Source organism: Moschus berezovskii, chromosome 5 (assembly GCF_049115385.1).
Source record: "Moschus berezovskii isolate FMDL1 chromosome 5, NW_MosBer_1.0, whole genome shotgun sequence".
In the NCBI taxonomy this organism is placed as follows: Eukaryota; Metazoa; Chordata; class Mammalia; order Artiodactyla; family Moschidae; genus Moschus; species Moschus berezovskii.
This window is the reverse complement of record NC_142464.1, coordinates 20,712,579-20,784,667: the sequence shown is the minus strand read 5'-3', so window position 1 is coordinate 20,784,667 and position 72,089 is coordinate 20,712,579. Positions and strand designations below refer to the sequence as shown.

Sequence of the window (72,089 nt, the reverse complement as noted above, 5' to 3'; positions counted from 1 at the left end):
CTTGCCATTGCCTTCTCCATGGTTTCTTATAGTTAATCATTATTTTTAATATAGAGGAAGCTAAGTCTAAACTTCAGAGCTAAATCTCATGCAAAGTCTCTGAAGTCAGGCTGAAAGATTCATTTCAGATACTAAATAACAGTACTAAGCTGTGCTCTTTGAAAATAAAGAATATTTTTATTCTTTCAGATCAGTAAACATTAAAATGTTTCTGTCCCTATAGAAATCAAGCAGAATATTACAGTATTTCATCTTGATCAAAAATTCCACTTTTAATTCACTTTATACAGTATCTGCTGGACATATTATATTTCATAGAAAACCATTCTGTGAGACAGTCTGAAGAGAGGGAAGTAAAAATTAGTGCAGTTTGTGGAATAGCAAAGTTTTATCTTAAGAAGTTATATCCCGTTCTTTAGTATACATGGATGACTATCTGGCATTTCAAGCACTGTGTTAAGTGTAATGAAATTAAACTGAATCCAGCATTTGTATTACTATTTGAACAAAGTGTTTTGCTCTTTGGTGGACAATCTCGAAAATAAGTCTATCATTCCTGGGTGGTCACCGTAGATAGCTTCAAGCATACAAAATACAAAAAGCACGCATGAAATATGCCAGTCTATTAAATTAACATCTTGCAAAAGCCCCTCTCCAAAATCCAGATGCTTATATTGCTTTTGACAGACTTCAGGCAGTAAAGTTTTAACTTAAAAGAAGGGGCTTTCCGTTTCTGTTTTCAAGTTAAAAATAATGAAAGGAAAACACACTGAAATTCCCACATTATTAAATAAAACATTTAAGTGGCCAAGGGCCAATCATTGTCACACCATGAACAAATGCCTTACGGTAATATGTTCCATAACTGTTTGCTAAAAACTACCAATTTTAACACATTTGCACATGATTAAACACCATAAAAAGTTGCTTATTGAAGCCAGTGTCATAACACTGTTACTCATGCCCAAGGGTAGGGAAGCTTCAGTGCAAACCTGAATGAAAAAGGTGGTGTGAAATAAGTTCCACGTTGTGAAAACAGATCCTAAGCAGATTTGCCAAATAGCTGACTCCATTCAGTGGTCAGAAGTTCATAACATCATCACAAGACTGCAGGGCTAAGAAAATGTTAACCGATGAATTTTCTCAGCAATGAAAATATGCAAAGATAGATGATTAAAATTAAGTTTTGAAAAATCTATTCGACCCCTGTAATCTCCTTACCAAAAAACTTAAATGCTTACTGAAAAAAGTAAACTGGAGTTGGCTTTCTTCAGGTAAGCGCTTGCAAAACCTTTTAAAAGGCAAAAGAAATCTTGTATTAGAGCTAGTAATTAGTATGCTAAGAGAAAAAAACATAGCATGAAGAACTTTTCAAGTTTTAATATAATCAGAAGTTACAACTTTATAAAAAACAAAACAATGGCAAAGTGAAAAAGTAATCCTTTGGACCTTTAGTGTCCTTGGGCTCTCAGCTCCATCATGACAGTCTCTGCCTTCACCATCACATGATGTTCTCCTGTGTGTCTTTGTCTGCATGTGGCTGTCTTCTTATAGGGACACCAGCCCTGTTGGATTGGGGATATTTTCCACTTAGTATGACATCATCTTGACTAATTAAATTTTCAACAACCCTCATTTCAAATAATGTCAAATTCTAAGATACTTGGGTTTCTTTTGTCAGGGCACATGACTCCACCCGAAGAGTTAAGTATTTGTGGAGTTCTATGTTGGTGTTCTAATTTTGCTAAAAGATCTCAAATCCAGGGAAGTCCATCCTCAATGGATGAATGGATCAATGAGAAATAGTTAAGTGACAGAATTACTTCTTTATAAAGGAGGACTTCTAATTAAACCAATTTAGAACATGTGTTAATTTATATAGTGTTACATTATAAAATATTGAACATTTATTTTCAAATCATGGAAAAATATTTTTAGATTTGGGTGGCAGATCTTTAAAAGCTTTATTCTGAATTGAGATGCCTGAGAAGAATTTCTAAACATAATTCACCTGTTAAATTTCTCTACTAGGCAATGTCTAGATAATTAAAGCTTCTAAAACATTCAGAAAATAAGATCATGGCATCTGGTCCCATCACTTCATGGGAAATAGATGGGGAAACAGTGGAAACAGTGTCAGACTTTATTTTTTGGGGATCCAAAATCACTGCAGATGCTGATTGCAGCCATGAAATTAAAAGATGCTTACTCCTTGGAAGGAAAGTTATGACCAACCTAGATAGCATACTAAAAAGCAGAGACATTACTTTGCCAACAAAGGTCTGTTTAGTCAAGGCTATGGTTTTTCCAGTGGTCATATATGGATGTGAGAGTTGGACTGTGAAGAAAGCTGATCGCCGAAGAATTGATGCTTTTGAACTGTGGTGTTGGAGAAGACTCTTGAGAGTCCCTTGGACTACAAGGAGATCCAACCAGTCCATTCTAAAGGAGATCAGTCCTGGGTGTTCATTGGAAGGACTGATGCTAAAGCTGAAACTCCAATACTCTGGCCACCTCATGCGAAGAGTTGACTCATTGGAAGACTCTGATGCTTTGAGGGATTGGGGGCAGGAGGAGAAGGGGACGACAGAGAATGAGATGGCTGGATGGCATCACCAACTCGATGGACATGAGTTTGAGTGAACTCCGGGAGTTGGTGATGGACAGGGAGGCCTGGCGTGTTTTTATTAATGTGGTTGCAAAAAATCGGACACGACTAAGCGACTGAACTGAACTGAACTGAAATTTCTGAAAGATGGATGCCTTGCAAAATTGCACCCATTTAGGTTGTACAGTTAAAAATATTGTTAACATTAAAGTACAGTCCTAGATTTTTCATTGATGAAGTTCAGTTCAGTTCAGTTCAGTCGCTCAGTCGTATCCGACTCTCCACGACCCCATGAATCACAGCACGCCAGGCCACCCTGTCCATCACCAACTCCCAGAGTTCACTCAAACTCATGTCCACAGAGTCAGTGATGCCATACAGCCATCTCATTCTCTGTCGTCCCCTTCTCCTCCCGCCCCCAACCTTTCCCAGCATCAGAGTCTTTTCCAGTGAGTCAACTCGTCGCATGAGGGGGCCAAAGTATTGCAGTTTCAGCTTTAGCATCAGTCCTTCCAATGAACACCCAGGATCGATCTCCCTTAGAATGGATTGGTTGGATCTCCTTGCAGTCCAAGGGACTCTCAAGAGTCTTCTCCAACACCACAGTTCAAAAGCATCAATACTTCAGCGATCAGCTTTCTTCGCAGTCCGACTCTCACATCCATACATGAGCACGGGAAAAACCATAGCCTTGACTAGACGGACCTTTGTTGGCAAAGTAATGTTTCTGCTTTTTAATATATTATCAAGATTGGTCATAACTTTCCTTCCAAGGAGTAAGCGTCTTTAATTTCATGGCTGCAATCAGCATCTGCAGTGATGTTGGAGCCCCAAAAAATAAAGTCTGACACTGTTTCCACTGTTTTTCCATCTATTTCCCATGAAGTGATGGGACCAGATGCCATGATCTTTGTTTTCTGAATGTTGAGCTTCAAGCCAACCTTTTCACTCTCCTCTTTCACTTTCATCAAGAGGCTTTTGTGTTCCTCTTCATTTTCTGCCAAAGGGTGGTGTCATCTGCATATCTGAGGTTATTGATATTTCTCCTGGCAATCTTGATTCCAGTTTGTGCTTCCTCCAGCCCAGCGTTCCTCATGATGTACTCTGCATATAAGTTAAATAAGCAAGGTGACAATATACAGCCTTGATGCACTCCTTTTCCTATTTGGAACCAGTCTGTTGTTCCATGTACAGTTCTGACTGTTGCTTCCTGACCTGCATACAGGTTTCTCAAGAAGCAGGTCAGGTGGTCTGGGATTCCCATCTCTTTCAGAATGTTCCACAGTTTATTGTGATCCACACAGTCAAAGGCTTTGGTATCGTCAATGAAGCAGAAATAGATGCTCTTCTGGAAGTCTCTTGCTTTCTCCATGATCCAGCGGATGTTGGTAATTTGATCTCTGGTGCCTCTGCCTTTTCTAAAACCTGCTTGAACATCTGGGAGTTCACGGTTCACATATTGCTGAAGCCTGGCTTGGAGAATTTTGAGCATCACTTTATTAGCGTGTGAGATGAGTGCAATTGTGAGGTAGTTTGAGCATTCTTTGGCATTCCCTTTCTTGGGGATTGGAATGAAGACTGACCTCTTCCAGTCCTGTGGCCACTGCTGAGTTTTTAAATTTGCTGGCATATTGAGTGCAGTACTTTCACAGCATCATCTTTCAAGATTTGAAATAGCTCAACTGGAATTCCATCACCACCACTAGCTTTGTTCATAGTGATGCTTTCTAAGGCCCACTTGACTTCACATTCCAAGATGTCTGGCTCTAGGTCAGTGATCACGTTATCGTGACTATCTTGGTCATGAAGATCTTTTTTGTACAGTTCTTCTGTGTATTCTTGCCACCTCTTCTTCATATCTTCTGCTTCTGTTAGGTCCATACCATTTCTGTCCTTTACCAAGCCCATCTTTGCATGAAATGTTCCCTTGGAATCTCTAATTTTCTTGAAGAGATCTCTTGTTTTTCCTATTCTGTTGTTTTCCTCTATTTCTTTGCATTGATCTCTGAGGAAGGCTTTCTTATCTCTCCTTGCTATTCTTTGGAACTCTGCGTTCAGATGCTTATATCTTTCCTTTTCTCCTTTGCTTTTCACTTTTCTTCTTTTCACAGCTATTTGTAAGGCCTCCTCAGACAGCCATTTTGCTTTTTTGCATTTCTTTTCCATGGGGATGGTCTTGGTCCCTGTCTCCTGTACAATGTCACGAACCTCCATCCAGAGTTCATCAGGCACTCTATCTATCAGATCTAGACCCTTAAATCTATTCCTTAAATCTACTTCCTTGATGAAGTAAATCACATAGTTGCTACTTTGGTTTCTACATTTGTAAACTGGAGACTCTCAAACTGACTTCAGGTATTTATTGTAAGTCTGAAGATACAACCAGGAAAGTCAAACAAATACTATACATAGTAAGATAAATTTTCATAAGTGATTCATGGTACAATTCAGTTCATTTACCCCAGGTGCCCCAAGGGAAGTCCTGTTAGACAAGCAAGGAAGAAGTCTGAAAAGACCACACAGTACCATTCCCAGCCCTTACCTCCTGGCATTTCCACTGCTCTGAAAACACTATTCCAGTGGTTTCAGTGACTGGAATTCTATTTGAAAAAAGAGGATTGTCTCTCTATTCCTTTCTCTTAAGGGTACAAACATCAAATGTTTAAAAGTGGACCTACCCAGGGGCGTGAGGATGGAGCTGCCAGCGCCACCTTGCCCCCTCCAGGGGAGAACTGTCTCAGGTCGGAGGATGAAGCAAGCACTGCGGAGAAGCAGGGAGAGAGCGGAGTCCTAGTGGGGTCAGCTGAACACCTGCATCGAGGCTGATTCATGTCAGTGTATGGCAAAAACCTGGAAAATCCCATGAACAGCGGAGCCTGGTGGGCTGCCGTCTACGGGGTCGCACAGTCAGACATGACTGAAGTGACTTAGCAGCAGCAGCAGCATGGCAAAAACCACCGCAATAGTGTAAAGTAATTAGCCCCCAATTATAATAAATAATTCTTTTAAAGTGGACCGTTCAGAAAAAAAAAACAAAACTAAGAGTTACTGGACACAAATATTTTCTTCCATTTTGAGGGTTGTCTTGTCTTGTTTATGGTTTCCCTTGTTGTGCAAAAGCTTTCAAGTTTCATTATGTCCCATTTGTTTTTGTTTTTCTTTTTTATTACTTTCAGAAGTGGGTCAAAAAATATCTTGCTCTGACTTCTGTCACAGTGTTTTTCTTAATGTTTTCCTCTAAGAATTTTATGGTGGTTGACCTTGCATTTAGGCCTTTAATCCATTTTGAATTTATTTGTGTTTATTGTGTTAGGGAGTGTTCTAATTTCATTCTTTTACATGGAGCTGTCCAGTTTCCCAGCACCACTTATTGAAGATGCTGTTCTTTCTCCATTGTGTATTCTTGCTTCCTTTGTCATGGATTAATTGACCATAGGTGCATGGTCTTATTTCTGGACTTTCTACCTAAATTAATTTTTTAGTGAGGCATGAGACAAGACTTGTGGTTCTTGTCTTACACAGAGACGTTCAGGGTTTCTAACACCATATGTTGATAAGAGTATCTTTTCCCAATTAAATTATTTTGGGTGAAAGTCAACTGACCACGTGTATGTGGATCTACCTCTAGACTCTGTATTATGTTCCATTGATTTCTTTGTCTTTATGGTGGCCAATACCCAAGTCTGGTTTATTGTAACTTTTAGCTTCTAAACAATACGTGTGTGCTCAGTCACTCAGTCCTGTCAGACTCTTTGAGGCCCCATGGACTGTAGCCTGCGAGGCTCCTCTACCCACGGAATCTTCCAGGCAAGAATACTGGAGCGGGGTACCATTTCCTACTCCAGGAGATCTTCCTGACCCAGAGATCGAACCCTCGTCTCTGTCATCTCCTGCACTGGCAGGCAGATTCTTTACTACTCGCGCTATCTGGGAAGACCACTAAACCGTATAATTCACCCATTTTTTTTGTCCTTTTTCAAAACTACTTGAGCTATTTATGTTCTTTTGCATTTCCATGTAAAACTTTGAATCAAATTGTCATTTTTTACCAGAAAAGAAAATGGCCTAATGATTGAGATGGTATTGAATTTAATGATAATTTGGGGGAAAGAAGGTATCTTAGCATTATCGAGTGTTCCATATTTCCATATTTCCTATTCCCTATTATTTCCTTAATAGCATTTTGGCTTATTTTCAGGTTTAAATAATTATGGCTAATGCTGCCATAAACAATTCTTACATAGTTCATTTTTCTTTTTAATATAAATCTGGAAACATCAATTAATTGTATTTGATTAGTATTTTATTCAAATCTTCAATTTACTTATTTTTTGTCTGTTTGTTCTAATAATAACTGGGTGACAGAAATTAAAATCTGTATCGTGGATTTTTTTGTTTTTCTTTAGTTCTTTTAAATTTTTGTTTCATGTACTTTTGAAAAATGGTTATTAGGTGTATGCACATTTAGGAGTGTTATGTCATATTGGAAACTCTGTTATTAATTAAAAAACAATCACTTGAGATTATATTTGATTTATTCACATCTACTTTGTCTGATATAAATATAGGCAATTCACATTTTACAAGTTTATCGTTCTCATGGTAAATCTTTGTATACCACCTTAATTTATTAGGTGGTACCCTTAAATTTTGTCTCTTTTTTCCTTGTGGGAGAGTGGCTAAGACTGCGCCCTCAATGCAAGGGGCCTGGGTTCAACCACTGGTCAAGGAATTGGATCCGTCATGCCACAGTCAAGATCCAGCACAGCCAAATAAATAAATTTTAAAAAGATATTAAATAAAAATCTGCACTGTTTTAGAAAAACAAATTAAAGTATCTCTTTTTAAATATTCTTTGCATTTGTCCATTATTCATTTTTCCCTTGTTATTTCTTCTTTGGATTAGTTGAGTATTTTCTTTGAGTAGTTGAGTATTACCTTTCTAAGTGTATCTCTTTGTATTATTTTTGGTGACTTTTCTATAAATTTCACTCTGAATTACAACTTATCACAATATTATATATTAATAATATTATAATATCAAATGTTTGATATCAGAAAATTAAGACAGCAGAACTACATTTCCCTTCCATAACCTTCCCTTTTTAAGTTGCTATTGTCATTTACTCTATTTCTCTACATGTTATATACTCCATATGCTTTGTTAGGTTTGCTTCAAATAGGCAGCTGATTTTTAAAAGAAAATTAGTAAAAGAACATTTATTATTATTTCTTGTGATCTTCATTTTTCCTAATAAATCCAGTTTTCCATCTGGTATCATTCTATTCTATCTGAAGAACGTCTTTAGCTTTTTTTTTTTTGTCATGTATATATGCTGGTGACAATTTTCCTCAGCTTTCATCTGAATGCTGAAAATTCCTTATTTCACATTAACTTTTTGAAGGTTTTGTTTTTTTCGGGGTAAAAATCCTATGCTGATAGGTTCTATTTTTTCTGCATTTTAAATATGCCATTTACATTTTCTTATGCTATTATTTCTGATTAGAAGTCAGTTATAATTCTGATATGTTTCCCTTTATTTCATTTGTCCTTTCCTTTTGACTGCTCATAAGACTTATTTCTTCAGGTTTTATTTTTAGCAATTTGACTACAGTGTGTGAAGGTGGGGTCTCCTTCATGGCTTATCTAGGTATTTTGCTCCTTGGGATGGTATTTTTACCAAATGTGAAACATTTGGCCTATATTTATTAAAATATATTTTTTACATTATTCTGTTTCTTCTCAACTATAGAACCAATTATACAAATGTTAGAAAATAGATGTACATTACCTCAGAAGTAATAGATTGAGCCTTTGTTTCCTCTATGGTAAGCATTTGCTGAAACATCTGGTTAGTTCCCTTGGACTTTTGGATTCTTGCCCATGTATGCATAATAGACAGTTGAAGACACGGATTTGAAGAAAACTTATACTTACATTTTGGAGCTTTTTCCTCCGTAACTCCATTGTATCCAGATGTTCCTTCTTTAATTTCTAACTGCTTTTGCAGTTGCAAATATCTCCTGTTACTTCTATGGCCAATAAAACTGTGGCTTTCTGTTTAAGTTATAGCTGATTCATTTATCTGTGTTGTGAAATGCCCTTTCAACCTACATATCATTCATTGCAGTTTTTTTCTTTTAAGGGTTAAACAGAATACAGTTTCTGCCAGATTTTGATACCTGCAAAGAGTTGTTTTTCTATTTTGTCCAGAGTTTATAATTATTATTTGTGGGAGAATTAGTCTAATAAATGCTTTCCCACTGTTATCAGAAACAGATCCTCTGGGCTAGTGATTTATAAACCTGCTCCTTTGAATCTTAAGGATTCAGAGAGATATACCACCGTCTGGTAAGAGGTGTTCTGCTACCCTCTGTCTATATTTGTGGATCTTTAAATTAATCTATTTACATATTGATCTTTCTCTTAATGTTTTACTGGAAGAAAATATTCTACTACTTGATAGTCATGTTTCCAGTCTCAGATTAGTTTCCAGGAAATAAAATAATATTTTTAAATCTAATTTTTTTAATTGTGTAAGCTTACAAAGACTATTTTATGGCAGAATCTTTGGGGATGTTGTTCATTCACTCCTGGGTTATCCAGAAATGTTGCTGATTCATGTTTGGTTCTGAATGCTTGAGCCTTATTAGAGTATCTTGGAGCTATCAAAGCCAGTGGTAACAACGCACAGCGGGTTATGGACAGTGGTGGTGAGTGTCCTTCGGACTGTGGAAGGACTCTCTTAACCAGTTTAAATGCTCAATATATGTACACCAATGCATCAAATATTTACATGAGAAGTGTTTCAGTTTTTATTTCTTAATGGTGTTGTTTTTAAGGTTTAGTAATAATGGTCAATCTTTTTCTTTTGATTTAAAAATTCAAAACTAGCTCCTGCTTAACCATAACAAAAATGCAAGAGATGCAGCTTCGATCCCCAGATCAAGAAGTTCTCCTGGAGGAGAAATGAGCAATCCACTCCAGTATTCTTGCCAGGAAAATCTTACGGACAAAGGAGCCTGGCGAGCTAGAGTCCATAGTGTCCCAAAGTGTCACGCACAACTGAGACTGAGCAGGCAGGTAACCATAACAAAATATTTATCTGTTCATAGAAGATTGAAATCTAACTAGAAGTGCTTGTCACAAGTTGTTTTACAATGTTTTACTAACACAACATTATAAATCAATTATACTTCACTAAAGAAGAATTGATGCTTTTGAACTGTGGTGTTGGAGAAGACTCTTGAGAGTCCCTTGGACTGCAAGGAGATCCAACCAGTCCATTCTCAAGGAGATCAGTCCTGGGTGTTCATTGGAAGGACTGATGCTAAAGCTGAAACTGCAATACTTTGGCCACCTCATGCGACGAGTTGACTCACTGGAAAAGACCTTGATGCTGGGAGGGATTGGGGGCAGGAGGAGAAGGGGACAACAGAGAATGAGATGGCTGGATGGCATCATCGACTCTGTGGACATGAGTTTGAGTGAACTCCGGGAGTTGGTGATGGACAGGGAGGCCTGGCGTGCTGTGATTCATGGGGTCGTAAAGAGTCAGACACGACTGAGCGACTGAACTGAACTGAAAGAAGAAAAAAAATTTTAAGAATGAAATGATTGAAAGGATTCCTCAGTTTTTTACTACTCCTAAAATACTGCCCTTGTTCAGAGAAAATACAAATATAAAATTCAGTTAAAATATTTGTGTATTTATTTACAGTCATGACTATGAACTACATTGCATAATTCATTTGTTTATGTGTACCAGATACATGGTATTTTGTGAAGTCATCTCATACCATCAGCAAAAGTCAGTGTAATAAAATGACATCCTATACTTGAGATGGGGGCTGGAGAAAGGAAGAAACCTTTATGTAGAGACACATGTTTTATAATCTCTTTACTGTAATATTGATCAGTATACTATTAATTTTATGTGTAATTTTTGCAGCCTCTATTTCTAATATTATAATAAAGTCATTACAGTCATTTACCAACAGTGAATGGGGCAGGAGAAGAAGGGGAGGGCAGAGAATGAGATGGCTGGATGGCATCACCGACTCGATGGACATGAGTTTGAGTGTACTCCAGGAGTTGGTGATGGACAGGGAGGCTTGGCATGCTGTGATTCATGGGGTCACAAAGAGTCGGGCACGACTGAACTGAACTGAACAATTATTGAGGCAATAAATTAAAAACTGAATTAGAAACAGTCTTAAACTGGTGGAGTCAATAATGTCCTAATCTTGTAAAGTGATAAACTTAATGTCCTAAGGAGATAATCTTTTTTTAAACATGTTACATATTATTTATTTATTTTTAATATAAATGTATTTAGTTTAATTGGAGGCTAATTACTTTACAATATTGTATTGGTTTTGACATACATCGACATGAGTCTGCCCCGGGTGTACATGTGTTCCCCATCTTGAACCTCCCTCCCACCTCCCTCCCCATCCCATACCTCTGGGTCATCCCAGTGCACCAGCCCCGAGCATCCTGTATCATGTATCAAACCTGGACTGGCGATTCATGTCACATATGATAATATCCATGTTTCAATGCCATTCTCCCAAATCATCCCACCCTCACCCTCTCCCACAGAGTCCAAAAGACTGTTCTATACATCTGCGTCTCTTTTGCTGTCTTGCATACAGAGTTATCGTTACCATCTTTCTAAATTCTATATATATGTGTTAGTATACTGTATTGGTGTTTTTCTTTCTGGCTTACATCACTCTGTATAATAGGCTCCAGTTTCATTCACCTCATTAGAACTGATTCAAATGTATTATTTTTAATGGCTGAGTAATACTCCATTGTGTGTATGTACCACAGCTTTCTTATCCATCCATCTGCTGATGGACATCTAGGTTGCTTCCATGTCCTGGCTATTATAAACAGTGCTGCGATGAACATTGGGTTACATGTGTCTCTTTCAATTCTGGTTTCCTCGGTGTGTATGCCCAGCAGTGGGATTTCTGGGTCATATGGCAGTTCTATTTCCAGTTTTTTAAGGAATCTCTAAGGAGATAATCTTAACGTAACGTGGCTACTGTTATAACAGATCCTTGTGCCTCATGCTGTGGAAACATTAAGTCTGCACAGATAACACACTCAGAAATACTTTTGTTGTGTAGTATTTTATACATGAAAAAATTATAGAGACTAAATATTACCAACACAGTTTATGATTTACTTGTTAGAAATTCCTAAAATTCTGAGTCAAAAAATTTTAATAAAGTCTTATAATAAATTTCAACTCCATTTTGTACTCCCCTTTCCTTGAAAATAAACTGTCTAGAAGAGTTTTATTAATTCTTTATATGTTTTTGAAACTTTGACTATATTTGTTTATATCTAGGAAAAACATGTATCATGGCCTGGCATTTTTGAAAATGTTCACAACCTATTTTATCATTCAACATTATCTTTGAGAGATTAATCTTATAAAGTCTATTCATTTTCACGGCTGAAAACACACCTGCTGCTGCTGCTGCTAAGTCACTTCAGTCGTGTCCGACTCTGTGTGACCCCATATACAGAAGCCCACCAGGTTCCCCCATCCCTGGGATTCTCCAGGCAAGAACACTGGAGTGGGTTGCCATTTCCTTCTCCAATGTGTGAAAGTGAAAAGTGAAAGTGAAGTCGCTCAGTCATGTCCGACCCTTAGCGACCCCATGGACTGCAGCCTACCAGGCTCCTCCACCCATGGGATTGTCTAGGCAAGAGTAAATGTGAATATACCACTATTACCGATCAGTTTTCAAGTCGATGAATATTAGTTTGCTTCCAACTTTGTGCAATTATAAACAAGGCCACTATGAACATTCTTGTTTGTTTCTTTGTCTATAGTTTTGAGTAAAACTATTTCTAGGGTATTTATTGAGGTGTAGAATTGCTTTGTCTTAAGAGGTAAAAATTCTCAGTTTTACCAGATATTGCAAAAATCAAGTCTCCAAAGTTGGTTGTAAGAATTTTCACTTCCACTGAGTATTAAACTATGATTTTTCCTAGATTTTAACAATATTGGGTACTGTCAGACTTTTAAATCTATTGCGCATCATGCTGCTTAATGTGAATTTTCTATTTACTGATGAGGTTGGTTGATATATTTATTAATCCTTTATGGTTTTTCTCCTGTAAATTGTCAGTTTATGCTCTTAGACCATTTTAAAATAAGTTTTGTGGGCATTTTTTCTTATGGTAGGCTTGTTTTATGTTTCTTAAGTCAGTCTCAGTATCAGGATTGAAAACAATGATAGCACATGTGGAGAAAATTGTATTCAAACCATTATCTGTAGAAGACGAGAAGGTTTTCAAAGTCCCATCTACACTTTACCTTTTAAAGTGAAATTACATGAACAGACGTGTGCATGCACACACACACATAGATTCAGAAACTTCTTGGATCACACCTTAGGGCATAGGCTTCTCTATAGAAATAGGAGATTTACTCATTTATACAATCTGATGATCCAGAAAGGAAACAAATACATCTGGATTTTCCATATGAAGGAAACAGATTAATCATGAACAATACTGGGGAGGAGAGATTTTAGGTGATGGTACTCTAGTCTAGGGGGGGTACAAACCCAGACAGAAATTTGAAATAATCACTTTTGCTTTTGTTGTCCACCCATCTCTCTCTCTCTGGTCTTCTGTAGTTTGAAGCCTTCTGGCATCTCATCTTTTCTGCTCTATGATGTCTGTTTTCTGCTCCACTCTAGTAAGCACTGAGATATATTGCTGTAGGTGTCAAGAGAATAACAACGTGATTCACACTAATATGAGAATTACTGATTACATTGCAATATGGTTTATGAATAAGAGGTTGTCAACGGCTAACTGATAAAATTTAAAAGAAGGACAGGATATGCCTTAAATAAAATAGTGCTAGGCTCTAAGCTAGCACTAAGTATCATGTGTTTTAATTTTTAGCTCACAGAGTACTTGTGAAAGAGATATAAATATACATACTCTTTCCACAATGTAGAAGCAAATTTAGGACATATGTGGTAGGAGGTTGGCAGTGGGAATCTGTCTTCTGCCCATCAATTATATTACTAGGATAGGCTACATAAAAGACCTCTTTCTTGCCCTGATGCATGTTGGTACCATATGTCTTTCTGGTTCTCAAGGATAGAATCTATCTCATTCTCTCAAGTCACTAAATTCGTTCCTATTGTCTATCAGGATAAAAAGGAGCAAAAATTTGACACAACCTTTGGAAATTGCATTGACTATGTTGTACACCAACGAAAACTTTTACAAATTAGAAATTATTTAAGAGAAAAAAAATTATTTTCAAAATGTTAACCATATCAGATATGATCACAGATTGAAAAAGGAACTAAATAAAAGTTGGCTACGTAAGAGTAAAAATGGCCAGCTCAAATATTGACTAAATTGCAAAGTCAGTTTGTCCTTGAAGCTTCCTTTAAAGTTCTTTTTTATATGTTTACCAATGTCTCTTTGAAGCTACTCAATTTTATAAACCTGAATCAAGTTGATTTAACAGAATGTTATTGGGTTGCCCACCCTGTACGACATTCTGTGTTAGGCATTGTGGAGTATAACAAAGAAGGCACACAGTTTCTTCCTTAAGCTGCTTGCAGCGATGCAGATGCGAAGGTAACATGAAGGAGGTGGTGGTGTGAAACGACATGAGGTGATTGGGACTCTAGCAAACTGGAAGCAGAGGCAACCATGCAACAGGGTAAACCAGCGAGCGCCAACTGATTATTGCCATTCAGGAACACAGGCACACGGTTGTCAGATTTTGTGATTTTTTTTTCCCCCTCCAGAGCATTTTTATGTGAATTATGATTTTTAATCAGTGACACTTTTTAAAATTAAATGCTAATAAATACTGTAAGTTGAGTATGGCATACACAACTGAAAAAATTAAAGATCTCAACTGTAAAGTGGATGTCCTGGAATATTCAGCTGATTTCAATGAAAATAATTAATCAATCTTCTTCCAAGCACTACCATTCAATTGAAAATGATCCACGATATCCAGGTTACCAGATCTGTTGTGGATTGAATTTGTTTTCCCCAAATCCATATATTGAAACTCTAATCCTCAGTGCTAAGGTATTTGGGGGAAATAATTAGTTCACACAGGAAGAGTCTTCATGAACAAAGTCAGTGTCCTTATAAAAGAGACATGAGAGAGATGATTCCTCAGCCATTGAGGCTATGGTGAAAATATAACCATCTGAAGACCGAGGTGGGAGTTTTCACAATGAGCAGTGCTGAAATCTTGGACTTCTAGATTCCAGAACTTTGAGAACATAAATTTTTGTTGTCTCAGTCACTCAGTCTATGATATTCTGTTATGGCAGTCCAAGCTGACAAAGATCCAAAATAAAATAGCATGTTTTTCCTATTTCCATCTTACATTTTACTCCCCATAATTAGCCAAACGTGACCATTCCTTCCTTGTGGTGACATATTTCTTACCTTCCCTACCAACACATTTGCAACCCCTTCCGAGTCTCCTCTGTAGATCCCACATTGTGAATGATGTTCAGATGTGGGTGCTACTTACTTTTGTATCTCCAGTGTAGATTGTTCATCTGTGCCTCACATCCGTAGATTCAGTTGGAAATCTATTAGGTATTTTGCCCAGAATCTACTCTGGATTTTTTCCCTAATCTTATTTCTTCTTGACTCACTTTCATTGCAGCAAATTATGTCAGTTACTTAATCTACTCATTTCCTCAAGATATAAATCTAAGATTCATCATTGATATTTTCCCCTCAAATGTATCTATTTCTCTCTGTATTTACTGTGGCCACATGACCCCTGTCTACCATCGTCTTTTACCTCTCAACATGCTTCCTTGAATGAATGTTTGCTTACTCTCATAGAGCAACCAAAAATCTTTGCAAAGCATAGGTCTTATCATATACTTCTCACTTTAATATCTTTAGTGGCTTTCTAGGACCTCTGTGTGAAATTCAAAACTCTTAAATGGGCTGCTGCTTCCAGCTGGGCTAGCTTCTGCTAGACTCTAACACCACAGTGTGTGTTTTTCTGTGCACTCCATCCACATTTATTTCCTCCAGCAAGCCAAGCTTCTACCAAAGTATGAAATACAAATGTACACTCAAGTATTTAGAAAAACTTTCTCTGTCTAGCTGCCGTAGGATTTTATTGGGTTCCAATCCTTCAAGTAAGTTCTCTTTGTCAATGTCAAGGTCAGGAAGTACAGTGAAATGTTGGTGGACCCCTATATAGGTCACCCTTAGTCATCATCTAGAACATCACTGAGAATTGAGTAAATGTTGAATAGCTTTTTTCACCCATGTCAGTAGCCTTTCTGATATCAATGTTTTCCTATTTTATCTTGATATAAACATATCTTATTTATTGCTTTATTTTTTATAATTTTTTTTATGAAGAGAGCCTTTCCCAACATAAAACTACACAAATCCCTACATTACACATTCCATTTAGAAGATCATATTATCTCAAAATGGATCTAGGAAAGCCCAAGGAAAGTATGAATATATTTTATTTTTTTCTGCAAATATTTATTGAATTCTTACCATATGAAAGACATTGTACTAAATTCCTGGGATACATTAATAAGGAAAAAATAGAAACTTCTCATAACCTTATGAGGAGATAGCTATAAATCAAATAATCACACAGATAATAGATATTATTATAAACTGAGATAAGTATTATGAAGAAATGGGTTAACATGCATTGAAAGAGTATGACAGAAAGTTGGCACAGTTTAGGGGGCTTAGGAAAGCCTTCCTTGGAAATAATGTCTGAGTCAAGATATGGAAGATAGGAAGAGATTAATCAGATGGAAAGAATTTAGGAAGACAGAAAGAAGGAGAGTTTTCCAGGGGTGGAAATAGCATATGCAAAGACCCTGAACCCAAAGAGCTGGTATGTTCAAGAAGTTGAATGAAGACCAGTGCGCCACAAACAACAGAAGCAAAAGAAGATTTAGTGGAAGTTGCTGTTGGAGGAATAGGCAGATATAGGAGGAATGCAAGCAGATGACCCATATGTTGTTCTGCAGTTCAATAGACAGCTACTTAAAAATTCTAAATATCTTGTCTTACAATTTTTCCTTCATCGCTTATCAAAATTTTATATTAATAAGAGAAAGAATGGCATAAACAGAAACATATATGGGATAAGCCCATTGTAAAACTGACACAAATTAAATTAGAAAAGTCTAAAATCACTGCAGATGCTGCTTGCAGCCATGAAATTAAAAGACGCTTACTCCTTGGAAGGAAAGTTATGACCAACCTTGATAGTATATTAAAAAGCAGAGACATTACTTTGCCAACCAAGGTCTGTCTAGTCAAGGCAAAGGTTTTTCCTGTGGTCATGTATGGATGTGAGAGTTGGACTGTGAAGAAAGCTGATCGCCGAAGAATTGATGGTTTTGAACTGTGTTGTTGGAGAAGACTCTTGAGAGTCCCTTGGACTGCAAGGAGATCCAACCAGTCCATTCTAAAGGAGATCAATCCTGGGTGTTCATTGGAAGGACTGATGCTAAAGCTGAAACTGCAATACTTTGGCCACCTCATGCGACAAGTTGACTCACTGGAAAAGACTCTGATGCTGGGAAGGGTTGGGGGCTGGAGGAGAAGGGGACGACGGAGAATGAGATGGCTGGATGGCATCATCGACTCTGTGGACATGAGTTTGAGTGTACTCCGGGAGTTGGTGATGGATAGGGAGGCCTGGCGTGCTGTGATTCATGGGGTCGCGGAGAGTCGGACATGACTGAGCGACTGAACTGAACTGAACTGAACTGAAAGTTTGAGTAACACAGATTTTTTAAAAGCAATATTTTGCCTGCATTTTTTTTTAATCTTAGTGAGTACACGTGGGCTGATTCCAAGGTGAATTCTCTAGTCAATACCAGTCTGAACCAGCTGTTCATAAGCAAATTCAAGTCAGAAGCAAATGCAACCTGTTATTATATGTTTTACCTAGAAATCATTTAAAAAGAGCAAATTTGCTTCCATACCACACTTACTGCATTCCTAATGTGGAGGGAAACCATGCCCCTTTGGCTCTAAGATTCCTATTTAGCACAATCACAAAGAGCTTTTCAAATTTATACAAGTGTAAAAGTGAAGCATGTGGAGGAAAATCAGAAAGTGCATGAGAATTCATCATTGTGAGAGCTATTTCATCTATTCTTTTCATAATGTATAAGAGGCTAAGATAGCTTCCTGAACTAAAGGACTCAAACAATGTGTTTGAGTACTAAACACATTGGGGGCTAAACACTGATACAAATATTGATAAAGCAACCTGACTTTGGAAATTGAATTCATGGCAATTAACAACGACAACAAAATACATTGTTGTTATAAAATTTTTCACACACATATATACATGCACACACACACACACACACACGTATGGGGCTTCTCTGGTGGCTCAGTGGTAAAGAATCTGCCTGTCAATGCAGCAGAACAAGAGATGTGGGTTTGATCCCTGGATTGAGAAGATCCCCTGGAGGAGAAAATGGTAATCCACTCCAGTATTCTTGCGTGAAAAATTCAATGGACAGAGGATCCTGGCAGGCTACAGTCCAAATAGTCAGACATGACAGCACCACAACACAAATATATAATATGTGTGCAAGAATGCTTATAGCAACATGGTAAGGACAAAAATTTGGCAACAACCTAAACTCTCATCAGTAAAAGAATGGTTGCATGAATTATAATAAAGCAAGGGCATCAAGCTAATATTTACAATATGAAACATGTCTATGTGTTTAACTGGAGAGATGTCCACAAAATAATGTAAATTAAGTCACTGGAAAAGAATCTGATGCTGGGAGGGATTGGGAGCGGGAGGAGACGGGGACGACAGAGAGTGAGATGGCTGGATGGCATCACCCACTCTGTGGACATGAGTTTGAGTGAACTCCGGGAGTTGGTGATGGACAGGGAGGCCTGGCGTGCTGTGATTCATGGGGTTGCAAAGAGTCGGACACGACCGAGCAACTGAACTGAACTGAACTAAACTGAAGTGAAAAAGAAATTGGTGTCTGTAACGCAACCTCATTTTGGTAAATAAACAAAATATGTATACATACATAAATTTTGAGTATAAATATAAAACGTGTGCAAGGATAACTATTTTATTAGATGAGTTGGGCTAAGTATGATTCAATCATGAAAAAATTCTTTCCTGACACTCCTTATTGAACTATGTTGACACTTTCTTTCCCAGACGTGTATAGAATTTCAAGTTGGTCCCACAGGTTTTACAGACCCTCTAAGATAATTTTTAGAAGTCCTCTGACAATGGGCTACTCCTGTAAGTCGATAGCAAGTAAAAAAAATAAATGAAAATAAAAAGTGGGTAAAATTTTTTCTAAATATACACACTACAAAAGAGTATATCAAAATGGCTGATAAATATATCTAGTAAAGTAGAAAATATCTGGATCCCGTGACCAAGCTCTCCTTAGTTTTATATACCCATCAGAAACATGTACATATGTTTACCTGAGGATATATACTCAAACACTCCTAGCAGCACTGTATGCATTAGCCAGAAGCTGGAAACTGTCCAAATACCCATCAACAGTAGATTTTTTTAAAGTTAGCTGGAACACAATTTATGAACAGGCAACTTCTGTAGACAAGCCAGAAAGACTTGTCTTCCTCAAATCAGCATTGCATTTATCTACTTCTCTATCTGCATGACATCTTGTTATGCTGTTACTACCTCTTGAGTCTCCCACTGTTCCTCCAGTCACAGGAACATGTACACAAACTTTAAAGCTAACTAAAATGTTATCCACAGCACTAAGTATTCTCTGATGCAGCAGCGACCTTCTCATTATCTGAATTTCATTATGTTTGCTTTGTTTCACCTCCCTCCCCACTGATGGCCTAAGAAAGCAGTAGCAAGCCATCCTCAAAAGGATTTTAAAAACTCAGTGTTAATAGACAAGACAACCTTGAATAGCAGAAATGAACTGCTTCCCTCCAGACTGAAGTGAGAGAAACACTCTTTTTTCTTGCTTGAACTATCGGTAAATGTGGTCTTTGATAGAGCACTCGAATAAATAACATAGTCGGGCCAGTATTCTAACGTTTAACCTATCCACCAGGATTGAGAGTCAACAGGGTTTAATCTTCCTTTGTTACTGCTCAAGGTGTCCAGTTTTTAAATGTCAGACAGCATGCAATTCAGTTCAGTCGCTCAGTTCAGTTCAGTTCAGTCGCTCAGTCGTGTCCGACTCGTTGCGACCCCATGGACTGCAGCACACCAGGCTTTCTTGTCCATCACCAACTCCCAGAGTTTATCCAAACTCATGTCCATCAAGTTGGTGATGCCATCCAACCATCTCATCCTCTGTCATCCCCTTCTCCTCCTGCCTTCTACCTTTCCCAGCATCAGGGTCTTTTCAAATGAGTCAGATCTACACATCACGTGACCAGCATATTGGAGTTTCAGCTTCAGCATCAGCCCTTCCAATGAATATTTCATTTAGGATGGACTGGTTGGATCTCCTTGCAGTCCAAGGGACTCTCAGGAGTCTTCTGCGACACCATAGTTCAAAACCATCAATTCTTCGGCGCTCAGCTTTCTTCACAGTCCAACTCTCACATCCATACATGACCAATGGAAAAACCATAGCTTTGACTAGAAGGACCTTGTTGGCAAAGTAATGTCTCTGCTTTTTAAAATGCTGTCTAGATTGGTCATAACTTTTCTTCCACGGAGCAAGTGTCTTTTAATTTCATGGCTGCAGTCACCATCTGCAGTGATTCTGGAGCCCAAGAAAATAAAGTCTCTCACTGTTTCCATTGTTTCCCCATCTATTTGCAATGAAATGATGGGACCGGATGTTACGATCTTAGTTTTCTGAAAGTTGAGTTTCAAGCCAGTTTTTTTCACTCTCCTCTTTCACTTTCATCAAGAGGCTCTTTAGTTCTTCTTTGCTTTCTGCCATAAGTGTGGTGTCATCTGCATATCTGAGGTTACTGATATTTTCCCAGCAATCTTGATTCCAGCTTGTGCTTCATCCAGCCTGGTATTTCACATAATGTATTGTGCATATAAGTTAAATAAGCAGGGTGACAATATACAGCCTTGACGTACTCCTTTCCCAATTTGGAACCAGTCTGTTGTTCCATGTCCAGTTCTAACTGTTGCTTCTTGATCTTCATACAGATTTCTCAGGAGGCAGGTCAGGTGGTCTGGGATTCCCATCTCTTTCAGAATTTTCCACAGTTTATTGTGATCCACACGGTCAAAGGTTTTGGCATAGTCAATAAAGCAGAAGCAGATGTTTTTCTGGAACTGTCTTGCTTTTTTGATGATCCAACAACGGATGTTGGCAATTTGATCTCTGGTTCTTCTGCTTTTTCTAAATCCAGTGTGAACATTTGGAAGTTCATGGTTCATGTACTGTTGAAGCCTGTCTTGGAAAATTTTGAGCATTCCTTTGCTAGAGTATGAGATGAATGTAATTGTGTGGTAGTTTAAGCATTCTTTGGCATTGTCTTTCTTTGGGATTGGAATGAAAACTAACCTTTTCCAATCCTGTGGCCACTGCTGAGTTTTCCAAATTTGCTGGCATATTGAGTGCAGCACTTTCACAGCATCATCTTTCAGGATTTGAAATAGCTCAACTGGAATTCCATCTTCTCCATGGCTTTGTTTATAGTGATGCTTTCTAAGGTCCATTTGACTTCACGTTCCAGGATATCTGGCTCTAGGTGAGTGAGCACACCATCATGTTCAATTGTGTGGTATTGCACCATTGTGTGCGATCTTGTGCATCGGTGGTCTCAAGACCATCCCCAAGAGAAAGACAGGCAGACAGCATTGCCTTCACTTTAAGTCACATATGCTGTCTCATTTAATTCGTTTATCTAGCTCTTTCTAAAGAAGAGCCCATCGTTAGGCTAAAGTTGTTTCAAATAGGATCCCCCCTCTACCCCACCCAGCTCTAAAACACTTCTTTTGAAAAATCTGCACTGGAAATTTATCTTAGTTTGAGATCTGATATCTTTTGTGTTGGCACCTTAGTCCAAACTAAGGGAGGAACAGTTCTGACATTTTTTTAAATACTCTGTATTACATCTTTCAAATGTATGAAGGCTTAGGTGGGGGTTTGTATCTCATTGACCATTACATACAGACCCAGACATAAAGCCCCTTCTATGTGCCAAGAACTATAGGAGGTAACAAGGATACCAACATTATTAAAACCAGGTTCCAACCCCATAGTTATTTTCATGATTTTGGCAAAACACATATCTAACTCTGAAATATCATTTTAATAATATTGAACTATAACTTTAAAATTTTTAACATTGTTTAAAAATGACTTCTATCAGGAAAATAAGCGGCAGAGAAGCATCAGCATAATTTTGTTTGTTTGTTTTACTCTTTCATTTGATACCTGCATTCATGCATTGATTCTCATTTTCTTGAGTAAATGTCCAAAGAAAATAAACTTTCTTCATAAACCCTCTATTTATAAAACTTGCTCTTTACTTTCTATGAGCTTGGACTCAGCATTGTTTTAAATACTTAAAAAAAAATTTGTTGGCATTTTTAAACATGCTTCAGAGGTTTGAAAAGATCTAGTTTAATAAAAGACATTATCAGAAGCCTGAAGGATTTTCTGACCCACAACATACTTCTGGAAGACAGTGTGGAGTCATGTAAAAAGAATTAGGGATATTTGGGTTACAGGAAAATTGACTAATTCTTTTAGTTCTGAGACTCTGGCTAGTTTTTGAAGCTTCCAGAATTACAATTTGCTCATCCTGAAAAAGATGATAATGTACCCTACTTTATGAAGTTGCTTAGTGGATTCAGAGATAAAATATACACACTGCTTAGCATCAAATACTGTTAGTTTTCTTTCTTATCCACTTATCTGATGGTGTTAATGTTAAGACTCACTCTTTTCTAAATATTTAAAATTTATCTAGTTTAAAAACACTTTAAGTCTTAAAAATTACTTTGGCATTGTAATTATACTTTAAAGTATTAAATAAAATAGTTCTGGGATATGTAAATGTTTCACAAGCTCTGGAATCAAAAGGACTAGTCAACATGGGCAGGAAGCAGATGGACACAAAGGAAACAGGCCTCATCTTCCACACTGCTGAATTTATGGGAATAATTAGAGCTTCACATGGAGTTGGTCATTTTATCAGAATCTATACTATATAAAAAGAAATAAGTACCTACCTTAGATTGGAAAATGATTCTCTCTCAAATGATTAAAAAAAGGATCTCTCTCTCTCTCTTTTTTTTTTTTTTGGTTAATCTTTTTGACAACTTGATTGGGGGAGTGGAGATAGAAAATGGCCCTACTTAAGAAAGGTAAGCAAACTATTGGCAGGCAATGACTTTAAATTGCACATTAAACTAATCCAGGGCTATGCCTTAATAAAGGCTAGGGCTGGGAATTCTTATGGATTTTCTAGCTCATTGCTGGGACAACATCGAAAGGCAATAAATGTTCTATTACTTACACAAGCTGCTAGTTTTCAGAAAATTAGTCACTAGTGACCTTTTACCCTTTGTCTTGCTCTCCTTCTCAGTAACTGTACCTGATCTGAATCAAATGCGGACCAGTCCATAGCGAAGTTTCTCTGATAATCTGCTACAAATCTAAATAGCTGGATTTTGGTATCAGCAATAACGTTGATCTATGAAAGAAAAACACAATTCTATACCTTTATCTGACCTTGAAACAAAAGCTTCATTCCCAAGTTACTGTTTTAAGTTATTGTTTTAAGTAGATTAAACCAGCAAATAAGTCAGTCCAAACAAGTTGAATATGAAAATGACATTCAACTGAAAGTTCTTGATTTCTATACAGCTAACAAAAAATATAAGATTCTTACAATTTTTTGGTGAGCATTTGCCTCCATGTGGGACTGTGAGTATATGAGCCATGGCGGGGATAACCATGAGGTGGAGGAGGTTGGCTGTCTTAGGGTTGGTAGTGGAGGGGAACAGAAAAGGAGAGAAGTTATGTGATTTGGGTGCACCAGTCCTTACATTGAATTATATTGATTAGTTTTCCAGTTAGCAGGGAGACCTCCTTCTGACCCTATTTTCAGGGTCACTAGATCATAATGCAATCTCACAAAGAGGCTGGTGTCCCTCCCCATATTGCTTTCCAAGGAAAGTATGGACCTGAAAATCACTCATTTGAAGCTTTCTCTTTTCTTTCTTTTCCTGGACTCCACCTAACAAATGCATATATAAATTGGATATACAGTGTAATAACACAAGTGCAATGGACACAAGAAAAGATATAAAAATGTTCCAACCTTTTGCAAAAGGTTGAAACTGAAATTGAATCTTGTGAATAGTATTTCATCTGAATCAGGAAAATAAAATTATAATATGTGACAAACAGGTGGGTTTGCTATAAGATAAACCCCTTATTAGAGAAACCTGTCCCATGGATGGGGGAACCTGGTGGGCTGCAGTCGATGGGGTCACACAGAGTCGGACATGACTGAAGTGACTTACCAGCAGCAGCAAGGGTGTATTAAAATCTAGTTGAAACAAAACACTAAATATGAAAGACTTAGAGGAGACATTTTTGGTTTATTCATGTGCATTTTCATCTTAAATCAAACATGATTGATTAAGTGGCAGACAAAATAAGTATGTTTCTATGAATATTTATGATTAAAAATACCTGTTTTTAAAAGATGATGAACTAAGTCAAATAAAAATTTATTTCTATGAAACATCCTGAAAAGTCTATAGTAAAATGAAGCATTTACTGTAATTCATGAGAAACTGACAAAGAGACATCTTGACATCATGTGGACAAAACAAGTGACATTTTTCACATTTTAACTAATTATATTGAAACTGGACTATCATACCAACAATCAGTAGTATGACGTCATTCAACATGCTATTACAGCTATTTACTGGGGCCTGTGGATGTTTTGGAATCTGTTTCCTTACCTGCGATGCCTCTATGTCTTATCTTATTCAACTCAAGAAAGTTCCATTCAACTAAATGTTCTCATCTTTGAACACTGACTTGTCTATAATGTGGTGATTCAAACTTCCGGCTCTGTACTGAAGTAGTGGGTCACTCTCAAGCCCACTTCTCCCTTAGTATTTATATATATACTTATTATTAGTTTGTTTATCTGATTTTCTCTTCATTTAGAGACATCTTGGGCTACTAACATTATTCCATGAATTGAAACCTTCAGGTGACTCAATAGACTATGCCAGTTCATATCACCTGGAAAAAGTCTGCTTCTTTTTATTAATTCAAATCATTCTATAATGTATGGATGTCAATACAGTATATGAGGTGGAGTTACTGTTGAAAGAGGATAAATAATAGAATTGATGGAGCCACATAAGTTCAGTGTGATAGAATAATTCTTATCAACCAGTAAGCAAGACCCAACCAGTTCTACCCAAATCCTGAAGAATCTCCCAGAGCATACCAATTCTCCAGGTCTACTCTCACTGTTTCAAACTGTCAGAAACATCAATGAATGGAGATTAGAATGTTTTCCATTTTTAAACCCCCCCCTCACATTGAGTCCTTGATGCTTCCCCCCCGAGAAATGGTTATGTATTTCCATCAATGTATTCTTCCCTATCAAACATGCAGTCAGCCTAGGCTCCCTAGATATGAGGTGACAACAGCCCACTGCTAGCATTGAGAGCATTAGTTTCTTCAGCAAGTCATGCTCAGTAGAGCAAGTGTGATACCCGGCCTGGAAAACTGGCTTTGCAGCTGCTGTTAGCGATGTGCCCACAGGAAAGTATGTTGAAAGTAGCCAAAGTGTCCATTGAGACGTCTGTGGAGAGTAAAGAGAGAGAACTATGGAGAGAGAAACAGATCTTGCCAGAGCTCTTTTTAGCCTCATTTCCCACTGAAGGCCTAGAGTGTCTTGTTTTATTTATATGACTTTGATTATGAGTAGGTTAGTAAAGAAAAGAGATTGAAGCCCAGATAGTGAGTCTACAGATATAATTTAGATCTGAGTTTGATATTTATATCTTGAGTCATGTATAGAGGTTTGTCTTCAGCAGAAAATTGTATGCCTGTCATTCACCCATGATACCAGAGTAATTATAACGTGATGCGCGCCGTCTTGTATGCTTCACTTCCTGATTTTATATTATGTTTTATTTATTATGTAATCTATAATATAATCATAATCAAGAATGAATAGAAATAATCTTGGCTGACTCTCTTGAATAGCTTATTCGTTACTCAGACTCGTGGTGATTTAAAGTCTCCTTTTTATGAAATAACAAAATTGGTACCTCTTAAATAGTTTCACTTCATGTTGTTAGTGAACAGGACTAGAGAAGATAAAATGCCACCAATTTTGGCCAAAATTCTGAAGAAATTATCTCACAATCATTATCTAATGTGTCCAGAACTTAAATTTAGCTATATACAAATTATCATGCAAGTGTCTCAATACTTTCAGTCTTCTGTCGAATTCTCTTCAGTTGTCTTCATGGTTTGCCTGGAATTGTTGCCTTTCATATGGAAGAAATTGTTGTTGGTAAGCGTATGTATCACAACTGAAAACAGAATTAGCTAGTCAATTTTTTACACAGAAGACCAAGAAATTTTACAGATTTAAAAAATCTATTTGTGGTTCCTGGGTGGCTCAGCGATAAAGAATCTGCCTGCCAACATGGGGACTCAAGTTCATTCCGTCCCTGGGTTGGGAAGTTCCCCTGGAGAGGGAAATGGCAACCCACTCTATTATTTCTGCCTGAAAAATCCTATGGACAGAGGAGCCTGGCAGGCTACAGTCCATGGGTTGCAAGAGTCTGGCATGACTTAGTGACTAAACAACAACCACAGTAGACAGAGATTTAGTGCAAGAATGTTCTACAATGCTGGAGGAATGGGACTTCCACAAGGACCCCAGGACAAACTCCCAGAGCCCCAGCACTGGGTGGGGGTGGGGGACATGCCTTAGAATCTTCAGGAGCGTGGGGCACAGGGAGGCTGCAGGGGAATTGTGTTCAAGAGAGTTCTGCCAGAGCTGTTCTCCTGGGCCAGGAAGTTCTGGCAACTACCAATGCCCCTTGACAGTCACTGAGTTAATGACAAGACACACGAATTCTCAGGCAAGGCTACCCAATGTCTCCAGGATCATGTGGGGATATGATCTTTCAGGTCTGTTCTTAGAAATCTCATGCAAGTTCAGGCTGCTGAGATTCAGAGATGACTCTCAATGGGTTAACTTCCCATCCTTCCAGCCTTTGGCACCTGGGGGATGTCCACCAGAAGAAGACATGGATGGTGGTGGCATGTCAGCATACCAAATCTCCCACAAACTCTGCTTGTAGTAAAACTCAAAATTTTCTTCAAGATGTTTCAGTTAATTAAAATGCAAAGATATTCAATGTGCGTATGTCCATGAGGCATAAATATTTCTCGAACTTTGTGTTCCCTGCATAGTGAGTTATTGCCTCTAGTGCTCTTTTCTGGGATGGATACTCCCTTAACTCTTTCTGGAAAGCCAAAAACCAGACTTTGCTTCCTCAAGAATCCTATGGATATTACACCAGAGGGTGTGGGCTTACCTAGGTCACAGGACTTTATGAATAAATTGACTTTTTATTGTGTGTTTCTCTGACATGACTATAAGCTCATTGAGATCATGAAATGAGCCTTGTGTTCAGAGTAACTAATTTATTGCCTGTTACGTATTACACATAAACAAATGAGGGAGTAATTTTGAACATGACAACTTATTTTATTTTATGTAAATGTCATATTTTTTCATGACTAGACCCCCTTCATGTATGAACTTTTTGTGCAAGCACTGATTAACAATCTGCTATGTGTACTGCATTGCATATCGTGTGTGGTCCTTGAGATACTTTGACTGTAAATTGAAACCTATCTCTAGCCCTGATTTTTAAATGGTACAAAAAGAGGGCTTATTTCCTTGACCTTTTTATATGTTTTAACTTTCTCAGCATGCCACACAACAAATTATTTAAAAATAATCTCATTTGTTTGTACCATTTTAGTCTATGAGAGAAAAGAACTAGTAAGAGTTACATAATGAAAAGTAAAAAACAGGAAAATTATAAAGCATATTTTAGTTCTAACTGTCACTGATCTGCTTTGCATTGTTGAACAAATCACTTGACATAAGCATATAACAATTTCTCCATTTTCCAAATAAGCCTAATTTTAGTTTTCATTGCTTACCTAATGGAAATCTCAAACTCCTTGAAATCTTAACAGAAAGGATAAAGAGAACAATAGATATTTTCTCAGAATTCTTTAGAGAGATTGGCCATATAAATTGAAGATAGTATTGTAATTACATGGGGCACCATGTGGCATAGTGTTAAAGGAGGCTATTTTAGACAGACAGACAGGAACTCAGGATTCTGCTCGGCCACAGGCAACCTGGAGGTAAGAAGATATTCTTGATCTTATGGACAAGGACTTCTAAAATACTATAAAATAATTTCTGTCTCTAGAATTATTTCAAGTTTTAAATATAATATTTCACGCTTTATTTTAGTTGACTGTAAAAATTGCATAAATGTAGATTAAAAGTTGGACAAAATAGACTCACAGAGACAAGTACACGGTCTCAGATCAAAATATTAACTGACTTTTTAGTGTGTAGCATCTGGGTTCAGATAATCATGTGATATTTTACAAAATGGTTATTTTAGGAAAAAAAATTAATCCAAGGTGTCGAGTCTCTCATTAGGATATTATTATTATCACATCATGCTGTTTTTCCTAAGACAGCAACATTGTTTTTCTGCCTAGATTCCCTTTAGTTTACGAAAATGTCTCATATCTCACTCCCATAGCCACTTCAGTTCAGTTCAGTTCAGTTCAGTTGTTCAGTCGTGACCGACTCTGTGACCCCATGAATCATAGCACGTCAGGCCTCCCTGTCCATCACCAACTCCTGGAGTTCACTCAAATTCATGTCCATCGAGTCAGTGATGCCAACCAGCCATCTCATCCTCTGTCGTCCCCTTCTCCTCCTGCCCCCAATCCTTCCCAGGATCAGAGTCTTTTCCAATGAGTCAACTCTTTGCATGAGGTGGCCAAAGTATTAGAGTTTCAGCTTTAGCATCAGTCCTTCCAATGAACACCCAGGACTGATCTCCTTTAGAATGGACTGGTTGGATCTCCTTGCAGTCCAAGGGACTCTCAAGAGTCTTCTCCAGCACCACAGTTCAAAAGCATCAATTCTTCGGCGATCAGCTTTCTTCACAGTCCAACTCTCACATCCATACATAACCAATGGAAAAACTTACATTGTTGCAATAAGGTGTTCATACGCCTCCCCATAAAACAGCTTTAGCATCAGTCCTTCCAATGAACACCCAGGATCGATCTCCTCTAGGATGGACTGGTTGGATCTCCTTGCAGTCCAAGGGACTCTCAAGAGTCTTCTCCAACACCACAGCTCGAAAGCATCAATTCTTCGGCACTCAGTTTTCTTTATAGTCCAACTCTCACATCCATACATGACCATTGGAAAAACCATAGCCTGGACTAGACAGACCTTTGTTGACAAAGTAATGCCTCTGCTTTTTAATACACTGTCTAGGTTGGTCATAACTTTCCTTCCAAGGAGCAAGTGTCTTTTAATTTCATGGCTGCAATCAGCATCTGCAGTGATTTTGGAGCTCCAAAAAATAAAGTCAGCCACTGTTTCCCCTGTTTCCCCATCTATTTGCCATGAAGTGATGGAACCGGATGCCATGATCTTAGTTTTCTGAATGTTGAGCTTTAAGCCAACTTTTTCACTCTCTTCTTTCACTTTTATCAAGAGGTTCTTTAGTGTTTCTTCACTTTCATACTAGACATATTTAATTATTCATGTCTCATTTATAGATAGTGTTTGTCTTTGCTGGTTTCTTTTTGAATCTTCTACATGTGTAGAACTTACATGATAGCTAAGTTTAAGAACTCAATTGGCATAGAAGATGAAGTTCATGGCCTTCCCAGGTGGTGCTACTGGTAAAGAGCCCCAGGCAGGTAAACATAAGAGATGTGGGTCCAGTCCCTTGGTGGGGAAGATCCCCTGGAGGAGGAAATGGCAACCCACTCACTCCAGTGTTCTTACCTGGAGAATCCTACAGACAGAGGAGCCTTTTGGGCTACAGTCCATAGGGTCACACAGAAGTGGACATGACTGAAGCCAACTTAGCTCTTAGTACAAGGCTCATCTTCAGAGTTGAAACTATTTTAAATATATTTACATGTTTAAAAGTTTGTGGACAAAACAAGCCCTCTTTAGTAATAAAAGGCAACCACAGACTTGATTAAGAAAATAGTCATATTAATTATATATTAAAAGGTTCAAACAGAAAAGAGTAGCTGTAACCGTTTTTAGTCTCCAATGAAATACAAAATTTGAGTAAATGCTTACAAACTTCTATAACAATTCAACAGAGTAATTTTACTCTAGTTAAATCTATGTTTTGAATTTTCTTTCTTTTAAAAAATATTTAGTGTAACTTTCACGAATTGTATTTTACAAAAGTAGAGTCTGTGATGTATCAGAATAAAAACGTATATACGTGCCTACGTACATTAATGCCTGATCCTATCCTTTAAATAATGTGAAAAGTGCTGCTTAATTTATTTTATTCAGTGGCCCTATTAGACATGTAGAACAGAAACTATTAATCCTCACTCACATATAGAAAATATTTATCTCTAATATCTTACATGATATCACCAAGGTCACAGAGAAAGCGTTAAAATCAAACACCAAGTTTTATTGTCCCATAGCTTATGCACATCCACTTACAGTACATACCATCAGAGAAAGTGCTCCCTATGCTAAAAATCTATTTACCTAGGTACTCTGACCCTGCTTAGTTGTTAGCAATGTGGGGAGAAACATCAAAAAGTTACAAGTGAAAATCATCTATCTATCTATCATCTCTCTATCTCTATCTTTCTATTTGGAGACAGACCTCAAAAGGAAAATTTAAAAGTTGCCTTTTATGTGAGTATAAGGAAGAAGAACAGGTAAAATGTGCATGTGTGTGCGTGTGTGTTTGTGAAAAATGAGTGGAGAAAACAGCTATTAAACAAGAAGAGTACCCAATTGATATAATCCAAAATTGAGCCTTTGTTTTGTGACCACCAATTGAAAATTGTTTGTCAGTGAAATCCCAAAGTTAGATTTTAAATCCCCAAGAATTGGACTTGCCTTGGTCTGGGGTCAGGGTTTCTTTTCTACCATAACCTTAAACCTAACCCTAAAAAAAAAAAACGAAAACTTCCTGGTTTATAACCAACTGTTTCATGGACTAGCTTTGACCTTTTCATTTGAGAAGAATTGTAAAGTTTAGGGATATCTTGATGTGAAATATTCCTGCATAGGTAGTGTTCCTTCTTTTTTATCTCAGGTAACTTAGATGACCCTCCATTGAAGACTTCACTTTCATCTGTAACACCTGGGGAACTTTGTCCATGGTCTGAGATAGAATTTTTCACAAGATCCAGAGATTCTAAGGATGTCCAGAATTTTTCTGAGAAAATTGAGAGCCAGTAACTTGGACATCTGTAATTAACGTTTGCAAAATTCTTCCAATACTGGTGCTGACTAGAGCGGCAATATGAGGAAAGAAATAAAAGTAAATTAGAATTGAGTTTCCGAGGTGGCGCGGTGGTAAAGAATCCACCTGCCAAACAGGAGATGAAGGTCTGATCCCTGGTTCAGGAAGATCTCTGGAGAAAGAAATGGCAACCCACTCTAGTGTTCATGCCTGGGAGATCCCATGGATAGAGGAGCCTGGTGGGCTATAGTCCATGTGGTCGCAAAAGAGTCAGATATGACTGAACTACTAAACAACAACAAATTAGAATTAATCAGAAGAGTAAAGTAGGAAGAAAACCAACAAAAAAGGCATGATGCTTGCAAGGGGTTTAGAGGTTTGAAGCTGCCCTCAGTCAGGCAACCTTGTAGATAACCCAGTTTTTGAGATTGCCATTGTGAAGTCACCTTGGATTTGTCAGTCATTTGGAGAGAAGTCTGCATGAGATGTGTTAAACACACTGATGACAGCCAGTTAATTCAGTGATGAGTTCTGCTTTTGCAAATATAGAAAGTAAGTCTGAATTTAGTTTTACCTCCCAATATGTCAAATTTCCTGGCTGGAGGAATAGTTTTTGGCACTAAATAAGGCACTACAATGGCAACCCACTCCAGTACTCTTGGCTGGAAAATCCCATGGACAGAGGAGCGTGGTAGGCTACAGTCCATGGGGTTGCAAAGAGTCGGACACGACTGAGCAACTTCAGTTCAGTTCAAGGCACTACAACTATTTAATGGCAGCAACTTTGAATTTCTGAGCTAGGGTCCCAAGAATTTTAAATGAGTTACTAGCTGATGTCTGAGAGAAGGAAATGGGAAACCACTCCAATATTCTTGCCTGGAGAATCCTGTGGACAGAGGAGCCTGGTGGGCTGCTGTCCATAGGGTCGCACAGAGTTGGGCATGACTGAAGCGACTTAGCATGCATGCATGCCCTGGAGAAGGAAATGGCAACCCACTCCAGTGTTCTTGCCAGGAGAATCCCGGGGACAGAGGAGTCTGGTGGGCTGCCCTCTATGGGGTCGCACAGAGTCGGACACAACTGAAGCAACTTAGCAGCAGCAGCAACAGCTGATGTCTTCTTAATAAGCCTCATTTTAGTGATATTTGTGCTTGGTTGCTCAATCTTGTTTCACTCTTTGCGGCCCCATGGACTGTAGCCCGCCAGGCTCTTCTGCCCATGGAATTTTCCAGGCAAGAATACTGGAGTGGGTTACCATTTCCTACTCCAGGAGGTCTTCCTGATCTAGTGTACAGTATATATCAAGTCAAATAGCCATTACTTTTTTTTGGAAGGGGCCACAACATCAAGCTTTTGGATCTTAAGTTTCGTGACCAGGGATTGAACTGGGGCCCTCATCAATGAAAGAACTGCACTGCCTGGATTTCCCACCCTTAATATAATTTTTGATGTCATTTGAAAACCTACCACAGTATTTTAACCTAATGAAATAATCTACTTAAAACTTTTCATTTATAAAAATGAGAATTATAATACTTCCATAAAAATATCAGTATATTCAATTTGTTATCATTTTAAGTGCATGTACTTATTTCTCAAGAATGTAGAATTATTTATTTAAATTTGGCCATTAACTATTAGGTATATGATTACATATTTTACCTATAATTTCTTAAAACTCAGAAAAGGCAAAATTTATACTTCTTTCTTTTGTAGTATATTTCTGATCTAAAGAGTATACTTAAGGGTTGTGTTAATGCTTCTTTCACCCCAGTGACCCAAGCGTTTTAGTAAATTCTGTTCTGATATTAGTTTTCCTAAGTCAGGAAACATTTTCCATATGTCACGAAGCATTATCCAAAGGGAGTTCACAGCCACAGTGCTCCAGCTTTATCATCATCATTCTGGCTGTAATGAAAGCCCTTCTCGGTGATAGCACCCATCTGAGAAATCAGACAAAAGCATTTTTGGTACACCATTGTTCTTGGGTTAGCCTCATCCCTGGACTGAAATCGTTTCACAGTTTTTATTAAAATTATTACGAAAGAACAGCTGAAAAAATAAACTAAGTTGTCTGAGTGAATCTTATTTAGTGTCATCAAAGAAAAATTATCTGTCCTAGAGCAAAAAAGTGCAATGTAACAGCTGAAATGAACATCTAAGCAGAGGCATTAGAATTTGCCGAGGACCCCAGAAGTGTTCTACTTTCAGAATACTTAAAACACAGCAGAGAAAGAAAAAAGAAGGAGGAAATGTCAAAATAAGAAAATTATTAAAAATTATAAAAGAAGAACCACTGTAAGAGCTATTATAGCATGTCTATGAAAGCAAAACTAAAATAAATTATCTAAGACAAATAATTAGAATAAAAATCAAGACTGTACAATTATTAATGTATTCATCTACATTAAAATGTAGTTATGTTTAAAGACATTGAACAAGTAAATATAAAGGGAAAAATCAGTTATTAGGTGTATACATTTTGGATACAGGCAGATTCTTATAAGCATTTAATTTTATCATTGGGAAAGGGAAGAAATTAACATGGACATTATCTTTGAATGGTTGTTTGAGAACTCAGTAGACAGGAAATTTGTGTCTGCCAAAAAAATACTCAATAATGCCTTTGGTGTTGTTTCAGAATAGTTTTAGACTGTGGCCATGTCAATTTGAATACTAGAACTCAAAACAAGTTTAGTTAAAATAGATCAATCAGATCTTACAGAATTTAATATTTTTTCTCAAATCAGGAAATAAAACTATGTGATTAATTGGAGAATGCACAAAGTAGGAAGAAATGCATTCCTTTTAATAATGGCTAAAACCAGAAAATAATAACATCCAAGATACTTAAAACTGTAAGGTAAATAATTTTTACAGTGTGTGTGGTTGCCATGAGCAATATCCATCATAATATGACCATTTATTAAAGGGGGCCTTTTAAACCTAATTCTGTATATAATAATGCATTTGCAAAAGAATATTTTCTTTTCTGCTCTTTACTCTTCCTGCTGTAGCTTAATCATGAACAAAATTCAGATAATAGAAATTGTTCTTGCCCATGGGGTTGTAAGCTAAGTAAAATAGAGGGTAAGAAATTTATCCCTTGAGTCCTCTAGATTAGAAGTGCAAATTTGATTAGCAAAACATATACCTGACAATAAGTGTGTTAGGCTACTCTGAGTCAAACTAAATATTATCCTCAGGGACTAGCTGAGAGCAGGGCATTGGTTGAGGCTCAAAGCATATAAATTATAAATGGAAAGACTTGAATGACACAGCTATTTTATGTATATATAATCTTAACTAGCTGAAGACTTTTCAACAGTTTCACAGCAGCTGTTCCCAGAATAGTAGGATTCTGATTGTTGACCAAAAAGAAAAAAATTACCTTTGCTAATGAATGCCAAGAATTGGAAACAAAATAACAGCTAACAAGAATTAGAAGGTTCAGTTAATATTACACCAAATACTTTTTAAGTTGCAACAAACTTGTAAAAGTGCATCATGTAATTCATAAACTTTCACACCTCAGATATAACATTTACTTAAAAATATTTACCTCCCCAAGACATAATTTGAAATTTTTGATGAGTAACAAAACCAAGAGATGTATGTACATATATTCCAGCTCTCAGTGTAAAGGTACAAAACATTTGACAAATGAAGTCCATGTTCAAAACAACACAAAGAGGTACAGGAACTGGCAATGCAAAATAAGCCTGTTCCGTTCCATACCATATCCAATACTTTAATTGGTTGCTTGTCTTTCATCAGTAGTGGGGATTTAGTGTTTCATTTTTCCAATTATCAAGATAGTTGAACATTTTAAAGATACACAGTGACAGGCTGAGATTATCTAAGGTACCTGAAAAATGCATTCAAAATGAACATCTATGGAGATTAATCTCTTTTTGGACTAACTTGCTAAATCCGAAGGGCAGTGTCTGCTTAAGAAACCTATCTAAATTCCCTGACAGTCCATGAAGGAGGTTCACAGCCAAAATCAGCTTTCTCCCTGTGATAAAGTTCTTTGGAAGACTACATATTTCATTTTTAGAATTTGTATAGCATGTAGATGAAAATATATGCATGTACAAAACTGCCTAAAATGAAGCATTTCACACTAAACCTAAAAAAAATATTTAATATCTTCTTCCCAAACAAGTGATTTAGAAGAACAGCAGATGTTTTTATAATTCATATTGGGTGTGCTCTATTTTTCTACCTAGACCAGAAAAAAAAAAATCTTCTTCTAAAGAAAACATAAAGTTGGAAAGAATTAAAACAAATACCAATTTTATTTTGTTGACAGGAACAAGATACAGAGGAGAGAGACAAAGAAAACATTCTGCATCTTTGGACCAGTTTGTGATTACTCACAGGTAGATTGCCTCACAGAAGATGGAGCCAAACTCCTGGGAGAGGTACAGAAGAACGTGCGGGATGTTTTAGCAAGTAAATGATGACGTGTCACTAATCCTGAGGTGAGGACATATATTAGGATGGCAGACATATCCTGGTAGGCAACATGTGCGTGCTCACTCAACTGTGTCTGACTCTTTGAGACTCCATGGACTGGAGCCCGCTGGACTTCTCTGTCCCTAGAATTATCCAGGCAAGAATACTGGAGCGGGTTGCCACTTCCTACTTCAAGTGAGCTTCCCAATGCAGGGATCACACCCGCAACGCACCATCTGGGCTGTGGCTGAGAAGCATAGGAGCAGCTAGATGTTGACCTATATGGAACTGTGTTCTCCTTCTGAAATGTTCTCTTATGTGCTGTGGTGGAAATTCTAAAGAGTTTCGCTAATCTCGGTAACTACTTGTTGATTGACATCCCAACCAGAAGGCATACAGGAATAACCTCTAAAGACTATTCTCATGGCTCTAAAGAAGCGATGAGAGCAATAGCTTTCCCCAGCACCCCAGAGACTGCATTTCTCACAAGTTCTGCCAGCATGGTGTCATAATGATTTCCCTGTCATCCGTGGGCATGGCCATGCTCTCGTCAGCATGATTTGGACTGAAGCCCTGAAGAAGGGTCAGGTCATCTCCCTTGGGTATGCCATCTCAGCCTTAACGGGAGTGACTGTGCCGTGTAACTACCACACTTCTCTAGTCTTTCAAGCTGTCTTCAGCCATTGCACACCAGCTGCTCGTTGCTCCTAATCCCCTGTCATAATTAATAGCTTTTATTGGAGTATAGTTGCTTTACAATGTTGCATTAGTGTCTGCTGTACAGACACTAATGAATCAGCTATATGTGTATATCCATCCGCTCCCTCTTGAGCCTCCTTCGCCTCCACCTCCCATCCATCCATGCAGGTCATCACAGTACATCAGGCTGAGCTTCCTGCGCTGCACGGTAGGTTCCTACTATCGGCTTCACTCACGGCAGTGCACGTATGTCAGCTCCAGTCTCCCAATTCATCCTACCGCCTTCCCCTCCCGCGTCCGCGCATCAGTTCCCTATGTCTCTGTCTCTATTCCTACCCGCAAAGAGGTTCATCTGTACCATTTTTCCAGATCCCACATGCGTGCATTAATATACAATATTTTTTTCTCTTTCTGACTCACTTCACCGTATGAAAGACTCTAGGTCCATCCATGTCTCTACAAATGACTCAATTTTGTTCCTTTTTAATATTAAACTTTCTTAGTCAATTGTGTGTGGTTTCTCTGTTTTGATTGCACCCAAACCGACTTCTCTGCCATCTGGTTGGCTACTAAAGTCTTCAGAAGGCACCCACTATACTGAGCAAACCTTTCACTGAGCATCTACTGTGTACCGTATCAGTGTCAGCTAGGAGGGGTACACAGCAAACAGCATGGGTGCAGACACAAGTCTGGTCTTCAACAAATTTCAACCCCACCTACAGAAACATAATGTAAACAGAACACTACAGTAAAATGTGATGAAGTTCTGGCAGAGGCATAATGTGTACCGAGTTGATAGGAAAGAGGAGAGGATGATGGCGGATGGAAGGTTGTTTTCTGGATCATGTGGAGAGACTTTCCACCTCCTTTAAGTAGGTGTGTGCACTCTAAATAGTATCAGAAGAGAGTTTCAAGGAGGGAAATAAGAAATTATTTTGAAATTTTGTGTCAGAAAATAACATTAGATCTCTCAGGCACGATGCTTTCTGGCACTGGAGATTCTAAACAGAGACCAGATGGCTATCCTGAGACTTAAGTAATTTGGGACTTAAGTAATCTTCAACGTGCCAGTCAGTCTTTTGATTCTATGATTATAAAGCCAAGTCAAGTTACTTGATCACATTATACCTGCTTTTTCTCCTGTGTTCCATAGCTTGCTTAATTGTATTGTACTCTTCCTTGACAATAATTATAAAAATAAAAAGTATATTTTAAATATCTTCTTATACTATATTTTATACATGGGATTATATATAATTTCCTATTGACAAGGTATCACTCAAGCCTGTCCTGTAATCTTTGTAATTCCTGCATCAGTCACTCATTCTTCCACTTCTGTTAATAATAACTACACAATAGCTGTCCCATTTATTTTATGCTAACACTTTTTTCTAACTAGTGACCCATTCCTTACTTTTCTAATGTATATCTGTATGTTAAAGTTTACAGTGCTCTGGAACCAAATTTTCAATGGCTTCTGGTAATCTGTTAATAATATATTCTTTTAGAATGGTAATATATGGTGGAACTATATGTAACTTTGCTCTGTATTTTCCAAGTCTCCTGTCAATGTGTTATCATATTTTCCTAATTTAAAAAATAAAAAGAGAAAAAACAAAACAAAATAATACATATTTTTTAGCATTTACCTTAGAAATTATACTGTGCTTTTTTAACAACAGAAAAATATCAAGTATTCTCTCATTTTCTGACAAAACAAATGTTTGTCTTAGAAATGTTAAAGTGTTCTCTCTTTTGCATCTTTTCCATTTTTGTTATGTATTTTAGCTCTAATATTTTAGAATGAACTATTACAAGTATTGTTTTGCGGAGGTTATGTTCAGTTTTATCTATCCACACTATTTATTTACCCTTGCTGGTGCTTTATTCTCTTCTGCATTTCCACAATGGGCTCTGAGCAACCGTGCTTGTTCTTGGCCCGAGAATATAAGGGCCTGACAATATTTTGTCTGTGACAGTTTCTAGGGTTGTGTTTTCAATGAGCAGTCTTGAGGACTGAGGTAGCATCTACTGCTGGACAAAGATCAAGGATGTTGCTGCTTGCTATCAAAGTAGTGAATCCTCTAGATCAGTGTTTATCTCCTGAAATACAATGTGGCATCATGTAGGTATCCACATGGGCAACCTCCCACACTACTCTGTAGACCTGTAAAGCATCAGGAACTGGTACAAAATGAAGTTCATGCTGTATGTTGGGCTGTGAGTAATGAAGTTCTTTGTTTCGGACTCAAGGATCTCCTGTCTTCTGCCAGCATCCATGAAAGACCAGCTAATGAACTTCTAAGTAAGATAAATCACTCTCCAGCGTAGTTCTTCCCATTATAATTCACTAGTCTGTGTTCTTCTCTGTCTGATATTTTTTAAATTCTGAGTTTTAATCAAATTAAAATCCTGAGTTTTTACGCTAGATCTTGTCATTTTCAGTTCAGGTATTCCAATTTATAGTTTTTATTTTCATACACTTTGATTCTCTATTGAAAGTTTTCATGCTTTCACCTAGTTTTTCCTTTATTTACCCCATTTACCCCAATAACCTGATTATACAGGTCATGTGAATCAGCTCCTTGCATTTGATTTTCTTCTGATCATTGATCATATGGTCTTCCCTTTTTGCATGTCTCTTTATTGTTTATTATGCTAGACTTTTTGTATTAAAGAATTGTATAGATTTCAGATACTGTTATTTGCTACCAAAGAGAGTTGTAAGGCAGAAAAGATGAAGATCTGATCACCATAATATACTCAATATATAAAACAAACAGACAAACAAAAACCTAAGGTAATTACAGAACAAACAGATAGAAGCAGAATATACAGAACAAAGTTTGGTAAAATTAGTCCCACTGAATTTTTCTCTAATGATTCTGCTTAGCTAGCTTTCACATCATAAAATTCAATTTGAAGTATAAGAAAGCAGAGACATTACTTTATCAACAAAGGTCCGTCTAGTCAAGGCTATGGTTTTTCCAGCAGTCATATATGGATGTGAGAGTTGGACTATAAAGAAAGCTGAACACCAAAGAATTCATGCTTTTGAACTGTGGTGTTGGAGAAGACTCTTGAGAGTCCCTTGGACAGCAAAGAGATCCAACCAGTCCATCCTAAAGGAGATAAGTCCTGAATGTTCATTAGAAGGACTGATGTTGAAGCTGAAATTCCAGTACTTTGGACACCTGATGCAGAGAGCTGACTCATTTGAAAAGACCCTGATGCTGGGAATGATTGAGGGCAGGAGGAGAAGGGGATGACAGAGGATGAGACGGTTGGATGGCAGGATGAGATGGTTGGATGGCATCACCGACTCAATGGACATGAGTTTGAGCAAGCTCTGGGAGTTGGTGATGGACAGGGAGGCCTGGTGTGCTGCAGTCCATGGGGTCGCAAAGAGTCAGACACAACTGAGCGACTGAACTGAACTGAACTGAACCACTTCCCCCACTCTGAACTATGTAATAGGTACACATAAGTTGAGGGGTTATTGAGGCACTCACAATTATAGATTCAGGCTCTTCATAGAGTGTCTTTAACTCTTAGTTCTGTCATGTATCAGGCTCTAAAGGATCTTAGATTTCAAATTAAGAAAGTAGAAGTCTCCATGATATCCTTTCAGTTCAGTGCAGTCGCTCAGTTGTGTCTGACTCTTTGCGACCCCATGAATCACAGCAGGCCAAGCCTCCCTGTCCATCACCAACTCCTGGAGTTCACTCAAACTCATGCCCATCGAGTCAGTGATGCCATTCAGCCATCTCATCCTCTGTCGTCCCCTTCTCCTCCTGCCCCCAATCCCTCCCAGCATCAGAGTCTTTTCCAGTGAGTCAACTCTTCGCATGAGGTGGCCAAAGGATTGGAGTTTCAGCTTCAGCTTCAGTCCTTCCAATGAACACCCAGGATTGATCTCCTTTAGAATGAACTGGTTGGATCTCTTTGCAGTCCAAGGGACTCTCAAGAGTCTTCTCCAACGCCACAGTTCAAAAGTATCAATTCTTTGGCACTCAGCTTTCTTCATAGTCCAACTCTCACATCCATACATGACCATATGGAAAAACCATAGCCTTGACTAGATGGGCCTTTGTTGGCAAAGTAATGTCTCTGCTTTTTAATATGCTATCTAGGTTGGTCATAACTTTCCTTCCAAGGAGTAAGCATCTTTTAAATGATATCCTTTAGTCAACAGTTAATAAAGGGACAATTCTCCTTCCCAGGCTAATTCTAAAAACTTGCAGCATTTGAGCATATACTAATCATTTGATATGAGTCTCAGTGAAATCTAAAATCACCTAAGACTCTAGGTTGTCCTAAATCTTTTAGAATATTCTAGTTTACTCCAAGAGGGAAATCAGTAGCTAGAAAAAAACAAGCAAACCACTGCCAACCCATGCATGAGAAGAGAGGAAAGCAGAAAAATAGGGACTTTTTTGGGAGACTACTATTGGAGTATTTTGTGTGTGTGTATTTACTGTTAAAACAAAGATCTTTCAAACAATAAAGTAGTACAAAATATTTTTTTTTAAAACTGTGTGTATTCACAATGAGGGCTTCCCGTCATACTTCCACTATGTAAACCTAGCTTAGGTGAATCCATGGTCCTTAGCCATGACAAGAATAGATCCATTCAAGAGCACCAGATACAGTTATGACCTCTTTGTCTGTGTCATTAAATATAGCCTTCAGGATGCCAGTGACCTGTAACAACAGAAATATTAAAAGATATTTCCATTTGTTTTTTTAAACCTTCGTTTTAGCCCAAAGTTGGAGTCCTTGGTCATAGTGGAAGCAGTTATGGAAATAAATTTTGAGGGCATATTCCCTGAATACTAGGAATTGTACTAGGTAAAACATGTATTATTTCCAGTGATCTTGGTTCAACACAAAGAAAAGATACCATTGTCCTTATTCATAGATGAACAGAGAAAGAGTGGAAGAACTGTAATCTGAACACAGATCCCTCTTGACTCAAATATCCATGTTTATTTCATATGATTATTGAATCTTTCTGACTGTTCTGATCCATGGTTATGGTTGCAGAGATTGTTGAAAGATTATGGTGTATGTCTCAGTGTCAGATTGAAGACTTTGTGTTGAATTTGTCATTTTTTATGGGCTGAGATACAGCAAGTAGAACAGATGTCATCAGGCATAGCCTGTATGCAGTACGTATAATTTACCCCTTTGCAATGCTGGCTCATGTTCTGTGTTGCTTGTGAAATCCCTGATTATGGAGTCTGCCCTCCTTTGAGTCAGGAACACATTCCAAGATGCAAATCTTCTTATTTTTTTGTAAAGCTTTGACAAGAAAATTAAACCAAACTTTCTCTAATTGATAGCAAAATCTGTGGGTTATATATTATATATAATATACATATATTTATGAAGCAGATGTGAGTATTTTGCTGTTTCTTATGGGTTATGCCTCCAAGCAATTGTCATTTTCCTCCCACTTTTTCTAAAAATTATTTCCAAAGATATAAAAAACATGAATTTTTAAGGCTGACATTTGCTCCACATTGCCCTTGGCATAGAAGGCAATAGGGAATGTACATGAAAAAGAACCTAAGTGTGTGTTCAAGTTAGAGACTCTTAATCCTGACCCATTAAGGAAAACTGAAGTGATTTAGTGGGGCACAGATCAACACCTAAAGAACACACAACGTGACTGAAAGATTGAGGATTATATCATAAAAAATGGGAGAGGTAAACTAACAGTTTTAGAAAAGAATCCTGGGGCAAACTTAAGAAATGATCAAAGGGAAGCGTTGCTAATGGCTTTAAAGCTTTTGGTAAATTAATGAGAATGACCTAGGTTAACCCATAAATTAGCTAAGTCAACTATCAATGTTATTTATGGGAACAACACATTGCCAGAAAACAAAATTTAAGTATTGATGTACAGGCCCATTTCTGGGTGTTCAAAATGGATTTGTGCTTTAAATATCTTCCTGATATATTTCATATTTCTTCTTCAATATCTGTTACTGCTCTGCAGTTTATAATCACCCATTCTCTCTGAATATTCTTTCTTTTAGCACAATATTCGATTTCAGGCATATTCCTGTATGATGCACATTTGTTTTTCTTTTAAACTATATACATGTTGTGGCATGATCTAGACAGATTAGTCATAGTAAATGTTTCCAAAATGTTATTAGTACTATTTCTAAGTTCTGGATTTCTTTCTTAAAGATAATTCCTAATCAGCTCTAAACCACCAAAATGTAACAAAACATATGTATGCAAGTAAATGTATAAAAACATATATTTCACGTTCACTTCAGAGTGATATTTCGAAACATCATTATATTACAGTTTTGTTTAATATCACTGGTCATTTGTGATTACAAATTAGGTTTCCAATAATTTAAGAAAATTAAACAATAGTAGCTCTTTTCTATATTTCCAAACATTCAAATCTCTTCAGAAATTCAAAACTTGAGTCAATATATTTGTTCATGTAGTGTGAAATACTATTATTCCCAATGAAAGAATTTAATTAGAAAATTCTTTCTGAACTTGCTGACAGTAAGGCATCAAAATAAAATATCCTGTCTTTGTTCATTTTCTTGTATTGCTAAAATTTGTTTAATATTTTATTATTTATCCTTACTCAGACTCATGGAAACAATTTTTTGTTTGCATTACCACTACATATAATGAGCAATAGCTTAATGATACTTACATTTAAAATATCAATTCCTTTAATCCTTACTATTTCTTGATCTTTTAGTTCATACAATAGTTAATCGACTTATTTAAAAAGAAAGATCTGAGTATTGGGTATAGAAAAAGGCATGAAGACATTCATAGGTAAAAGCATATTGTAAACACTTTCTATTATCAATACTCTAACTAAAGATGATAAATGTTAGTAGACCTATTATATTTAGACTAACCAAACTAATTCAAGTTGATCAATGGAAGAAAATAAGTCCATGCAAATTTTTATGTGAGATGAAATCTGAATTTTTATTAAATTTGTAAAAATTAATTTGCCTTAAAATGTTTTGAGATTCAGGCACATACAGAACTCTGTTTGAAACTTGGCAGAATTATAGCTATACCCCCTCCAATTATGACACAATTGTTCTCAGATTACTATCATGAAATTAACTGTGAAGAGTCATGCAATACAAATACATAGCTGATGAGCTAGAAAGTATTTTAAATTCATTCACTAAATCTAAAACATTATTTCTTTGGCTGTGTATTACACAATAGAAATAGTGGTCAGAAGTGAAAGAAATGAGAAGACAATGGAAAAAGGAATAAGATTCCTTTCAAAAATCCTGTGATGTAAAGCACCTATGTATAAAACTAACCTTGGAGTATCAATCATCTTCAGTATATGGCTTTTTTTCAGATTCCATTAATTTGAATGAGCATCAGTCAGCGGAACAGAGAAAGCATTTACAATGGAGAGAGATGCTTTTTCAAAATCAGGATATAAACCCTCTTTTGACAATTTGAAGTGTGATTTTCTCAGAGATAATCCATTTCAAACCAACAGTGACTACTCATTTTAATTAGTTGCAGGCAGTTTTGCAAATTAAATTCCCACCTTGAAAGTCAAAATTCCAGAAGGAGAATGCTTTCATTTTGTTAATTGCAAAATGAGTTTTCCAGACAAGGTAGAATGAAGAAGGTGGGGAGGGTTCCTAGACAGCAGGCGGATCTTAAATGGCACACACCTGTGGTTATGAAGCAGCCTCTTAGTAGGGCTAGAATGTCAGTGTTGGATGTACAAGCACTCAGAAGATTATTCGTCTTCCAAGTAAACCATCCTAGTACATTATTTTCAAAGTAAAGCCAATTTTTTTCTCTTTACAGTCATGTGCCTTCATGATTCTGTCTTGAATTGGACATATGTGAAGTTATTTGAATTAAAAGTATGATCTAATACCCCAATCCAAGATGTGATGCTATGAAGTACAGCATGCTAATCCCTTTTGTGATATTCACTCCCTTAGTGGCCTAAGGCAAAAATCTTTGTCTAGGTTTCAAAGACATATGAAAGTGCATGTAAACGTACAAATCACACTCACCCTCACAAGCCCCTCTGTTTCAATCAAAGGGAAAGACTTGCTTGAGATTCTGTTCACGTTTGAAAGAAAACTTAGGACTGGTTTCTCTATGCAAGTGAAATTCTTGAAGGCTTCTTCCTACCTGAGAGCCTGCGATCCTTAGAAGTGGCTTTAGGCAATTCGGGGAAGGATTTTCAAGGAGAGACTGACCCCTGGAGGCAGACAGAGCTCCCTTTTGGCTAGAACTTGCTTTTGTAATTCTTGGAGCCATTAAGTAAAGGACTGACAGGAAGAGATGACATCCATGGCAAATTCCAGTAGGTGTCTTGTCTACCTTTTCAATTCCTCCTTGACACATTATAACAGTTATAGAAGAGCTAATAGAATCATAAATGTTGGAATATAAAGATTTTTGAAATCTTACACTACTGAACCCTAAACTCCATGAAGATAGAAAGTCATTTTATTCAGAATTATATCTTCAACTCTCAGCAAATGGCTGACACATACTTAGAACTAACTAAAAGTGTGGGAAGATTAAATAAGCAAATGAATAAATATAGTTTTAGTCTTTTATTTTACAAAGGTTAAGGAAATTTCACAAGGTTCCATACTTAGTAGAAGACAGGAATGCTGATTAAACATTCGTTAAAACAATGTGGGCAGAACGAAAAAGATTGAAAACATTCCCCTTAAGATAAGAGTCAGAAGGAGCCTGTGGAACAGATAATAGCGATAGTTATTTTATGTCAGCCTCCAAACACTGATCCCTGTACGCCCATCTTTGGAATGACATGGATAATTCCCTTCAAAAGGAATCCAGAAACTTCACTGACTTCCTGCAAAGAAAGAAAGGGAAGAGGACTGAGAGAATTGCTTGCTCTGTGTGACTCAAACTTTAGGCCAAACCACAGTCATGATGAGAAAGCTTTAGTTTCTCCAAGGTAACTCCCCTCCCAACCGATGATGCAAATTGATCTGATTTAAGACAAAGAGCATTATTAACTGACATTATTCTTGGTAAGGTCTGGTTTAGACATTTGATAGGTTACTTAAATGTTAATGCTTATAAATGAATCATGTAAAAGAGACTTTGGTGTGGGAAGAAACAGGAAGCTATGATAGTTTTGACTATTAGACACTTGTCAAGGCACTGGCAAAGCAAAGGCAGGAATTTTTTCCTAATAATTCTACAAATTTCCAAAAGAAGGTAGATTAGAAAAATCCAATACTTGTTGAAATTGCTCACCTTCTTGTACATTTTAACACTCTTATTAATTATACTGTGATTAGGGTTTTGTATTTTCCTTTGCTGTTAAGTTCTCTCATGGACTTTGGACCATCAAGTGCCCAAGTGTGCAGTATATAGCTTAAGAACAAACAAACAAATGAAAACAAAAAAAGATACCTACTCAATTGGAAGACAGACTTTATAAACTCCATTATTTTATCAGAATCAATCATGCTTTTCTCTCCATTTAAATTGTGCTCCCAGGAGCAGTCTTTAAATTCAGAAAAACACAGCTGCAAATATAAGCTGTCTTCTCCTCTTTCTTGCCCCACAAGTATGTACATCTTTTTATAATACTTCTGAATTCTTGCTTCAAACACTTCAGTTCTCAAATTTCCTCGACTCTTTGTTTCTTTGCCTCACAATCTAGAATTAGTCTACATCAGTGGCCACATTTGTTTCTTCTCTTTTTAAAATAAAAGCTTATTTTCTGACTACAAATGTAATTTTGTACTCCATGCATAAAACAATTTCATAGGAAAAAAAATTTATAATCATACTGCTAAATATAACCACCACTAACATTTTGGTTATTTCTTACTGAGTTGAACAATTGAGTCTATACCATGTATTTATTTTCACAGGCTTCTTGCTGTACTAAATAATGCAGTATTCTAATGTCATTAAAATTTTATTTAAATGTTTTCTTGCTTTTTGTTTGTTTTCAACATGCTTGCTTTCCCAACTTTTTAAGTCTTTCACACTTTGAGAAATATACTTTAAATTTTTAGAAATTCTACTAGTCATATTTTAGTTTTATTTTTAAAGCTATAGAATATTATGTTGGCTTCTGCCACACAGCAACATGGATCTGATTCATGCCCCCTCTCTCCTGAACCTCCCTGCCACCACCTATCCCATCCCACCCATCAGCAGATAAGTGGATAAGGAAGCTGTGGTACATACATACAATGGAATATTACTCAGCCATAAAAAGAAACATACTTGAGTCAGTTCTAGTGAGGTGGATAAACCTACAGCCTGTTATACGGAGTGAAGTAAGTCAGAAAGATAAAAACAAATTTTGCATCATATATTAACTCATATATGGAATCTAGAAAAATGGTCTGATGAACCAATTTGCAGGGCAGGAACAGAGACAGGGACGAAGAGAACAGACCTTGGACACGGTGGGGGAAGAAGCGTGTGGGACCAGTTGAGAGAGTAGAACTGACAAATATACCCTGCCAGGTGTAAAATAGGTACTGGGAAGCTGCTGTATGGGCACATGGAGCTCAGCCCAGTGCTCTCTGACATATTTTATGTTTAAAGAGCATTTTAAACATACGTATCTATTTATCAAAATCAAGAAGGAATATACTTTGAGACAATAGTAACTTATCTTTACTCCTTTCACATCTTGTCACCATCTTTCTTCACTTTCTAGGTTTGGGGAGGAATTAAGAACAAGAACATCATTCTGTCTGTCTCTGTTAATTGTTCAGTCATGTTTGACTCTTTGAGACCCCATGGACTGCAGCTCACAAGGCTTCTCTGTCCATGGAATTCTCCAGGCAAAAATACTGGAGTGGGTTGCCATTTCCTTCTCCAGGGGATCTTTCTGACCCAGGGATTGAACCCAGGTCTCCTGCATTTCAGGCAGATTCTTTACCATCTGAGCTATCAGGGAAGCCCAAGAATATCATTGCTAACATTTTATTTTACCATGATCCATTCTGTTTTTAAGCATATGTTCTAAAATTTTGAACACTTTTAAGAACAAATTTCTAACGAATATTTTGACAATCCCATTTGACTAATTTAATGCACAGCATCGTAACTCTTACTATAACATTTACCACCCCCCCCTTGATTCCTTAATTTTGTTTTAGCTCATTAATTACAATGTGCATTTAAGCTTTTCTCTTGTCTCATTTCTGGTAAATTTGGGATTGAGATTTATTAATTTTGAATTTTTACCTATTTGATCTATAAAGCTTAATTGTAACAAAAGAAAATTAACTTAAATTATATATTAAGTCCCTCTTTGTTTTTCCTCATCCTTCTTTGTTTTTCCTCATCATTCTTCTCTTAAAAAGAAAAAAAATTAGTTATCTTATTCCAGAACACTTAAGATCTACCTTCCTAACAAATTAGTGTACCTTCCACTGTTGTTAATTTAGTTACAACAGATATGGCAGATCTCTAGAGATTATTGATCATAACTAACTGAAACTTTCTGCCCTCTGATTAATAACTCCCCATCTTCCTGTCCCCTCGGCCTATGGCAATCATCATTCCACTATTTGATTCTATGAATTTGGTGGTGTTAAATTTTTCCCCCAAGAGTAAATCAGATACAATAACAGAAATCAATTCCCACTTACTTATTTTTGAGGTGAAACATATAACTCAGTAGGATTGAACTTAGAGTCTCAACCCGTAGAAATCTTGGTTTACCTACACTAGAGATGCCGTCTTTTTCTCCTCATACCTGTCAAACTCCTGCTTCAACTTTTCCTTCCATGATCTATTTTTCACTAACTCAGTATTTAAAAAAATAAGTATTAGAAAAATCTAATGTCAAAGATTGAAAGAAGGTCAGCCAAAAATTGGAAAAGCAGAAATCCTATTCTTTAATACTTCCCATATTATTTTCATATTGCTGTTAAATTTTTAGTTTTTATGTAATTCTACTTAGTTACAGTAAACTTTTTTTTATAACATCAGGTTGATTTTAGTCTTCCAGCTTTTTCTTTAGCTTTTTCTTTCTACATCAAAGAACCATAGATCATTGTATATTGAGAATGACAAATAATTTTATAAAATATTCTTTCTCTGTGTCATTTTGTTTTTTGAGGGCTATTCCTTCTCTTAGTCTTCCAACTGGTCCTGGCTTGTTTTTATCTTATTTTTATAATGGTGTATTATTTCTTTTTTACTTATTCTAAAACTAGGAGAAATGAGTTTGATCCTCAGAAAATGTTAAATCTAAATGCACTTAGAATCACTCCATATATGGAGTCTTAACCAGATTCATTCTCTGCGCATGATTTACATTTTTAGATCTAAAGCTGAAGGCTATGCAAGAACATACAACTGCTGTTCCAAATCTGACCTTGGTAGGCATACATCTTGTGAAGTTATGACATCCTGAAGGGAGTTCCTCCTATCCTGATGAAACTCAGGTTGACAACAGACCCACAGTACTCCATCTTACCTTCTGCCTAGCAAACATTCGCTCACAGAAAACAAACGAACGGGGGATTTGTGGGGTTGAAGAAAAAGGGAAGAGAGAAACAGGTACCAGGCAGTAGAAAATGCTCCTAGAGTTTTCAGGTTAATTTAGAGCCCATTTATCAGAAAGAGAAAACGGTGGATGAGAGATACTTCCATTCACTTTGACACAATGAGGATTTTTTTTTATTCTGTAGTGCATGATGATTGGTATTTTTCAGTTCTGTTTTTATCAACTTGACTGCTAGCGGAAACTCTTTCCAGGTTCTGGCAATAGAAACATACCCTGTGCTAATTTTCAGTGTCATTTAGACTTCACTAATGTTGGTGCTTCTTAAGCATTACATTGGGAATTGGAAAAGATTACATCAGGGGCTACTAACATCCCAAACTAGAATCTACTTTATAATTAATTTTTGTTAGGTATATCTTCAATCAATGGATACGTGTCTTTACTGTTAAATTGTGGCAATGGAAACAATCTCAATTCAATTTAATTCAATTCTATTTATGTGGTAATTATTGAATTTTTATTATTGGAGATAGAATCCCAAATTGACATAAGTGAAAAAGGAAGTATATTCCCCCATATATCAGAAGAGCTCATGAATAGAACTGTTTTCATGTATGGATAGTCCATGAGTTCAGATATGTTCAGTTCTCCAGCTTTTTCCATTTCCCAATCTCTCAGATCTATTTTCCAGTGTTTATTTCATTTCAAGAAAAATTTTCTAATCAAACAGCATCCAGAAATTTTAAACTTAAGTTCTTCTAGTACATCCCGGGTGGCTCAGATGGTAAAGAATCTGACAGAAAGAAGGAGTTTCTAAGGTAAAATCTGAGAGAAATCAGGAGGTTCTGAGGTAAAAACTGACTGAAAGAAGGAGGTTATTTTGAAAAGGGAACTAATAATAATTACACAATATTCATCCACTGCTTATTCTGTGTCAAATACTATTTTAAGTCTTTTATCGACTTTTCACAACAATACTATGAAGTATGTTACTATTTCCATTTTTATAGATAAGGAAACTGAGGCAAGAAAAGGGAAGTAGTTTCCCATAGAATTAATAAATGACCACACTATTTAATATTGAACAATCACTTCTTTCCATTTTGTCACTAAAACAAAGCTGACATATGAGATCATCTTTCAACATTTTCCTGGTGGCTTCCCTGGTGGATCAGCATCTGCCTGCAATGCAGGAGACCTGGGTTTGATCCCTCCATCAGGAAGATCTTCCTGGAGAAGGAAATGGCAACCCACTCCAGTACTCTTGCCTGGAAAATTCTATGGATGGAAGAGCCTGGTAGGCTACAGTCCATGGGGTTGCAATGAGTCAGACACGACTGAGCAAATTCGCTGGTTCAATGGTTTCAACATTTTACAATTTGAAGTGAAAGTGTTAGTCACTCAGTTTGTCCGACTCTTTGTGACGCCATGGACTATAGCCCACCAGGCTCCTCTGTTCATGGAATTCTCCAGGCAAGAAGACTGGAATGGGTTGACATTTCCTTCTCCAGGGGATCTTCCAAACCCAGGGATTGAACCCAGGTCTCCCGCATTGCAGGTGAATTCTTTACCATCTGAGCCACTAGGGAAGCCCTTTTACAACTTGGGAAACACTCTATTTATCATTTATCTGAATTGGTTTTGGTATTAAACAACACTCTAGATCACTGGTCAAAATATATCAAATTGATGTCCACTACTAAATATGTATACCTCAATTTTATTTTTAATTTAAATAATTATTTTACATGTTATAGAAGTTGTTCTCAATAATTTACTTATTTAAATATTTTAAATTAAAAATTAAAATATATTTGTCATTGTTTAGTCACTAAGTCGTGTCTGACTCTTTTGTGACCCCACGGACTATAGCCTGCCAGGCTCTTTGTCCATGGAATTTCCCAGGCAAGAATATTGTAGTGTGTTGCAATTTCTTTCTCCAGGGGATCTTCCCAATCCAGGGACTGAACCTGAGTCTCCTGCCTTTGCAGGTGGACTTTATCACTGAGCCATGAGGGAAGCCCTTTAAAAAGCATACAGTGGTAGAAAAATAATAAAAATGAGACCATTTTAAACCATCACATAGCTTTAACAATATCACATCAAATGTGTTCAAGTAGAATCCCTATTTTTCTTACTACCTCTAATTTTTTTTTTAAATTGGATATTCTTTTGCTTTTACATTAGCAACAATAAACAAAAATGTGTCCAATTTTCTCCCATATATTATATTTGAAGACTTCCTTATAGAAAGTACATTAAATGTGATGTTTATTTTACTTATTGGTAAAAACAAGCTATTAATTTTTTAAATATTCATATATTTTAATAGTTTCACTAGGATAAAGCAGGCTGGAATTTTTCCTTTGATTTTTCAACTGTAATGATCCAAACTATTATAGTATTTGGGTGATTCTGACAGTTTTGTCCCTTTAGAAGTTATAATTGTGTCATGAGCAAAATAGTTGGACAAATGCCAAATGGCATTATCCAGAAAATGATAATCAATAAGCGCTTATTTAATAAAGTGTTTGCCCAGAGAGTAGAACCCTATATGAACCCAAAGTCAAGAATCCTGCATGACCTCACTCTGGGCCGTGACTTGCTTTGTGAATTGGAACAATCAGTTAACCTCTTGGTGCTTCAGATCAGTCATCTATGAACTGAGAAGAGTAACATTTGCCACCTAACTCACCAGTATTTTATGAAGGTTAGTGAGCTTCAGAGTTTATAAAATGACTTTTCTTCTTGGATTGAAAGTCTCTTGAAGAGTATTAAATAGCACTGGTATATTTTTCATAATGCATAAATATTATTTATTACAATATAATAAATAAATTATCCTTTGAAAGACCCATGAAGTTACAAAATACGTGATAAGATACTTCTAATAGGGTTACCCCACATTAACCATGTTATCTGAGGGGTAAGAAAAGTTTCACTATCACTGCCATCAAACAGAATGCACTTCTATTGTTAGTTTCTCGAACTTCTGTGGCCCAATAACACATGCAAGTTAGAGTTCTTCCAACTTCAATTTAAAATATCTTCAGTTCAGTTCAGTTCAGTTCAGTCGCTCAGTCGTGTCCGACTCTCCGCGACCCCATGAATCACAGCACGCCAGGCCTCCCTGTCCATCACCAACTCCCGGAGTACACTCAAACTCATGTCCACAGAGTCGGTGATGCCATCCAGCCATCTCATTCTCCGTCGTCCCCTTCTCCTCCCGCCCCCAACCTTTCCCAGCATCAGAGTCTTTTCCAGTGAGACAACTCTAATCAATTTGCTAAACTCTGTTATCTATTGATACAGCTTGATGAGTTGAATATTAAAAAGAAAAAATTTTTCTCCACTGAACAAATGTGACAGCTTTTTATTCCCACATTGAATGAATAATTAAGTTTTGACAGAAATTCACAAAAGTAAGGTGATTTGGTGAAAGGGGGAAATGTATCCTGTCACTCTGCATTTTCTGAAACAGTTTTGTCAAAGTTTTTCATGAGATAAAGAATATTTTTAATAGCACAATTTGATAGGATCCTGAATTTTAAGTGTAATGCTATAAATCCTATGTTTTATAGATTTTTAAATTTTATATTATGTTATATATTATTTTCAAATTTGAATGAGGGAAAATTATGTAATTTTCATGCTGTTAAAATGTTCTTTAATTTTAGAAAGAGAGGTGTTAACATATAAGCTATTTAAGCAAAACTTCTTAAATTATAGTTCATCTTTTTACTTTGAGTACTAAATAACTCCTATTATATTTACTATCAGGACAATGTGTGTGTGCTCAGTTGTTTCAGTTGTGTTCAACTCTTTGCGACCCTGTGGACTATAACCCACCAGGCTCCTCTGTCCATAGGATTCTCCAGGCAAGAATCCTGGAGTGGTTTGCCATGCCCTCCTCCAGGGAATCTTCCTGACCCAGGGATCAAACTTGCATCTCCTGTGTCTCTTGCATTGCAGGTAGATTCTTTACCCCCTGAGCCACCTGGGAAGCCCATTAGTACAATATATGTATGTGTAAAAACACATCCTGGATGTTCATTGGAGGGACTGATGCTAAAGCTGAAACTGCAATACTTTGGCCACCTCATGCGACGAGTTGACTCACTGGAAAAGACTCTGATGCTGGGAAAGGTTGGGGGCGGGAGGAGAAGGGGACGACGGAGAATGAGATGGCTGGATGGCATCACCGACTCTGTGGACATGAGTTTGAGTGAACTCCGGGAGTTGGTGATGGACAGGGAGGCCTGGCGTGCTGTGATTCATGGGGTCGCGGAGAGTCGGACACGACTGAGCGACTGAACTGAACTGAACTGAACTGAAAAACACATCTCACATATTTCTCCTACTTTATTTTAGAAGCATAATAAAAGGAAAACTAATAGGGAAAGTACAAAATACATACATTTTGCTCTTTTTATTTCTCTCCCAATAGGAGAAAGAGCCTATGTAAAAAGAAAAGTATGCTCTTGGTTTTTCCTGACCATGGAAATCAGAGAAATTATCTGATTGTATTTTCAGTCTAAAATAAATACAAGTTTTAGAGCACATTGTCTTAAAAGTTGACAGGAAAATATACAAACTAATTTTAGAAGTGTTGGGGCATCACCCACCCAAGGACTGTCACTGATAGTGAATTCATTTCTTTGGGCTCCCAATCAAACTATATAACTATATAAAGATGAAACTGAGAGGTTTTGAAGAACATTCACCCACTATAGACAGTATGTTCTTCTTTGCTCTTTCCTAAAGATACAAGGGGACGACAGAGAATGAGATGGCTGGATGGCATCACCAACTCGATGGACATAAGTTTGAGTGAACGCCGGGAGTTGGTGATGGACAGGGAGGCCTGGCGTGCTGTGATTCATGGGGTCTCAAAGAGTCGGACATGACTGAGCAACTGAACTGAACTGAAAGATACAAGTAATCTTCCCAGGTGGCAGCCAACCTTCAGCCCAAGTCCATGTGGACACATCTAGATGGCACTTAACCTGAATAGCCACATGTGTTTTCTTGCTCCTGCAAGAAAAGATGTAAAAAGTCTGTCTCTTAAAACACTCCAGGTAGAGTCTCAGCCTTGGCACTGCTGCACAGAGACTGCTGAGTTCCATCCGTCTGCCATACCTACTGCAAACACAGAACATAGATAAAAATATATTGATGCAGAAGGCCAAACTGGCTGAGCAGGCTGAGCAAGACGATGATATGGCAGCCTGTGTGAAGCCTGTAACTGAGCAAGGAGCTGAATTATCCACTGAGGAGAGGAGTCTTCTCTTAGTTGCTTATAAAAATGTTGTAGGAGCCTGTAGGTCATCTTGGAGGCTTGTCTCAAGTATTGACCAAAAGATGAAGGTGCTAAGAGAAAATAGCAGATGGTTCAAGAATACAGAGAGAAAATGGAGACGAGGCTGAGAGATACCTGCAATGATATACTGTTTCTTTGGGGAAAGTTCTTGATCCCCAGTGCTTCACAAGCAGAGAGCAAAGTCTTCTACTTGAAAATAAAAGGAGATTACTACCGTTCCTTGGCTAAGGTTGTTGCTGGTGATAATAAGAGAGGGACTGTGGATCAGTCATGGCAAGCATACCAAGAGGCTTTTGAAATCAGCAAAAAGTAAACAGAACCAACACATCCTATCAGATTGGATCTCGCCCTTAACTTCTGTGTTCTATTATGAGATTCTGAAGTCCCCTGAGAAAATTGGCTCTCATGCAAAAACAGGATTTGATGGAGCCTTTGCTAAACTTGATACATTAAGAGAAGGGTCACACAAAGACAGCACGTTAATAATACAGTTACTGAGAGACAACTTGACCTTGTGGACACTGGATGCCCAAAGAAATGAAGCTGAAGCAGATGAAGAAAATTGCCCAGCCTTCCAACTTTTGTCTGCCTCATTGTAAAACTTGCACCATAGACCATTTGTCATCGATGCTATCTACGAATACTTATTTATGATTTCTCACAGGTTAATGTTACTTCTGTTTGAATTTCTGTATGTTCCATGTGTTTTTTATGTTTAATATTGGAGGAGTAGAGCCTGTTAACAGGCTTCCCTAGTAGCTCAGCTGGTAAAGAATCTTCCTACAAAGCAGGATACCCCAGTTCAATGCCTGGGTCAGGAAGACCCGCTGGCTTCCCTGAGAAAGAATCCACCTGCAATGCAGAAGACTTGGATTTGATGCCTGGGTTGGGAAGTTCCCCTGAAGGAGGGCATGGCAACCCACTCCAGTATTCTTGCCTGGAGAATCCCCATGGACAGAGTAACCTGGAGGGCTCCATGAGGTCACAAAGAGCTGGACATGACTGAGTGACTTAGCCCAGCATAGAGTCAGTTAACATAGCGGGAATTATCTGTTTTCATCTTGAGGTGGCCAATTTCGGGACATGGAAATTTTATACAAGTTATAAACATTTGGCTTCTGTTTCTGAGTAGTCATGTATGGATGTGAGAGTTGGACCATAAAGAAGGCTGGGTGCTGAAGAATTGATGCTTTTGAACTGTGGTGTTTGAGAAGACTCTTTAAGACTCTCCTTGAAGTCCCTTGGACTGCAAGGAGCTCAAAACAGTCCATCCTAAAGGAAATCAATCCTGACTGTTCATTGGAAGGACTGATGCTGAAGCTGAAGCTCCAGTACTTAGGCCACCTGATGTGAAAAACCAAATCATTAGAAAAGACCCTAATTCTGGGAAAGATTGAAGGCAGGAGGAGAAGGGGATGACAGAGGATGAGAAGGTTGGATGGAATAACCGAATCAATGGACATGAGTTTGAGCAAGGTTCAGGAGATGGTGAAGGACAAGGAAGCCTGGCGTGCTGCAGTCCATGCAGTCGCAGAGTCGGACTCAATTGAGTGACTAAACAAGAAACAAAAGTTTGGCATAGTACTTTTGGTACATTGTGGCTTCACAAGGGCCCATATTAAAACTGCTTACGTGTCTAAGCAAAGAAAGCTGCCTATACATTGGTTTGTCCTGGTGGGGGATAAAAGAGATAGTTGGCTCCAGTCACAGATGTAGTTGTGGGTACTTTAAGATTCGAAGCACTTACGTGGCTATAGTAGAAATGGATGTCCCATGGATATTACACATTAAACCAGGTGTTATCCGTGGAGTACCCATTCTCAATGTGCACACTGTTGACAAAAGTTACAGGGGTGTACAGAAGTACACCCAATTTTCCCTGGATAAGGGCAGAAATAATTCACGAATTCCATTATTTGTAGTTACCTGCCATTTGGTTTCATTATTTTTGCTATACTCATTTTATTTATATTTAAATGTTTTAGCAACCTAAGAACAAATGTACAAGTAAAGATGCAGTAAAAATGAATTGTCTGATATCCATTGCTTCATGTTTATCAAGCATGGCAGTAAAACACAAAAACGTGTATTTAACTTTTCAGTTTAGTTTTTTTTTTTTATTCTTTCCTAACATGTCTATGCTATAAAACTAGTTAACAGGGAAATAACTTGAGATGATGGCTAGCTTTGTTTAATGTCATAAGAGATTTTGAAGAATAATCCAAGCATAATTGTTAAGAACATGTGTATTAAGTTTGTGTAAATGAAATAAAAGTTTTGTTCCATGGACTTTTCAGCTACTTTCTTTACAGCTTTTCATGTAAATTAGTCTTTTGGGTCTGAAACTTCTCTAAAGAAAATTGTACATTTTTGGAAATTTACTGCTATTCCCTCTTGGGAGCTAAGGGGCTTTTACCAAGTTTGAATATGAGGTTTACGATAACAAGAACATATTACTAAGATACATAATACTGTTCCCAACCAGGTCTCATATCAATCCCTTCCCCTGAAATAAAATGTTTTTCTTTTCAGAAGCAAGGGGATTGTTTTAAAAAAATAATACATTAAATTAAATTTTTTTTGGTATATGGCACTTTCTAATTTAGGAAGCCACAACGTTCTTGATCCATCATCATGGCAACTCAGATCAGATCAGATCAGTCGCTCAGTCGTGTCCGACTCTCCGCGACCCCATGAATCACAGCACACCAGGCCTCCCTGTCCATCACCAACTCCCGGAGTTCACTCAAACTCATGTCCACAGAGTCGGTGATGCCATCCAGCCATCTCATTCTCTGTCGTCCCCTTTCTTCCCGCCCCCAACCTTTCCCAGCATCAGAGTCTTTTCCAGTGAGTCAACTCGTCGCATGAGGTGGCCAAAGAATTGCAGTTTCAGCTTTAGCATCAGTCCCTCCAATGAACATCCAGGATTGATCTCCTTTATAATGGACTGGTTGGATCTCCTTGCAGTATAAGGGACTCTCAAGAGTCTTCTCCAACACCACAGTTCAAAAGCATCAGTTCTTCGGCGATCAGCTTTCTTCACAGTCCAACTCTCACATCCATACATGACCACGGGAAAAACCATAGCCTTGACTAGACGGACCTTGGTTGGCAAAGTAATGTCTCTGCTTTTTAATATACTATCAAGGTTGGTCATAACTTTTCTTCCATTAACTGCAAGTTTTGTACTTTGAAATCACTTTTGTTTTTAAGAATTTCTTGACACTTATAGCCTGCCTTCAGTTTTGATACTGTATTCTCTCTATGTGTCAGGAGCACAGGATTGCTTCATTTTTAGCCTTCTTCTGTCACTAACCATTCCTACTTGGTGGTCATGTATTGATGTTACATGGGATATTATGGAAAAACCTGAATGAACTTTTTGGCCAACCCAGTACTTGGGAGAAAGACTGCGTGGTCTTTCTGGCTCCATTCTGTTCAAGGACACCCTGCTTCCTTGGCTTGCACCCCGCAAACTATTTCCCTCTTTCTATTCACTGGAGCAAATCTTTCCTTAGTTGATGAGATTGTTTATCTCCCTATAAACCCTGCTGCTGCTGCTAAGTGACTTCAGTCGTGTCCGACTCTGTGCGACCCCATAGATGCAAGCCCACCAGGCTCCCCTGTCCCTGGGATTCTCCAGGCAAGAACACTGGAGTGGGTTGCCATTTCCTTCTCCAATGCATGAAAGTGAAAAGTGAAAGTGAAATCGCTCTGTCGTGTCAGACTCTTAGCGACCCCACGGACTGCAGCCTACCAGGCTCCTCCCTCCATGGGATTTTCCAGGCAAGAACACTGGAGTGGGTTGCCATTGCCTTCTCCGCTATTGTGCCTAGCATACCATAAATGATCAATACATACTGATTATGGGGGAAAAACACTCCAAGTATTATAATCATGAAAAGATAACCAGACAGCTAAATAGTTAAAGCAGGAACCCTTAATTTAGAACAGGTCTGTCTTTTCTAAAGTACAGAATTTATGCTTCATTTTCTTTCTCCTCTTAAGGAAATGTGATGCTGTGGTTCCCATATACCAGTTCTCAGACCAGGGCTGGCTTTGAGCAAATTTTCACAAGTTCAGGACAAAACAAGAAAAAAAAAAAAAAGAAAAAATTTTTATGTGTGTGATGGTAAAGTTGTCAATTATTTTGTCTTGTGAACATAAATCTTTTAGTCCAAGAATCTGCCTTCCTAATTTTTTGTTGTAATGAAGTGACTCATCTAAATTAGTGATGTGGGACAGACTTTCTTAATATATATATAAATCACTTAGAAAATCTACACTGTGCCTGGTTCTTCCCCAGGTCCACTTTTAGAAATGGAATGTTCTGATTTCCATCTGAAATGCAGAAGTCCAAGACTCTTTGGTTTTAGATATCTTTATAATAGTTTTAGACAGCAGGAGAAATGAAGGTTCATAATATTATTATAGGTATAACAGAGATGTTTTATTTTTGTTTAGATCATGGCATCTGGTCCCATTACTTCATGGCAAACAGATGGGGAAACAGTGAGAGACTTTTTTTGGGTTCCAAAATCACTGCAGATGGTGACTGTGGCCATGAAATTAAAAGACGCTTGCTCCTTGGAAGAAAAGCTATGACCAACCTAGATAGCATATTAAAAAGCAGAGACATTACTTTGCCAACAGAGCTCCTTCTAATCCAAGCTATGGTTTTTCCAGTAGTCATGTATGGATCTGAAAAGCTATCTGAGTGCTGAAGAATCGATGCTTTCAAATTGTGGTGTTGGAGAAGACTCTTGAGAGTCTCTTGGACTGCTGCTGCTGCTGCTAAGTCACTTCAGTTGTGTCCGACTCTGTGTGACCCCATAGACTCACCAGGCTCTCCCGTCCCTGGGATTCTCCAGGCAAGAACACTGGAGTGGGTTGCCATTTCCTTCTCCAATGTGTGAAAGTGAAAAGTGAAAGTGAAGTTGCTCAGTCGTGTCCGACCCTTAGCGACCCCACAGATTGCAGCCTACCAGGCTCCTCCATCTATGGGATTTTCTAGGCAACAGTACTGGAGTGGCTTGCCATTGCCTTCTCCGTCTTGGACTGCAAGGAGATCAAACGAGTCAATCCTAGAGGAAATCAGTCCTGAATATTCATTGGAAGTACTGATGCCAAAGCTGAAACTCCAATACTTTGGACACCTGATGCAAAGTGTTGACTCATTGGAAAAGACCCTGATGCTGGGAAAGATTGAAGGCAGGAGGAAAAGGGGATGACTGAGGATGAAATGGTTAGATGGCATCACTGACTCAATGCACCTAAGTTTGAGTAAGCTCCAGGAGATGGTGAAGGACAGGGAAGCCTGGCGTGCTGCACTCCATGGGGTCTCAAAGAGTTGGACTTGATTGAGTGACTGAACTGAACCAAGAATTTATTACCATGAAAAAATAATAAATAGCATTTATATTGTCTGCAATATTGCTAAAAAAGATTTTTAAATGAGCAAATTTGGTAGGTGACACATAAATTTGGTTCCTCTTTTTTTTCTAAATGAATTATGATTGATTTTAATCATATCTAATCTGTGACTGATACGACAAATTTCTTTTAAAATACATTAGAAAAAAATACTGTTGGGGAGAAAAACTGTTTGTGGACAATATGTGAAATGAAAGATAATGCCATAAATAATCAGAAATTACTCTGGATAAGGCAAACCAACCTAGACAGTCCATCAGTTTCATTTGACAACTGTCAATCAAACAGCCCAAGCTAAGGGTCAGACACGACTGAGCGATTTCACTTTGACTTTTCACTTTCACACATTGGAGAAGGAAATGGCAACCCACTCCAGTGTTCTTGCCTGGAGAATCCCAGGGACGGGGGAGCCTGGTGGGCTTCTGTCTATGGGGTCACACAGAGTCAGACATGACTGAAGTGACTTAGCAGCAGCAGCAGCAGCAAAGACCTATAATAACTGACTAGAATATTCACCAAACATTAAGATGCTCTTTTTGGAATGTGATATTTCAGAATGAAGCTTACTGAGTTTAACAACAACTCTGTGTTTAATAAAAGAAGAGAAATGTCTGTGGCTTATAGAAAAATTTTGGATAGCTTCTAGATACTTAACGAACACCTATTGGAATGTAAGTCTAATTTTGCTGTACAGTCTGATTTCAAGGTTTTTTTTTAATGATTTCTTTCAGTCATTAGGTAAACATGCATCTTATGAAATTTCATGCAGCAGTTTTAATATTTTCATAGGAAAAATCGCCACTGCAAGCCATCACAGGTTTCTGGCTTACTACTGTGTTGACCATTTTCTGCCCAGAGGAAATGTTAATGTCCACCACTAAACAGATAAAGCAGGGTCCTTACTGATCACTGAATGACAGTTTTACGAGGCCACGTTTTTTTGAAATTTGTATTAAGTCAATGGGTTGGTTTTCCCCCTGTGTAAGTAAAGAAAGCTTGGTAACATTGTGGAATCTTTGCTGGGACTAACTTTATCTGCATATTTTTGGTCTCTTCAGACCAAAAAATGTTAGTGCTGGAAAATTCCTGGACAGTGGTTTTAGAGGTACATGGCTATAAAAGAGAAGTATTTCCTTCTTTTTACTGCTTGACTTAGCAAAATAAACTCATTTCAGTTTTATAAAATACAGGCAAGAATTCAATTGTAAAGGACCTTTATTTTTACTTTAAACAATTTAATCTTTTTCCTTTACATAACCTTTTAATATTATCTTTTAATAAAGAGAATAGGCTACATAATGGTACTTTTGGCATTGCAAAGGGCTTTGAAAATATAATTTTAAACCCAATATATATTGCATGCTAAGTACATGGACAGGAAGTTTGGTTTGGAGAGTAATTATATCAGACTACCAATCAGAAGGTTGAACATACTGTCCTCATTCTTTGGTTGACGTAATTGTTTTTCCAAATTTATTGTGCTATCCCGAGATTTCTCACCTGTGACAGAGGGCTGCTGAGAAATAAAACGGGTGTAGGGGGAAAAGGGGGAGGGAGGAAGTGGAAAGAGAGAAAGACGTTTTAGAGTATTTCTTACATAACAGTAGACTTCACATTTTCCCCAGTGTTTAGTACTGTATAAATACATTGGGAGGTCTGATCTCAAAATAATAACTAAATATGAGGAAAATGGGCATAGTAAATAAATCTGTGCTTATGTAGTGTCCCTATTAAGATTGAAAAATATCAACCTATGAGAAAGTATTCCTTTCATAAAGGGAGTCCACTGTATATTTTTCCTATTTGGTGAGTCAATTTAATTTCAATTTGTATATTTAGTGTTGGAGGAAATACATGTTTTGGTGAGGAATAAATCAATTCCATCAAAGTACTGGCATCAGGTAGTGATAGTCAAAGGGGCTCATTTTCTGACACAAATACAAGTTCATATAGCTATCTTATCTTCTAAACTAAATCTGACTCAGACGGCCCAGTTTCCTTGAAGAGAGAACTAATGGGGGTCTTTCCCAGGCAAGCTTCTGAATAATTTGATTCAGTTAGCTTTGCCACTGAATTTTGGTGAGAATCTCCTATTTTGATAAAGCAGCTAAGAAAAATCTATATATCCAATGTCAAGTCTCAAGGAAGGCTAGTAGGGTACTTGCCCAAGGATATGTAAAATCCTGTTCATCACAAGACCTAGAATGTTCTGGAGATTTCAGGAATTTTCTGACCCTCTGTGTCAGACTCTCAAGCACAGTTTGGTCTACTCCATCACCCCAGAGATAAAACCCATCAATCCTAAAGGAAATCAACCCTGAATATTCATTGGAAGGACGATGTTGAAGCTGAAGCTCCAGTACTTTATCCACCTGATGCAAAGAGCTCACTCAATGACCCTGATGCTGGGAAGATTGAAGGCAAAAGGAGAAGAAGGGGGCAGCAGAGAATGAGATGGTTAGATAGCATTACCGTCTTTGACTCAATGGACATGAGTTTAAGCAAACTGCATAATAGTGGAGGACAGAGGAGCCTGGCAGGCTACAGTCCATGGGGTTGCAAAGAGTTGGACATGACTTAGCAACTGAACAACAACAACCATTACCCTAGACATATGTTCAGGGAAAAGATGAAATTACAGGAGACTTAAGGTTCCTCAGATGATTTTATTCTTTGCCTTTTTTATTATAAATCAAAGGATAAAAAATAAAAGTTTGATAATATATGTTAATCTGTGATTACCAGGTATAATAGTTGGTTAAAACTGCCATAACAAGTACCAGAAACTGGGTGATTAAACCAAACTTTATTGCCTCAACAACACCAAGAGTAGAATTTTGAGATGAGGTTTTGGCATGCTTGGTGCTTTCTGAAGGAGGGGAATCTGTTCTGTGCATCTCTCCTAGTCACTAAAGCTAGCTCGCTAGTCTTTGGTGTTCCTTGGCTTACAGACACATCACCCAGTCTCTGCTTTCATGTTCAAAAAGTGGTCTCCTTTTGTGTATCTGTATTCAAATTTCCCCTTTTTATTAAGGACACAATCATATTGGATTATGTCCCACTCTAGTGACCTCATCTTAACTTGATCATCTGCAAAAAAAACCCTATTTCCAAATAAGGTCACCAGAACTGCCTTAGATTCTCAGGCAGCATGGTGGTAAAGAACCCACCTGCCAATGCAGGAGATGCAGGTTCAATCCCTGGTTTGGGAAGACCCCCTCAGTAGGAAGTGGCAACCCACTTCAGTATTCCTGAATGGAAAATCCAGGCACAGAGGAGCCTGGCCGGCCACAGTCCATGGAATCACAAAGAACTGGACACAACTGTACATGCACACACATCAGAACTGCAGGTGGGTAACTTCAACATCTTTTGTGGGCATACAGGTCAACCTATAAGGCTGGGTTTGTCCAGTTTGACATTAGAATTTCAATCATGTTACACTCTAAGATGTACAGCTTAGAATACTGGGATCTCCTTGTAAGGATTATGTTATATAAAAAAGAAGAGGATAGACAAAGAGAGGCCAGAGAAAGCATCTAAGACAAAATAAACTTAGTTTTGAATATTCACTTCCTTTTAGATTAAATACATGCCTTTGAAATTTGTCCCTGCTGTCACTGTTTAGTTCTTACCCTTCTCACCTAATGCAATTTCTACTAACACACAATCCAAACTGTAAAAAAGTTAAATTTTGACCAAAGTTTGTTGGCTTTTCAATCTGATCCATTTTAATAATCAAAGACATCCTAGGCCATGTATGTTTGTTTCTCTGCTAGACTTATATATACATTTATAAGGACAAATGCAGAGCAGAGAAATGCCTCAATGTAAATAACACACTGGTTCTTAGATAAACAGGCAGGACTCTACTGAATCCACTGGTTTTCTTTCCAATCACTCTGCTGTATCAACCGATTTCTTCACTATTGATTGAATCATCTGGGCAGACAATCTGATTTTGTCATTAAGACAACTGAAAATACCAGATTGACTCTTTTTGATCTGTTTAATTTGAGCATAATTATTGTCAGAGTGTTCTCCAATCCTCCCTTTGACTGCAGAACAAATGAAAGGCATTTCCCCCTACATTTTACTAAGAACAAAAAATAAAGTGAACTCTATGGTTGATTTACCTAAATAGCAGTAAAAGTTTGCCAAGAATTTTAAAAATTAAACCTAGGAGCCTAACTTGACTGTGTCTGGAACTGAACACATTCAGAATTAATGAACTAATGTCTGGAAATATTGAGTTTCTTTAAAAAAGCAAAAAAGCAGCATTGGCTTTGGCATACTTATTTTTTTGTTTGTTTGTTTTTGTTTTTTATGTTTTCTGGTAGGAATTTATTTTGTTTGTTTTTTTTTTTCACTTTACAATATTGTATTGGTTTTGCCATACATTGACATGAATCTGCCCCAGGTGCACATGTTTTCCCCATCTTGAACCCTCCTCCCACCTCCCTCCCCATACCATCCCTCTGGGTCATCCCAGTGCTCCAGCCCCGAGCATCCTGGCATAAAGACTTAGTGATTAAGAACAACAAACAAACAAAAATAGGAATACACGAACTTCAGACATTCCAATGACCCATGTATTGCCTCCAAATTTTAGTCTTCCAGAGTGGTGAACAGGGTGTTCTTGTTCTCTGTGTTCACATTTATTCAGTAAAAGTTTATCTCTGAGTGAAGACCAATGATCATACTGGGTGGTTAGCACCCTTCCTAGCTCTACAAGTTCCCTGGAAATATCACCTCATTACTCTTCAAAATGATGCAGGCAAGAAATCATACATCTCATCTCAAAAACTGTTCTTGAAAATGAGAATTTATATCCTTCAAAAAGAGTGTATATTATACATTTATGCACTTAAATTTTTCCTCCTAGTTTTTATTTTGAAGATCTTGTCAGCGAGTAAGCAATTAAAAAACCATCTAAACTAGCCAGGAAGCAACCCCTTGTCAAGATGGTATTTATGGACGACTCTCTGACATGTTTGTTTTACAAATTAACATTAAACCTTCAAATAACAAGAGCTTGGTGTGATTTTCTGTGAAGCAAACACGAAGCTCTAAGTCTTTCACCGTAATGAGGGTTCCTTTTTTTATTTGCATAGTGATATATTATGTTTATCTTATTAGCACAATGAAAATACTAGTAGCCACCCATAAATACAACTCTGATAAAAGGCTACTTCATTTCAGAGTCACTAATCTATGTTAATACCATTTGGTCAAGGTCCTGTAACAGCTGTTAGGATTTCAACCCCTATAGGTCAGAGAAAGAAGATGGGAAAATCCTTAATAAAATGTTGTTAGAAGCCACAGGTGGGAAATAAAGAAGCTCTTGTGACCTGTAATCTTATTCCCTCATAAAGTCACCAAGAGAGCACAGCAGCTTCTGCAGTTGAAATTAGACAACACACTAGTGGCTTTTCAATCTCAACTTTTACAGTTCGATGTTATCATTTTCAGTGAAGAACAAATGAAGGATACAGCAGCTCTGCCCAAGATGCTCTCTCTGGGTTTAATCAGCCCACTCAACCACATGAGTAACTCTGCCTTAACAGTATTTTTTGTATTCCCACTTATAAACAATGTAGGCTTCTTTCAGATCTGTTCATAAACAAACATCAAATTCTCAACATGCTGTATTTGGGTTTTATCTTTCTTTTTTATGCCAAATACATCTGAAGAAAATAATTTCCTTTAAAACATTTAATACTAAGTCAGATCAACTTAATAATGGGAGTTGACATGAGATCATAAAATCTACCTGAGACATCAGCTTTGGCGTCAAGGTACGGGCCTACCATACTGACACTCCGTATTAAAGAAAAAGAAAAGGAACACAAGTGTCTGACCAAATAAGAGTCCTGGTGATATTTGTGACCCTTTAGAGATGTGTCCAGGAGCTCCTGCCCAGAGGGTAGCAGGCTTTCACTTTGCCCTGTCCTCACAGTCACTAGTGGTGGCGAAAACCTGCTATATGTCTGCTGCACACGCCTGGGTCCTGAGGGGTATAAGCTTGCCGCTTCACTTTGCTCAGAAGAGTCTTTGACTCATGTTTTTGGCCTCCAAGGGAAAATGAATGCTTGCTGGGATATCACCATTGACATACTGTTCTTTCTTTCCTAAAACTAATGTTTTATGTTTTTTCTCTTTGATTTAGGCGGAATATTTAGCAAAATATAAAATAAAGGGGCCAAAAAGAAAAACAATATATTCTTGTAGGAACAGTTAGGAATGGGTCAATAGCAATTTTCTGTTTTATTTTTCTCCCCATTTATAAAAAACATCTCTGGAGTTACTAAATCACATCAAAGTCACATTTTTAAAATGATTAATACCAAAATTTTTTTTTTAAAACGTGGCTTCAGACTATCAGCTTTAAAATTTCTGCCATAGACTAATAGAATAAGTTAAAATAAGCTCTTGGTGCCCTGGGTAACACAGCTTTTTTTTCTTTAAACACACAGATACACTATATTTATTTATTTTTTTGCTAAAAGTTAACTATGTAGTAGAAAGAGTAGATTTTAATAGTGTTATTGGAGGAAAATAACATTTCATATATTTAATTTGCTATCAAGCATTTGCATAATATTAAGGCTTGGATTTAACATAAGCTTAAGGTTTGTCATATGCAATTTCCATTTATTTACAATGTATAGGACAACTTGTATAAGATCAGTTGGCTCTGTGAGCAGTTTACTTGACAAATTATGTCAAATATTTGCTTTCTGAAATCCTGAGAATTGGTTGAGTATAATTGTACTTCATGTTGGCAAAAAATAAATAAATATGGGACTAAGAAAGTCCTATCATTAATTTGTCAGAAACTTGAGTTGTCATTTCTGAAAATTTAATGTCATCAAAGCTCTATTCCAATAGCAAAGGAGCACTATTGCTAATAGACTTCAGAGCTTGAAATAAATAAATCTTTGGAATCCTGTTGCATCTCTTGGGGTGTGACATTTGACAGTCTTTTATAGCACAGAACGAAACAAGTTTGTGAGCTGGAATTCAATTGTGGCGTATTGATTCCTTGCATCAGTCATTATTCCCTGCTGATTGACAGCTGAAAATTGGTTACGTTAAGTATTTCATATGTTATATTGGCTGACATTTGCTTGCCTGCTCCTGTGTCAATATTGTTGTAAAGATCTCCAGCTTTATGAGATAGCAATAGACACTGACTGTGGCTTTTGTGTGATGTTCCAGTGTTTTTCCTGACATAATTTAAGACATATTAAAAACCAGCAGCATCTTCCCTCTTGAGAAGCTTAATGCCAATATTATTGTCTTCCAGGGGAAGATCATGTATGCTCATAATCGGGTGCTAATTTCCAACCGTCCGCTCATGTTTAGGCATTAGGCACTATAACTGTAAAATTGAGCCTTCTTGATTGATTCATGTCAAGCCTCATCTCAGCTCCTGCAGGGGAAGTCATCGGCTGACCCTTTTTACACTAAAAGAAGAGATTTGTGTTCCTTTCTTTCACCTGGAACCATCAAATTGACTGAATAATCTGTAATACATTAGTGCTGACATTTGTTAGGGGAGAATTAAACAAGACACAGTAATCATTCCCTAGAATAAAAATTGTGTTTGATTTCCAACAGAGTTCTATTAAAGCCATGACAGAATCAGTCTCTGCCAAGGTGGAAAACTGTGAATATTCTCTGCATTAATGAATCAAGTTAACACATTAATTGCTTATAGGACCTAGTTTTTCAGTATGAGTGTTAAAGGGTGGGGAGGCTCTCATTTATGTTCCGTGTGTATTTGTAATCATGGAGAGCTTCTTGTGGAAAACAATTCTTGTTGTCTTTATTTTGGGTAGTCTGAGATGTAAAAGTTGCATTATTCCCTGAGATATCTAAAATTCCTCCAAAAACATCCCACTATGTCTTCTTCAACTCACTTAGGAAATATGATGAAAAGACTGAGTGAGCTAAGTACCCAAGTGCTAAATTTGCTTCCTGTTTTTCATTATGTCATTTAAGTTTGCAATATCTTTTAATTTAGATCAAGAAATGCCCATACAGTTCACTCCTCCTGTTCTAAAGCACACAGGAATCATCACCACTAGCTTCATTTGAAACTTTCCCTGAACAACTGTATTTCCTATTCCCTGGTCTTCATTCCCAGCACCTGCTGCCAACCATGACTGTCACCAGGAAAGGGATCTTGTTACACTCATTAGAGTTCACATGTGTGTGTTCTGTCAGAACCACAGTGTTTTATATCTAACTTGTGTAGGACTCATTTTCAAGATGATTCATTTGTAAGTGATTATGTGAGTATGTCTTCTGTTATGAGTTCACACTTCTCAGAAGTACCACTTAAAAATGGACCTTTCCCACTTTTGATGATATTTGTTGAAGTAGTTGTCAACTTTGTTAATTGGGGTCATTTCAAAGTACTCATAGACCTGTTCTCTAGATACTCCATGCCACGTGGAGCGATTTGGGAAAGAAAACTGAACAGCCTTTGCAAAGAACTAACACAGACAAAACAAAATTTTCCTCTTCCTTGAAATATTGGAAAGATCTCAAGACACTTGTTAAAGTTAAAAGAACAATCCGTAAACTAGTAGGAAACACCTACCCATTTCTCTAAAAAATAAACTCTTAGTCTAAGAGGATAAACGAAAATGGTCTCACCACATTTATTTTGGGAAATTTAGTAGTTTGGTTGCCTTGCATATAAGAACCTTGATGAACAAACATAAAACATATAGCCTCTGCCAAGAACCTTGTTAGGAATTAAACCTACTACCACAAAGGTCACTAGATGATCAAACTGAAATCAGATTGATTATAGTCTTTGCAGCCAAAAATGAAAGAGCACTGCAGAGTCAGCAAAACCAACATTAGGAGCTGATTGTGACTCAGATCATGAACTCCTTCTTGCAAAAATCAGACACAAATTGAAGAAAGTAAGGAAGATCACTAAATCATTCAGGTATGACCTAAATCAAATCCTTCATGATTATACAGTGGAAGTGGAAAATAGATTCAAGGGATTAAACCTGATAGAGTGTCTGAAGAACCATGGCTGGAGGTTAGTAACACCGTACAGGAGGCAGTGATCAAAAACACCCCCAAGAAAAACAAGTGCAAAAAAGGGAAAATGGTTATCTGAGGAGGCCTTACAAATAGCTGAGAAAAGAAGAGAAGAGAAAGGCAAAGGAGAAAAGGAAAGATATACCTATCTGAATGCAGAGTTCCAAAGAATAGCAAGGACAGATAAGAACACCTTCCTAAGTAAACAATGCAAAGAAATAGAGAAAAACAATATATGAAAAAATAGAGATCTCTTCAAGAAAATTAGACACCAAGGGAACATTTCATGCAAAGATAGGAACAATAAAGTACAGAAATGGTATGAACCTAACAGAAGCAGGAGATATTAAGAAGAGGTTGCAAGAATACACAGAAGAACTACACAGAAAAGATCTTAATGACTTGGATAACCATGATGGTGTGATCACTCACCTAGAGCCAGATATCCTGAAGTGTGAAGTCAAGTGGGCCTTAAGAAGCATCACTATGAACAAAGCTAGTGGAAGTGATGGAATTCCAGCTGAGCCATTTCAAATCCCGAAAGATGTTGTGAAAGTGCTACACTCAATATGTCAGCAAATTTGGGAAACTCAGCAGTGGCCACAGGGCTGGAAAAGGTCAATTTTCATTCCAATCCCAAAGAAAGGCAATGCCAACAAATGCTCGAACTACCGCACAATTGCACTCATCTCACATGCTAGCAAGGTCATGCTCAAAATCCTCCAAGCTAGGCTTCAAAAGTATTTGAACCAAGAACTTCCAGATGTACAAGCTGGATTTAGAAAAGGCAGAGGAACCAGAGATCAAATTGCTAACATTTCTTGGATCATACAAAAAGCAAGACAATTTCAGAAAAACATCTGCTGCTGATTCATTGAGTACACTAAAGCCTTTGACCTTGTGGATCACAACAAACTGTAGAAAATTCTTAAAAAGATGGGACTACCAGATCACCTGAGCTGCCTCCTGCGAAACCTGTATGCAGGTCAAGAAGCAACAATTACAACTGAACATGGAACAACAGACTGGTTCAAAATTGAGAAAAGAGTACGTCAAGGCTGTATATTTTCACCCTGTTTATTAACTTATATGCAGAGTACATCCTGAGAAATGCTAGGCAGGATGAAGCACAAGCTGGAATCAAGATTGCTGAGTGAAATATCAATAACCTCAGATATGCAGATGACACCACACTTATGGCAGAAAGCAAAGAAGAACTAAAGAGCCTCTGGATGAAAGTGAAAGAGGAGAGTGCCAAAGCTGGCTTAAAACTCAACATTCAGAAAACTAAGAACATGGCATCCAGTCCCATTACTTCATGGCATATACATTGGGAAATGATAGAAACAGTGAGACTTTATTTGCGGGGGTGGGGCTCCAAAATCACAGTGGATGGTAACTGCAGCCATGAAATTAAAAGATGCTCCTTGGAAGAAAAGCTATAACAAGCCTAGGCAGAGCACTAAAATGCAGAGACATTACTCTGCTGACAAAGTTCCCTATAGTCAAAGCTATGGTTTTCCCAGTAGTCATGGATGGATGGATGTGAGAGTTGGACCATAAAGAAGGTTGAGTGCTTCAAAATTGATGCTTTTGAAACGTGGTGTTGGAGAAAACCCTTAAGAGTCCCTTGGACAGCAAGGAGATCAAATGAGTCCATCCTAAAGGAGATCAATGGTGAATATTCATTGGAAGGACTGATGCTGAAGCTGAAGTTTCCAATACTTTGGCCACCTGATGTGAAGTGTTGACTCACTGGAAAAGACCCTGATGATGGGAAAGATAGAAGGCAGGAAGAGAAGGGGACAACAGAGGATAAAATGGTTGGATGGCATCACCAACTCAATGAACATGAGTTTGAGCAAACTCCGGGAGATGGTGAAGGACAGGGAAGCCTGGCGTGCTGCAGTCCACGGGGTCACGAAGAGTCGAACGTGACTGAGCGACTGAACAGCAATAAGCAGGAAGATATGAAGTTTGCTCTCATGGGGTCCAGTCTCCCGGGGGAGATGGAAGAGCATGCTTAGAATAAAGCTGGTTAAGTGTCGGAAGAACAGTCTTTAAAGTTCTCTTTGAAAACATTTAACTAGTTTTCACCCACTTCATAAATAAGAGCACATGCATTCATATTTTAGAATCATTTTGCATCACACAGTGTAAAGCTATAATGTGGAAGAGAGATATATAACTTATGGAATCAGAATCAAATATTTTACAGTTTATCTAGTGTCCATGAACCTATTTCTTGACAAAACTACTTGCTATAAAAGAATACCCTGTCTCTGCATTACCAGTCCCATAAATGTATATTTGAGGAAAATCTGAGTTCTTTGGCCAGTTATGCTCTCCACTTGCAAAGCCTGGGGAACCTTGAGGAGTTTCAGAGACAGTACATGTTTTCACTGAAATTACAAACCTGATCAAGAATAAGCTAATATGTTATCAGTAACTGTAGCATAAAAAAGAACACTAAACATGAAATGAGAAACCAGATTTTTCTGACCTGAAATTCCTGACCTGGAAAAGTCTGAGCTACTTAACTTTTGATGCTATTCCTTAACCTGGAGCTCAATGATAATTTCTTATATAATTTTTAAAATTATACAAATATATGTATATGGAAAAGAAGAGTAAATGCTGTTAAAAACATGTCTCTAATCAGGAATATTGTGGGTCATTTATTAATATGAGTAAATGAAACATGGGTAACGTGTTAGCTGAACAGACATTAAAGAATGTGTGGGGCTTTCAAGGTGGCCAGAGTGGGAATGAATGAGCACTCCAAGGTAGCTGGTGTTGGTTAGGCTCCCTTTGCAAAGAACGTAATTCTCTCTAAATAGCTTGAGCAAGAAGGAATTTAATATAAAGTGTTATTTAACTTATAAATCTTTGGGAGGACTGAGGAAAGGCTTTCAATTGCACTTTCTAAAATAACTTCTAGAGTCAGACACAGAGCCAGGCCACAAAGGAACTGCTGTGTTTTCCTCCAATCAGGAAATCCCTGGCCAAGAGCACCCTGTCACTGCCCATATGAAGGGAAAAGCACAGCAATCATAAACTAGGCAGGCAAGCTCCACAAGACCAGGAAGCAGGGTGTGCTCCATTCATGGACACCCCATGGACCTGGAAGAGTGTCCAGCATTGCATAGGAGCTCAATAAGTATTTCCTGAATGAACGTATCTACTAGCGATCTACTAGCTATCTGCTAGTAGAACTGCTATCTACTAGCTCCAGGACCATGCCATGCCTAATATGACTCTCTCCAACCAGTGGAATCCTGGAGTTTGCCTCTCAACACCCACCAACTTGACAAGACGCTAGTACATAGTTAATGTCGAGAAGAGAAATGAAGCCGTTCTCAGAAGTGCCTGTCAGCAGACACACTTGGTATTTCAGAAGCA

General features: G+C 37.6%; 1 pseudogene; it reads left to right on the top strand.

The window, feature by feature from the left end:
- Positions 1-54,025: 54,025 nt before the first annotated feature.
- Positions 54,026-54,781, top strand: LOC129561713 (14-3-3 protein zeta/delta pseudogene; annotated as a pseudogene).
- The last annotated feature ends 17,308 nt before the right edge of the window (positions 54,782-72,089 follow it).